The 72,089-nt window shown below is 35.7% G+C and overlaps 4 protein-coding genes and 1 pseudogene across 4 annotated transcripts; 1 reads left to right on the top strand and 4 right to left on the bottom strand.

The window, feature by feature from the left end:
• Nucleotides 1-5,180: 5,180 nt before the first annotated feature.
• Nucleotides 5,181-6,067, bottom strand: LOC148583851 (uncharacterized; annotated as a pseudogene).
• Nucleotides 6,068-6,070: 3 nt separating this feature from the next.
• LOC132190954 (uncharacterized) lies at nt 6,071-6,664 on the bottom strand. Its single transcript, XM_059605978.2, has one exon. The coding sequence runs from the start codon at nt 6,662-6,664 to the stop codon at nt 6,071-6,073; it is 594 nt and encodes a 197-aa protein (XP_059461961.2).
• A 6,753-nt stretch (nt 6,665-13,417) lies between these two features.
• LOC132189530 (putative WRKY transcription factor 11) lies at nt 13,418-14,753 on the bottom strand. The gene is made up of 3 exons (XM_059604272.2): nt 14,124-14,753; nt 13,904-14,029; nt 13,418-13,786 (listed from the first exon to the last, which is right to left on the bottom strand). Exons 1-3 carry the CDS (start codon nt 14,675-14,677, stop codon nt 13,651-13,653), a joined length of 816 nt encoding a protein of 271 aa, XP_059460255.1. The 5' UTR covers nt 14,678-14,753; the 3' UTR covers nt 13,418-13,650.
• A 22,572-nt stretch (nt 14,754-37,325) lies between these two features.
• EIR1 (Auxin efflux carrier family protein) lies at nt 37,326-41,094 on the top strand. Its single transcript, XM_088510596.1, has 7 exons — nt 37,326-38,244; nt 38,349-38,850; nt 39,086-39,356; nt 39,446-39,531; nt 39,626-39,783; nt 40,233-40,309; nt 40,676-41,094. Exons 1-7 carry the CDS (start codon nt 37,513-37,515, stop codon nt 40,740-40,742), a joined length of 1,893 nt encoding a protein of 630 aa, XP_088366722.1. The 5' UTR covers nt 37,326-37,512; the 3' UTR covers nt 40,743-41,094.
• A 6,281-nt stretch (nt 41,095-47,375) lies between these two features.
• Nucleotides 47,376-63,184, bottom strand: LOC132190280 (Nucleotide/sugar transporter family protein). Its single transcript, XM_059605220.2, has 7 exons — nt 62,858-63,184; nt 61,455-61,606; nt 61,135-61,343; nt 60,966-61,059; nt 59,656-59,822; nt 59,376-59,546; nt 47,376-47,830 (listed from the first exon to the last, which is right to left on the bottom strand). The coding sequence occupies exons 1-7, from the start codon at nt 62,946-62,948 to the stop codon at nt 47,551-47,553; spliced, it is 1,164 nt and encodes a 387-aa protein (XP_059461203.1). The 5' UTR covers nt 62,949-63,184; the 3' UTR covers nt 47,376-47,550.
• Between the last annotated feature and the right edge of the window lie 8,905 nt (nt 63,185-72,089).

The following is a 72,089-nucleotide window of genomic DNA, read 5'->3' as shown; positions in this document are numbered from 1 at the left end:
GGAAGCTGCTTCCCTTCCTTACACATAAGGAAAATCTTAAAAAAATCACCAAAACTCACCTACAGCAGCTTCCCTATATCTTCCCTATACATTAGGATTGTTACAATTGAACTTAATGTATTGGGTTCAGCAATCCAGATGGTTTATTATAATAATAAAATAGCATTCTTTCTCTTCTCACACTTTTTTATGCAAAATAAATGAATATAAAAACAAAGCAAAAGTAAAACAAATAATATTTTAATATTATAAGAAAGTTATTGTGGAGTGTATTTGAATAGGAAGGCAAAAAATAATTTGGTTCCTTAAATTTATATATTAGATCTTGGTTCTTTGTCAACCTACTTTTTATTTGTTAGTGAAATTTGTGCACAGTTATTGAATTTATATCATTATATGCGCTCAAAGTATTAGTCTGCTAGAAAGTTTTGGACTATTTAACAAGTTTAGCCACCCTAAAGCCATCTTAAATATTAAATTTTGGTTAGGGGGGTTGGTTAATATTATTATTTCTAGTGCGATATTTTAACAATTTTTCCTTTAATGTGCACTGTAAATAAAAGTAGTAATGCCACTGGCCTTTAATCAGTTGGAGCGTTACAACTAAATTTTACTGGTTAAAGATTCTTATTTATAGATGGTTTATAGGAATAAATTGATATTTTCTTCTTCTACAGAGAAAGGCTTATTACAAGTCACAACATACGAGCCATTTAAAATATATATATTTTTTGTTTTAATTCCCGAACACAAGACATGATCAATTTAGATATAAATATTTTTAATTTATATCTAAATAAGATTTATATAACTTATATATATTATATAATTTAACAAATCATCGATTCATGTACCAAATACTCAACCATTCAATGTGCCGGCCAATGCAAGTGTGTGCTATTGCACAATGTGAAAATACCATCAGAAGGCAGTATGCGTAGATAAAGCTACAGCAGAAAAAAGCATGAGAAAATCAGCAATTAAATCACAAATGATAACAGCCATATTTTGTAATTAATAGATCCACAATATGTGGGATTCTCGTGTAACAGTCCTTTGTATTTCTTGTATATATATTGTTGTACATTGATGGAAAATATATGAAAAATGAGAGTTTTCAAACATAAGAATTATTGTGGTGTTTTATGGTATCAGAGCATATCTAAGACTCACGTCAAAAAAACTTCACACTATAAAAATATCTCCCTCCCATCTCTGCTAGGGTTTCATCTCTAGGCTTTTGGATCGGCTGTTCTTTGTCTGATCATTGCCCTTGCCGAACCCACATCGTCGCTCGCCCTTCCGCCTGTCCTCTTCGGCTTCGTCTAGGTTCATTGCATTCTTGCCATTTTCCCCCCGGCAACCTTCCTCCCCGACGTGGTTTCTTTTTTGGGTTTCTTGTTTCTTTGTTTTATTTTCTTGTATTCTCTCGTTTTCTTGTTTTTTGCTCGACTTTGTGTTTGTTTGTTTCTTTTTTTGCTTTTGTCGTTTCTGCTTGTTTAGGTACTCTTTGTGGATGATGCTCATGGGGTTTCACTCAAACTTACACCTTCGTTTGAGTGCACCGCCAATCTCCTCATCACCTGCTCCGCTACCCACCATCCTCTGCTAGGCCTTTTTCTCACTCCCCCCACCGCGATGAGCTTCCAACGCCCCCTTCCATTTTCGGTTTCCGGCGAGCGTGTGATCGGCTCTTCTTTCCAGCTACTGTCATCCTCTTAGTGTGCCTTCTTCTGTTGGTTATTTCCTTATAATTTTGTCTCGCTTTCCGTTTTTTTGTTCTTTCTGTCTTGTTTTGTTTCCCTATATCGGTTTTGTTTTTTGCTTGTAATAATGCTCGGTCCTCTCTCTCGATCTACCCGCCTGATGCCTTTCGGGATAGTTGATTTGGTCCAGACTTTTGGGTTGTGGATGTGAATGTTATCCTAGCTTTCGGGTCAAGGAGGATGAGTTTTGGCTGGGTTTCTCTGCCCTCAATGCCGAGGAATAAGAGCTATCTATGTATTGGTTTAAGTCTGTTTGGCGCAAATCTGCTGTTTAATTTGAAAATTAGCCATAGGTTAGCAGATTTTGTATGACTCTGGAATATAATACATTATCTTTGACGCTTTTAACCTCGTAGCTTCTGCTATGGTTGCTTCAGAGCTTCATTCTATGTTGTTTGAGCTTTATACTCGTTTATCAATGAATGAAATTGAACTGTTTCAAAAAAAAAAAGACTCATGACAAATTTTTTTTTCCTGATCCTCAAATATGGCCACTTCATCCACCACCTCTAGCATTACCTCTTCTATTGCTCCTCAATCATCCACACCAACTTTTTCTCCTGCTTCCCTCTTCAACAATCTAAATCACCGTGTCACTGCCCAATTGACTCGTGACAACTACATCACTTTGCAATGGCAAATGATCATCTATCTCAAAGCCCATAATGTATATTGCTTTATTGAAGGCACTGTCCTTTCCCCACCACAAACAATTGCCAATCCTAACCCATCAGAGGGTTCAACAGCTATGGTTGCAAATCTAGCCATTCTCACATAGTGTCAACAGGACCAAATGGTCCTTAGCACCATCGTGTCCACCATTTCAGAGAATTTAATTTCTCAAGTCATCGGTTACTCCACCTATTACGAAGTATGGAATGCTTTGGAGGCTCATGGGCTCGGATCACGCACGTCCACTACCAACAAGCAACACTCAAAAAGGGAGGCCCCAACATTTCTGAATATTTTTTCATAAATTCAAGACACTAGCTGATACACTAGCGGCAACAGGACAACCACTCAATGATTTTAAGCTAATATCATTTTTGCTTGCTGACCTGGGATCTGAATATGATCCCTTTATGACATCTGTCACCACTCGTGTGGACCGAATGTCCATTGAAGGATAATATTTTCATTTCCTTAGGCATGAAATGCGTTTGAAACACAACTCCACTGCTACTGACTCTGTGTTTCCATCTGCAAATCTGGCAGCTGGTCGTCCTATTTCTCAAAGAAATAAAGGACCTTTCCGTGGGCAGTCCTCCTTCAAGGGTTCTTACCAAGGGGCATCTCATCAAATTGCCTATAGCTTTTACAATCGGTCTCATGCCACTTGTGAATGTTTTGGCCATGGCAGAGGACCACCAACGTCCTCAACCAACTCCACCCCACGCTAGGTCTACCAAGTGTGCAACAAACCAGGTCACACTACCCTCACTCGCTATCACAGGTTTGATTACTCTTTTCAACAGGAAAACTCATCTAATATGCAAGCCTTTGCTGCTTCATCATCTCCATCCAGCAGTGATCTCAATTGGTACACAGACACTAGGGCTACCAATGATATAACTGTGGATCTTGCAAACCTCAACATGCAAGCTGATGGCTACAATGGCACAGACAAACTACATGTAGGCAATGGGCAAGGTCTGACTATACGCCATACTGGTTCCTCTAAATTAATTTTTCCTTATGCTACCTTTATGTTGAAACATCATCTTCATGTCCTTTACATTAAAAGGAATCTTATGTCTGTTTCACAATTCACTCGTGATAACAATGTTTACTTTGAATTTCACCCTTCATTTTTTTTTTTTTGTGTAAAGGATCCTCTCACAGGCGATACTCTTCTCTGCGGACAGAGTAAAGATGGACTCTACATGTTCCCCACATGCCTCCTCCTCCTCGCTTAGCCTTATTGGGTGAACGTGCTTCCATAGATAGGTGGCATTGCAGACTCGGCCATCTGTCTCTTTGTATCATCAACCAAGTTGTCGTACTCACCACCTTGCCACTCTAAAAAATAAAGTCTTTGGTATTTGTCTTGCATGTTGTATGGGCAAAATTCACGAGCTTCCTTTTCATCTTTCTCCTCTTGTCTCACATTTTCCATTGGAATTAATTTTTACCAATGCATAGGGACGTTCCCCTTTTAATTCAAATAATGGAAATCGGTACTACGTATGCTTTATTGATGTTTTCAGTAGATTTGTGTGGTTTTCCTATAGCTACCAAATCTGTTGTTACCTCTATTTTTTAAAAATTTCAAGCACATGTGGAAAAAAAATTTGATCACAAAATCAAGGCCATTCAATCAGATTTGGGGGAAGGGGGGGGGGGGGGGGGACGAACACTAAGCACTATTTTATCTCAACAAGGGATCTCTCATAGGATCTCTTGCCCTCACACTCACCAAAAGCAAGGATACGTCGAAAGAAAACATCGGCATCTTGTCGAAACAGGTCTCTCATTACTTGCATCCACTTCTATGCCTCCAAAATTTTGGGATGAAACATTCCTAACCGACTCATTTTTAATCAACCGTCTCCTTTCCCCAGTCACTCAAAACAAATCTGCATTTGAAATTTTATTTCACACCACTCCTTATTACAATTTCTTGAAAGTGTTTAGTTGTACATGTTAGCTTAATTTACGACTTTACAACAAACACAAACTTGTTTTTCGCTCTCAACTCAGTCTTTTTAGGCTATAGTTTCCAACACAAAGGCTACTGATGTCTTCACATTCCTTTGGGTCGCATCTGTATATCCCGTAATGTAGTCTTTGATGAAAACATATTTCCTTTCCACACTAACTCCATGTATGCAGCAGCCCAATCCACCCAGCCCATCTACTTACCTTCCACATTACAACTCTTTCCTTCTCCACATATCACAGCTCCTTCACCCACACGAGACCCATCCCTTGTCCCTCAAGAACCATTTGGTTCATTATTTCCTCATAGCTCACAAACTCGTGTGGCCCAGCCTTCAGTGCACTACAACGTTTCCATGTGCCTCCTACATCACCGCCTCATGTGCCCACTACTGCCACATGCTCCCATGAGCCTCAAATTCCAACGGTTCTCACTGATGCTCCTCCTACCACCAGTGGCAGACGCAGTAAATTCATTCATTGGGGGTATATGTTTTTTTAATGAATACAAAAAATAAAGTTGAAAAAAACTATAACAAACCGAAGAAGTGAATAATTCAACAAAATTTTTAATTATGTTCTAAAACATATACATAGAACTTACAATTTGTTTTGTCACGACTATCGCTAATTCAATTGTCCTCGATGAGTCTTCATACCTTGGATTCGTTGTATGATTTCTTCATTACTGATGGTCATGAATATGTCTTTTTCAATGTACGTAATCAAACAATCATTCATTCATTGATCTCCCATTCAGTTACGTAAATGGTTTTTAACAATATTCATTACTGAAAATGCTCTCTCAACAGTTGTTGTCGCAACTGGCAGAATCAATGACAATGTTACCAATGAATAAACCAAGGGATATACGACATCCTTTTTCGTCTCTACCAATTTCTCAGCAAGTTGTCCAATCTCTTTGAGTGTTGCAAATTCATCACTAGAACGCATATCAAAGATATATGTTTCAAGTTGGTTGTCTAAAGTGATAAGTTGAACTGCTGAAAAATCATTCGGATATAATTTAGCAAGACGAAGCAATTTTTCCTTCTTAAAAGACGCAAACAAGTCATCTGGACTCAAACACGAAACACAAAGTAATAATTCAAAACTTGCCTCATTAAAGCGATTGTTAAGTTCTTGGAGTTACATATCTATAACAGTATAATAAAGCTCCATACGGTAATGATGTAAATTTTTCATGCCTTAAGCCTTTCGTTGTGATCGAGGTTGGTAAAGCCCATCCATATTGGGGACAACAATATTGTTTTTATCACAAAACTTAGTAACTTCTTCAAATAAGGAATTCTACCCATCTTCTCTCATAGCCTATAAGCGCAGTTTTAAAATTTTAACTAACTTCATTGCATTCAGAATATCTTGATATTTTTGCTATAATGCTTGAGATAACTCATTTATAATCCCCAAAACATTTTTTTCATCAAATGTAAATTGAAAGCAAAATCAAACGTCTAGAGTGATTGATTTAGTATATTTGCTTCTGCTCTCTGTTCAGAATTTAAACCATCTTCAACAATGTCTTCAACCGTATCGTTGACAAAAGAAAACATGGTAATAAGACTAACAATTGCACCATAATGAGAACTCCAACGCGTATCACCATGTGTTTTTAGGTTCATTTCTTAATTCAAGCCACGACCATTTGACATTTCATTATTTTGTAGTGCTTCTATTACTTCAGCAGTTCGTTTTTCACGAAGTATGTCACGACGTTTGCATGATGCTCCAACAACATTAAAAATACTATTGGCCAAACTAAAAAAAGTTGTAATTTGAATGTGATTTTTTGCAACAGCAACTAAAGTAAGTTGAAGTTGATGTGCAAAACAATAAACATAATAGGCAGACGAATTGTCATTCAAAATAAGAGTTTTAAGTCCATTCAACCCACCTCGCACATTGCTAACTCCATCGTATCCTTGTCCTTCAAATCTGCTAATACTTAAATTATGCCTGCTAAGCACTGAATCAATTGTCTTCTTCAATTCTACAGTTGTGATATTGCGAACATGTGTAATGCCTAAAAAACGTTCAATTGCATGGCCCAGCTTATCTACATAACGCAACACAATTGGCAATTGTTCTTTAACAGATATATCACGAGATTTATCAACTAGGATAGCAAATGACGAGTCTCCAATATCTTTAAGAATAGCATCTAGAATTTCATTTGCTGCAGCATTTGCTATATCTCTTTGAATATGTCGTGCAATCATTTGATGATTTTCAGGAGCATTATATAAGACTACCTTGTCAATTTCTTCATTATGCTTAGCAAAAAACCGTAACAATTGAAGAAAATTTTCTTGATTACTTGAACCTTTAGATTCATCGTGGCCACGAAATGCTAATCATTATTGTTGTAAAAAGCGAACACAATCAACTGATGCATTCAAAAGAGTCCTATATAGCATTTTCTGCTGATCTGATTGCTTGTCAAAAACTGTTATGATGCTTTGTTTATGGTTTAACAAAGCTTCACATCTTTGTTGAGCTTGATTATGTGCACTATTATGAGCTCCCACATGACATTCAAGACTCTCTTTCTTTTTCCAATTACTAAACCCTTCAATAACAAACGATTCTCCCCCTCCTTGATTTCCAAAGTCTGGCTTGAATAGATAACAATATAAGCAATATGCACCATCTTTTTCTATATTGTACTCCAACCATTTATATTCTTTGAACCATGCTAGATTAAAATGACACATTGTATTTCCAATTTTTTTTTTCTTGGAAAATCATAGTCAAAGGGTTAATAAGCTCCTATTTGTAAATATGCTCTTCAAATTTAGTCTCTATCACTAGGATGGTACTCGCACATTTTTTCCTAAAGTAAGGATCTCCGGGCAGATTTGTTAAATCTACTTCAATACGAGGTCATTTATAATTTGATTGGAGGTCAATAGTGTCGTTGTTTTTCTCCATAATCTCAGACAACTACAACTATATATTTATAAAATTAAAATATGTAACAAAAACTATATAAATTCATAAATAATTAAATATAAAAACAATTAGCAAGAATAGGTTGAATAGCAATATAAATATTCAGATAATTCATTTAAAAGAACAATTCAAATATAAATCTAAAAATTTAATTACATATTTACATACCTCAAATTTTCGTTGAAGTTATTATCAAGAATAGGTTGGAATGTTGAATCCTGAATAACAATATAAATATTAAAACAATTAATTTAAAAGAACAATTTAAATATAAATCTAAAAAATTAATTACATATTTACATAATTACATACCTAAAGAAAATTGAGGCCGTTAGAATCTTAGGAACAACTCAAACCAACACAAGCTTCACCCAGTGCCCAGTCGCCCTTCCAAACTTGCCTCTTTGGAAAAAAAATTTTGAACCTTTTGGAAATTGGTGGGTGCGTTTGTTAAACGGTTTCAAGGGGTTTGTGGTTTTGCACTGTGACTTGATAGACAGCTCGTCAGCCTACTCCCTGCAGAATCGTATGCTGAACTCCTCAGCCTTTGAAAACCGAAGCCACTCTTCGTTAACAATGCCTAATTACGTTACGAAATTGCCCTTCGTTTTCTTATGCAAAGGGAAGGACAAGTCAGCCTCGTCAACAAGTAAGGCTAGGTTAACGAGGCTGGGCGCATTTTTTCAAGGGGATAGCTGGGGCGAACGTTTTTTCTTCTGCACCTTTCATTTTACATTAAACTAACTTGAGGGCCTTAACCGTCATTTTACACTAAACTTTGAAAGAGGCCTTTTTTTTTTCTTTGCGTGTCAAGTATTGTCCCGCATAACTCACCTTGAAGGTCCCGCGCTACTTGAGGTCATCAGTGCAGAGTGCATTGGTGTGTTAGGGTTGGCGCTGACTTTAGGCCCTTGTATATTTTCAAAGCTTTTTTATTTTTATTTTTATTTTTTTATCTATTTTGTCTGCTGCTGTGAGCTGTCCAGCCTACCCTGTACTCCTGTCCGCCTATCCCCAATCCCCATTAATACTAATATTCTCACAAAAGAAAAACGCACCGTTTAATTACTTTAGTACTATTCATCGTCTTCTTCCTTTCATTCGTCTGAAAGACTGTTTATAATTTTTTTTCAAATTTCAATTTACTAAGGGGCATAATATATGGTTGAAGCATGAGGGAGTGGGCATAATCATAATATAAGAAAAAAAATTTCATAGTAAGGAGGATTTTTAAAGGGTCGACTGGGGGCATATGCCCCCAGTCGACCCCCCTGGATCTGCCCCTGCCTGCCACAACTGGATGTCTTGCACGTCCAACTCATACCATGCAGACACGATCCAAGAGCCATGTTCACAAGCCTCGTGCATTTACAGATGGGACTATTCCCTATCCTCCACTGAAGGCCTTTCTTGCCATGACTGATGCACAATCTAAGGAGACCACATCCTTCATAATTTCCAACAAATCAACACCATAGAGCACAGTCATGAATTATGAATTTAATGCTCTATTGCAGAATGGAACCTAGACACTTGTCCCACGCAAGCCACACATGAATCTTGTTGGGTGCAAATGGATATACAATATCAAGCATAAATCTGATGGCACTCTTGATCGATACAAGGCACGATTGTTCGCCAAAGGATTTCACCAACAAACTGGGATTGATTATGGAGACACTTTTAGTCTGGTGGTTAAACCAACCACCATTTGTATGGTTCTATCTATTGCAATATCCTCCATTTGGTGTATAAAACAATTGGATGTAACAAATACCTTTTTACATGGATTTTTCCAGGAAGATGTATACATGACTCAACCACCAGGATTTACTCATCCATCCTTTCCAAATCACGTGTGCCATCTCAAAAAGTCACTCTATGGCTTGAAACAAGCCCCTCGAGCGTGGTTCTCTCGCCTTAACACACGTCTTCTTGAACTTGGTTTTCAGAGCTCACAGGCTGACACTTCTCTCTTCATCTTTTGTCATGGAACTACCACAATTTTCATCCTCATTTATGTGGATGATATTCTTGTTGCAAGCCCAAATTTTGCACTCATTGACCGCCTCATCTCTAAGCTCCAAGGAGACTTCCCCATCAAGGACCTTGGCTGTATCAACTATTTCTTAGGAGTGGAAGTCATCCATGCCTCACATGGCCTATTTTTGTCTCAAAGAAAATATATATTGGACCTCCTTCAAAAGACCAACATGCTCACTACCAAAATTGTGACATCTCCCATGTCCTCCTTCACCACTTTGTCACGATTTGATGGAGAAGCTTTTGATGATCTATCTCTCTACCGCATCATTGTTGGTTCATTGCAATACCTCTTTCTCACAAGACCAGACATCTCGTTTGCGGTCATTAAAGTCTGCCAATTTTTGCAACGTCCAACCATTCCTCATTGGACTGCTGTTAAGCGAATTTTACGGTACTTGTAACACACTCTCTTCCATGGCTTGTATATTCGACGAAATTCTGCCCATCAATTACATGCTTTCTCTGATGCTGACTGGGCGGGCTGCCCGGATGACCGCCGCTCCACTAGCGGCTACTGCATTTTTCTTGGGCATAACCTTATCTCTTGGAGCTTTAGAAAACAAGCAATTGGGTCCCGCTCTAGCATCAAAGCCGAGTACCGGTCTCTTGCCAACACCCCTGCTAAACTACAACGGATACATTCTCTTCTTAAGAAACTTGGAGTATTCTTGGCAACCCCACCCACGTTATGGTGTGACAACCTTGGCGCTACCTACCTCACCGCCAATCAAATGTTCCATGCCCGCACCAAGCATATCAAATTTGACTTCCATTTTGTCTATGATAAAGCAGCATCTTAATATCTAGTGGTCCGCTTTATTTCTACTAAAGATCAGAAAGCTGATATTTTTACAAAACCTTTGGTTTCTACACGCTACTCGATCTTAGGTGACAATCTCAGCTTCATGGAAATTCCCCTTCGATTGAGAGGGCATATTAAGACAAGTGAGGATATTCAGCCGATTTCAAATACTGAGAATATCACGGATTCAACTCTCCCAAAATATCAATCCTACAATTACCACTCAACCATTCGATGTGCCAGCCCATGCGAGAAACTCCACAAGGCAAGTGTGTGCTAGAGATGATTTGCACAATGTGAAAATACCCTCAGAAGGCAATACGTGTAGATCAAGCTACATCTGGAAAAGGCATGAGAAAATCAACAATTAAATCACAAAGGATAACAGCCATATTTTGTAATTAATAGACCCACAATCTGTGGGATTCTCGTGTAACAATCCTTTGTATTTCTTGTTATATATATATATATATACATTGATGGAAATGGAAAATATATGAAAAATGAGAGTTTTAAACATAAGAATTATTATGTTGTTTTATTCACATGTAGCAAAAGAGACCCAACATTAAGAGTTTCTTGAGCTGCTACAGTGTAACTCACCAATCCATACCTAATAAGGGCATGTTTGGGAGTGCGATTTCAATAAGTGCGATTTTTAAAATTGCGTTTTTAAAAATTGTGTTTTTAAAATCGTTACTTTTTAAAATCGCACAGACGTTTGGTAAAACATACTAAAAAATACTTTTTTTATCAATTGAGTGTTTGGATAACATTAGCATATAATTGCGGTTTCATGACCAAATTACCAATAAGGATGAACAAGACAGAGAGGATGAAGAAAAAAATAAAAAGAGAAAATAAGGGTTTTAATATATTTTAGGTGGGTATTCTTGGTATTTTTTTCATTCCCGTTCTAAAAAAGGTAATTATTGCGCCAAATATCTTTTTAATAGAAATCGTGATTTTGTTTTAAATTCGCACTTTTTTCAAATAAGCACCATCTAATCAGCTTATGGAAATCGCAGATTTTTTTGCGATTTTAAAATTTGCGTTTTTAAAATCGCAATCCCAAACACCCTAAAATTGCGATTTGGTTTAAAATCGCAGATTATTTTTTTAAAAACGCACTCCCAAACGCACCCTAACAATAATAAGAAGAGAAATGTTACGGTTTCTCTTGATCCTATGTGGATATGATAAGTTTTTTTTTTTTTTTTTTTTTTAGAAAATAATATCTACATAAGCTCAGGAGAATACCAAGACGAATCGTAGCATTCTTTAAAAAAAAAAAAAAAAAAAAAAAAAAAAAAAAAAAATCAATTTTGTTCGCTCCCTTCTTTGAGAATAGAAAAAGTAGATAAATAAAAAATATTTAAAACATAAAAGTGAAAGTTAATAGCTAAAATACTGAGTCAAATGTAAATACTTTAAAAAAAAAGATTACATAATTACTAGAATAGAGAAATATGGTCGTTTAATTTTAATTATTTAAATATTTATCAAACGGGGTGTAAATACTTAAAGCAATGTTCAATTTTCTGTCTCGCAAGCACCATTACTCGAACCCTTGCCCTGGTCAAGGCGACAAATGCCACCGACCAACGCGGTACAAGGGAAGTTGGCTAGCAATGTTCAATTTTGTTGACTGGCTGGTGGGCTACTCCATTTGAAACTTTTGACCTATTTTCAACCTCACCATTGAAAATGAAAAGCATGCAGCGAAGAAAGCAATATATGAACAAAATATATATATATATATATATATATATATATATATATCATAATTCAAATATTTAATTATTGTTCTCAACTAAATGACGCAAAGTAAAAGCAAAGATGGATTTTAGTGGAGAATACATCACACCCCAGAAACAGCAAGGCAGACCAAACGTCAACGAACAACCCCCTAAATTTGAAATTAGCTGGCTCTGGGTCCCACCCGCAATGACTCCATTGACCTTCTGCACGCCAAACGACATCAACATTAAAGATATTCGGATTCCCCCTTCTCGCGGCTGGGCCCCACCTCGAGCCATTGACACTCCTCCACCTTTTGACTTTTAGTGGATTCGACAACCATTTCAACCACCAAACAAATAGAATCCAATCTCCCATCGGCCTGCTTTTTTATCTTTTATGGTGTAAGGTAATTTTGACTTTTGTTTTTACTACAACTTTTAATTTTCTAAATTCACTTGGGTTCGGTAAAAAAATTAAAGTTTTTATCTATTTTTTAAAATAATTAAAAAATAATAATATACAAATACAGTCGAGTTATTTTTATTAAAAAAAAAAAAACAAAGGCAATGCAACCTCTATTGGGGTGACTCATGACTATGTCGATGGGAGGGTGGCTTGAAGCCATCATTAAGAGAGTGGCGGCTCGCACTCGCAACCATCCACCACCAGCAAGGGTGGCTCTTGGGCATAATGGTTTTTTTTGTTTGTACTTTTGCTTTTTATTTTTATACTTTTTATAATTTTTTTAATAGGAATGACATATTTGTATTTTTATGTTATAGCGGTGGTGGGAAGGAGTGAAGCCACCTTAAGCACTCTTTGTGGGGGTCGTGCCATCCTCCACCGTTTCTCGAAAGTGGAGGGTAAATCTGTTAAAGTATATTATGGAGTTCACGAATAATAGGCGGTTCAAAAATAATAGCCGGTTACCTTCAATTATAAGTCAGTAATAGTTTTATACAGTTACTATTATTTTTTAACTCCATGATATACTGCTTTATTAGGATCTCCGCCCTTTTTTTTTTTTTTTTTTTTTTAAACCAATATGGATGTGGATGCCTGTTAACTTATTTGTCACAAAGGAAAAAAATTCAAGTCTTTATTATAAAAATTAGAAACTCAACCTTTATTTATCACGGGTAAAACTCATACACTTGTTAGACAAATTTCCAAGTTAAAAAATATTTTATGCCTTAAAAAATATATAAACTATTATATGAAAAATAAAGAAATGTTTTATTGATGATCAAAATTTTCAAGTGAAACCAAATATCGAAACATATTGAAAATAATTTACGAAACAAATAAAACCTAAATTCTTACAAGTAAATATGATAATAAAAAGTTGATGTATATAATATGAAATAATAAGTAAATTTAAAAAACCTATTCAATAAATCAGAATAATCCACCGTGATGGTGTTTCCAAGAAATCAGAATTGCTGAATAGTTGTATTTCATTTAATTTGTAGTCCCTTCTCTCTACTAATTTACATAAAACCCCCACTTCAGGCCCACGCCTAATAGTTGACTTTAGTTCTATCTTTCTTTCTTTGACCATTTCATCTGGCAAAACTACCGTCACAGACACCGGCGACAGTCGAGCGTGAAAGCCCAGTTGCTGCCGTTCGATTACGGAGGATTCAGGTCGGAATAGCTGCTTCACGCGGGGATCGGAGGATGCGAGTGGCGGTGCTCCCCTTCGTAGGTTACAATCAGCATCCTCGGATCGTCTTGCGCTCGCTCCACGTGCTTCCTCGCTGGGCACCCTCGCACGCTACTGCACTTATAGTATCCTCTGCACACACACACAAAAAAATAAAGACAAAATTATTAAATATTTCCTCGAGATTCGTCTTTGACTTTTACTAGTTCAACATGATGGACGGCGGAGGAATGAGGCTTAGAATAGTACCGTGGGTAAGGTGAGCCCTTGATCGGCTTTTGACCGTACTTCCTCCAGGAGTACTCGTCGGGAGGGATATCGGCGGTATTCGAGCTTATCGCCGGCACTCTGATGGTCCTCTTAACTCGGGATTTCCTGAAAACACAAGGAAGAAAATTTAAACAACTGATTTTCCTATTTCCAGAAGATTAATTACAAAATTTTATCGAAAATATAAATTGATGCATACCTTCTTTTGGAGCAATGGCAACGGTCGGACGAGGGGAGTTTTCCGGCGGAAACAGAATGATCCACGGGACACTTTCTCTTGTGAGAAGACGAAAGAGGTGGCTTACCGGCTGAGATGGTAGGGGTTGGCGCTACAAGGAGCGAGGAGCCTTGTTTACCATTCGAAACGCTGCCGTCTCCGGTTATCGACGACAAAAACGACGAAGTCGTGGAGGACATGGGTGGACTCGCCGACAACTCGGGAGTGGTTTTAGGCTTGGCAAAATCAAGCGTGAAGGCCAAGGCCGTTTGAGGTTGTGGCTGGATCTCCTGGCGGACAGGGTTCGACGGTCCGCGGCGGAACCGGGCGTGGCCGGTCCGGTTCAGGATGGAGATTACCCGTTTGAATTTGGAGACGGTGAAGTCGGTGATTTCTCTGCAGTCAAGGGATTGGGGGCCGGCTTGATGGGAGAGTACGCAGATCAGATGCTCCATGCTCTTCAACCCAGCTGATGCTGCTTCCTGTATGGCCGACTGATCGTCCATCTTGGACACACCGATGAGATCAATTGCCATCGGAGAAGAAGAGAGTCGTACAGACAGAACCAGAGCTATATGGATGTAGAGTAGAGAGATTATTGTGTGAAGTCTGGGGAGGGGAGGGGGTTATAAAAGAGACGGGGGGATGAAAAGTCAAAGAGGTGTTGTCAATCCAAGGGTGGAGATTAGTTGGACTTTTATCATGAAAGCGAAGAAGAAGACAAATCAGGAGAGGAGGGGGGGGTACTGTGAAGGTCTAAAAGAGATGGTGGTGGGCCCCACGTTTGGAAAAACAAAAAGGAAAGAGAGAGGAAAGAGAGAGTTGTAGGTCGGAAGGCGCTGGGTTTGGTTTTGATGAGAGGAAAAGGAAAAGGAAAAGGAAAAGGAAAAGGAAATGGTCAAAGCAAAGGGTAGATGAAGTAATGATGGTAAATGGTTGACAGTGCGATTGGGTGGAATTTTCATAATTAATAAATTGACCATTTATTTTTCTTACGTTTTAAAAATAAACATCAACTTGTAATCTACGCCACCATGAGTTTAAGGTCAACAAGTTTACGTTCCAATGCATTTCTAATTTATTGCGAGCTTAACTAAGCAAACAACATTTTTTTTTCCCTTTTTCTTTTTTAGTTTGTTTTAACTTAAAATGTTTTACGGTGGGAAAATAGTTTTGAGGAAAAAATGATTTCGACTAAAAATAAATTTGCAGCATATAGTTTGTATGAAAAATAAGATACAGACAAAATTGTCAGTTTTTTTATAAATTTAAGCAGATAAGAAGTAATAAATTTAATTAACACTTTAACATTTTATCTCACGTGTAGGCTCAAATTCCCTTTTAATAGGTGATGTCTAACACGTGAAATATTTAATTGAAATTATGATGAATTTAACGGAGCTAAGGTTCGATCACAAGACCTTTGACTATAATATCATGTTCAATTATCAATTGTCTCAAAATTTAACTCTTTATATCAGTTTCAACTTATGAGAAAACTGGTGTGACTGGTGACTTCAAGTGACGTACAAGGACAACGGCAAGCAATTTTAATAGTAGTAGAGAGAAAGTGTGTTGTTATGATGAAGTCGGATACTGTAAATTGAGAAAAATAAACTCAAACTTGAAAAATAGTTTAGGCCAATTAAAAATATAAGTTTTACCAAAAAAATTTTTGATACCACTGAAAATAGGGAACATGATCCTCTCTAGTCCATTATGAACTGAACAATATTCAATTCATGGTTATGATTTCTTTTCAAAAATCCTATGGCCATAAATATGACACATATCGCACTAATAAAAATAATAATAAAATATTATTTTAAATTAAAAAAAATTAATAATAAAATTAAGAAAAAAAAAAAAGAAAGAAAGGGGTGACTGGGTAGGGAGACACCCCCAATGGCCGGCGAACCACCCCCATGGTATGGGGGTGGTTCGGCCACTCCCATCTTGCAAAAAGGGGGTGGCTCAAGATCCTTGGGGGTGGCTTTTGGGCCAAGGAGCCACCCCTAATGACCAAGTTAAAAAAAAAAAGGGGTGGCCGAACCATCCCCAAGGGCCATGAGGTGGCTTAGGCCACCTCTTTGGCTCAAAGGGGGTGGCCGAATCACCCCAAAGGTCATCTCCTTTTTGCAAGATGGGGTGGTTGAACCACCCGGCCATCCCCTGGCCGGCCATTGGGGGTGGCTCAACCCAAAATGGGGTGGGCTATGGTGGCCAGTCACCTTTTTTTTTTTTTTTTTTTCTTAATTTTATTATTAATTTAAAATAATATTTTATTATTATTTTTATTAGTGTGATATGTGTTTTATTTATGGCCATAGAATTTTTTCCTAAAAATTTTAACTATGAACTAAATATTCTCCCGCTCAGACCGGAGAAAATTCTATTCCCGAAAATAGTTGCAGTTATTTCTTGTGATATGGTTTTGTTTTGGTCAAAGACTGGTTGGCCTAACTTGCAACATGGGATTCCTAAATCTGCTTGCTTAATAGAAAAATGGAGTACTAGTTGACACGCCTCTTCGCTTTGAATGCACGTCGGAAATCCCGCGAAGAAGATGGATCAGAGAAATTCGTCACACGTGTACTGGTGGGGCCCCAATTAATATAAGTGGAACTGTTGACCGACGTGCTTAGTCAACTTGATCTAACCTCGACGCCTTTCTCAGCGAATCCGACGGCTACGTGGGAGTTGGCGAAAGAATCTGTCTCTGAAATGTTATTTTAGTCCGACACACGTGGTTTAGAAGTTTTAAATATGTGGGGATTAAGTCAAAGGCTGATAGGTGGTTCCAAAGCTAGAGCGGCCTTTTTGACTTTGACTAATGAGGCCATGAGTGTTTTTCAAGCTACCTTGTTTGGATCAAGCACTCATAAGTATCTAATTCTATGCTCACAAAAAATTAAAAAATCTCATTGAAAACTAAATCAGGCTTAAATACCTCAATCCCAAACAAGTGTATATCACACCATAGGGCATAGGCCTAAAATCATGGCTTAAACTTTTGAGTATCGAGACAAGTTATAGTAAAATATTAGTTGAAGACTCATTTTAAGTGTTTATATAAGTGTATGAAAAAACTATTAAGAGCATCTCTCTCTCAAAAGCCGAGCGGCGGAGAGGAAGGTCGAAGATTAGGAGAGGTGGTGTTGATTCCGAGAAGGTTATAGAGGAAGGAGACAGTGACGTCGATTTTGGCCCTTTTGGATATTGATTTATATTTTCTAATTTTTATCTTTGGATCTTGAGAGAATTCACTACTAGATGCACATATATGAATGAATGGGGTCTTTGTTCTATGCTTGGTTTCCTTTTCTGTCATGGCCGCTGATAATACAAGGTTAGAGAGAGAGAGAACAAAAATGGACGGTTAAAAAACAATTAAAAAATTGAAAAATAATATATATATATATATTTTTTAAAATAAGTAGAGATTGCAATAGAAAATCTATTGGAGTTTACAATGAAAAATTAGTAACTAAAAAAAAGAAAAGGAAAAAAGAAAGTGTATTTTATGTTAAGCTAAAATAGCCACTAGTACTAGATGTGCTCTAACCTCAAAATGTTCTCCAAAATGTTTTTAAAATACTCCTATAATTCTTTTAAAATTATTTTTTATTTTTTATAATTTCATTCCCCCGCATCTAAAATCCTAGTTCCACATATAAAGAGGTAATAGTGATAAGGGGCAAGATGGGTGATGTAGTCCATGCAAATGCATAAATAACAAGTCCATTTAACTTATAAAAAAAAAGGTCCATTTACAATTAGGTATTTCCTATAGTTGGAGTAAGTATAGTGTGCATCACATGCACAACCCCATAAAAGTCCCATGAATTTTCATAGAAAAAGACATATATGTCAAGACAATTCAATAGGAGTGATGCTTTAATGAATTTCCATCACGTGTTGCCCATCTTCCTCATCCTAGAATAGTTGGCACCAGCTTGGGTCTCAATGACTCTAATAGTAGAATGATGGTGGCCCTTATAGGCCCGTTCACATGCACAACCTTATAAAACTCCCATGAATTTTCATAGAAAGAGACATATATGTCAAGACAATTCAATAGGAGCGATGCTTTAGTGAACTTCCATCACTTGTTGCCCATCTTCCTCATTCTAGAATAGTTGGCAGCTTGGGTCTCAATGACTCTAATAGTAGAATGATGGTGGCCCTTATAGGCCCGTTTGGTAAAGAATTTATTCATGTTTTTTTTTTTTTTTCCTTTTTTTTTTAAATAGTAACAAAAAATAATTTTTATAATACAAAAGTTAAAGAAGATTTGAACTATTTTTATTATTAAGATAAAAATGAAAAAAAAAAATTGTTTGATAAAAAAAATAATGGAAAAACGTTTTTGTTGTGTGAGGCCATTGGACAAGATTGGACTTTTGATGGTGACATGTATGTTGGACAGAGCATGAAAGACTTTGAGCCCATTTAAAACGAACTTCATATGCTTAGGAATAGAAGTGCAGCTAATTATAAAATAAATATTTATTAATTTCCAATGAAATAGAAAAAATTATTTGGAGGTACCCATAACTTTTTATTGGAGATTTAACATTCAGCAATTGGTCAAATCACAAGTTTTGAGGGCGGCTCAATTTCCTTTATATGGATTCCCTAATTTTCCACATGAGCATTCTGTCCACTAATTAGTGACATCGACCCTATTTTCATATGGTCTAATTAGACTGGAGGAGTTTTACAAGTCGTTTATTTGTTTTTTTTTTTAGTTTGTAAGAAGTATATATATATATATATATATATATATATATATTAATTCATGTTATTAAAAAATATATGAAAAGCACTTATTATTATTATTTTTAAAAAAAAATATATGCTTCTCACATATTAAGGGATAAATGATACTGTTAGATACTGGATTGGAAAAATTTTTCTGCAACCCACTTTATAAGATATTTCTATCATTTTTTTACATGAACAATATATGAAAAGAAAAGAAATTTTCAAACTGAATCATAGAAAAAATTCTCCAACCCAGTTTTTAAAAGTTTCATGTGTCATTGATCGTTAAAAAAACACAGGCTTTTTAAATAACATAAGCTTCTTACATGCCTTTTTAATAAAATTGCTTCCAAATTGTCATTGTAATTAAGAAAAAATATATTTTTCACATGTAAAAGGATTCATGTCATTTTTATAGATGAGTTAAACAAACTTCTTTCAACCCAATTTGAATGAATTCTCTGTTCAAGGGAAATTGGTCAAAATACTTTAAAGGGATTAAAATACCAAGAAGCTTCAAATTTCTCCAAAGAAACTGCAATCCTAGAACCATATGAAATGAAAACATAATTAAGAAAATGTAAGAAAAAGAAAAAAGAAAAAAAGAAATAACATAAATGAAGTATATATACCTCTCCTTTAGTTGAAAAGCCAATTTTGGGAGGGAAAAATAAAATCAAAGATCTCACTAATTATCAACCAATTTCTTAGCTTTTAAGGTCGAAAGTGCACTCATCCTTTATCTTCATCTATTTTTCAATTCAAAATGTGTGGTTATGGAGTATAGGATTCTTAACATGTAGAAAGGTAAGCAAGCTGTTTCTAGGTACTCTATGAGCAAATTCATGAACATGATGTTTCCATTGGTGAAGACACAAGAGTCGTGGCAACATGAATCTCAGATTTTGTGGTCTGCTCGATCCGGTCCTCCTTGTAGGCAACTTGTTATAATATAATGATAAGACAATTATATATGAGTAGCTAGGATACCCCTTTCCCACTTTGAATATATATATACACAATTGTGAGTATAAATGATTAATTCTTGCATTGACTAAACCTAGCTAGAGACTTGTGACTTTTGGATATTGATTCCAATGTATATTATATGAAAGCAGCCATACATACTTGCAGACTTTTCAACATATTTTTTCTCCTAAGCAAGTGGTGTTAGGGTCAACTAAGGGTAATAGCTGAGAACCAAGCAATATAAATATAGATAAATACCTAAAAATAGTAGGAGAAGATGCATTGGCAAACCTTGGGTATATAAGATAATGGGTTAATCTTAGGGCTTATTTGGGTGTGCATTTAAGGGATTTAAAAGTGCGTTTAACACTCAGAAAGTCCGTTTGAAGAAAAAAATACTCGTTTGATAAAAAAAAAATTTAAACAACTTTTAAGGATCCAAAGAGCTTAAAAATTACTAAAACGAACTTTTGGCAAAACATTACAAATGATGCTTTTGCAAAAAAATAATTTTTGACTTAAAAGTTCTATTTGTCAAACATAATTCCATACATGCTCTTAGTCTACTGAAGATTTTCTAATGCATGTGCTCTTCTATTATCTGCTTCTCATGTAGAAAACCATCCTGCTTGCTATGTACATAGTCACATTCTTGCCGCACCTGCAAGAAGCAATATAGTAATAGCTTTAAGCATAAGAACTATCAAATGTGAAAGCATGACTTATGCATGCTGGAAAGCTCCTTAAAGTTTGACAATCACAAGCTAAAATATTCAACAAATCCAGAGGGATAATAATAAATGAACAGAGAAGCTGGATATAAAAATATTCAATAATAGAATTGATTTTTTATTATTATTATTATTTTTTTTATTCATGTGGTCTTGAGATATAGGTTGGACTGCTAAACAAGGAATCCAAAACTTCTCCACCCAAAAAAGATGTTGCAATCCTTGTTGGAATGTCTTTACATGAGTATGAATCCTAAAGACGATTGGGTAAAGTGATGGAAATCAGTCTACCACCAGACTATGACAATCAAATTGTATATTACTTCCAATATTTGCACTAACTAAATTTCTTGGAACTGTTTCAATCTTATAGTACTTCCGATTGGGTAGGTTTCTGCAACCCTGAAGTAATCTTTCCAGAGTTAGAGTCCAATAAGGAATTATAATTCCATAAAGAATAGTACTCCAAGTGTGAGGCTCCAAAAACTTATAACACAAAAAGAAAGGTATTTATCCTCATTAGTTACTTGTATAAAACACCCTTTAAAATAGTTTAAATCATTTTTTGTAAAAATCAAAAATATCATTTTATATTCTGACCGAACGTTCAAACCTAGACCACCGAACGTTTGATAAAACCCTAGCCTCGAATGTTTTCCTTAGGACCACCGAACATTGGATGTAAACCCTAGAACCGTTAGTACAACAGTACACCGAACATTCGGGTATAATACACTGAGTGATCGATCATCTATGAAAAGCAAATTTAACCTATTAACCACCTTTTTCAGCCTTATCCACCCATCCACTCATATATAAAGCAAACGCCACGACCCTTCAGACACCACCCCTTCCCCATGTTGCACCACCATCAAATTCTTGAGAGAGAAAGAGATCCTAAAGAGAGAAATGATTGATTTTGGTTCTAAAACCATCATCTCTAAGGTAAGTCTTGAACCTGAACTCATTTTCATGTTATTTATATTCCACCCACATGAATTGACATGCTTTGTACAAATTTTAAACATACCTTAATAGTTTAATAAAATTTCCTTTCTTAAAAGTAAATAGTTTTCAAATGAATCATATGTCAAACGTAACTTTCTTTCATATCAATTTCATAAAACTGAGTACAAGATATAGAGATACAAGGAATTATTTTAGGAAGCTATTCTATGTCTGTACAATATTCACGCCTACAATCATGTTTATCCCTTGAATGAAGGGATTCCTAAATCTAAGATTTCCACAACTGGCTGATTGCAAGATTCACGCTGACAGCTAATTGTGGGACTCACGCCAACACTCCCCCTCAAGTTGGTGTGTAGATATCTCTAACACCTAACTTGTTAAGTGAGTCATTGAAGTTTCTGCTAGAGACTGCCTTGGTAAGAATGTCAGCTAACTGATCTTCAGATTTAACGAAAGGGAACTGAATGATCTTCTCTTCCAGGTTCTGTTTGATGAAATGTCGGTCTATCTCCACGTGCTTGGTGCGGTCGTGTTGAATTGGATTGTGAGATATGTCGATGGCAGCTTTGTTATCACAGAATAAATTCATTGCAGAACCAGGAGGAAAACCGACCTCTGTTAGCAAACCTCTAAGCCAAAGAAGCTCACATAATCCTTTCGCCATGCCTCGGAACTCAGCTTCAGCGCTGGATAATGCTACCACCTTCTGCTTTTTACTCCTCCATGTAACTAAGTTTCCTCCCACAAATGTAAAGTAGCCTGAAGTCGACTTTCTATCCAAGATATTCCCAGCCCAGTCCGCATCCGTGTACCCTTCAATATTCAGATGAGCATTCTTGGAGAACATTAGTCCTTTTCCTGGTGATGACTTTAGATAGCGGAGAATTCGAATTACGGCACCCATATGGTCTTCACTCGGATTATGCATAAATTGGCTTACCACACTTACGGCGTAAGCAATGTCTGGACGAGTGTGAGATAAGTAAATGAGCTTCCCCACTAGTCTTTGATACCTCACCTTATCGGCTGGCACCTGGTCCGAATATTCTCCAAGCCTATGGTTCTGCACAATCGGTGTATCCACAGGTTTACACTCTAGCAATCCCACTTCCGTCAATAAGTCTAGTACATATTTTCGTTGAGAGAGGAATATGCCTTTTCTTGACCTTGCCACCTCTATTCCCAGAAAATACTTAAGCCCTCCCAAGTTCTTCATTTCAAATTCAGTAGACAATTGTTCTTGCAGCCTTGAGATCTCATCAGCGTCATCCCCCGTAATTATCATATCGTCCACATAGACTATTAATGCTGTCACCTTGCTTTGTCGGTGTTTCAGGAAGAGAGTATGGTCAGAGTTACTTTGGTGATAGCCATACTTCCTCATAGCTGAACTGAGTCGGCCAAACCATGCTCGCGGTGACTGTTTTAGTCCATACAATGCCCTCTCCAATTTACAAACAATTTTGTTCCCAGCTGATCCTGTATATCCTGGTGGAATATCCATGTATATCTCCTCGTCAAGGTTGCCGTGAAGGAAAGCATTCTTCACATCGAGTTGATGTAGTGGCCAGTCCAAATTTGCTGCAAGAGAGAGTAAGACTCTAACGGTATTCAGTTTAGCTACTGGTGAGAAGGTTTCTGAGTAGTCTATGCCATACGTTTGGGTAAAACCCTTCGCCACGAGTCTTGCCTTGTATCGGTCAATTGATCCATCAGCCTTGTATTTTATAGAGAACACCCATTTGCATCCCACTATTTTTTTTCCTTCCGGTAATGGGACCAACTTCCAAGTATTATTTTTTTTTTAAGGCTTCTAGTTCTTCTTGCATTGCTTGCGCCCACTCTGGATCAGATAACGCCTCTTCAACACTACTGGGAATATGGCAGGAGGATAGTATTTGAGTGAAAGTCTTGAGTGGCTTGGACAGACCTTGAGTAGATACATAATTTGCAATTGGGTACTTGGACTTCCTTCCTTCTTCATCTGGGCTGTATCTGTTCGGTGGTTTCCCACGATTGTGTCTACAAGGCAACACATAACCAGTAGGGGAATCCAAAATATTAGCATGTAAAGGTGTAGCAGGAGTACTTACCTCAGAGACATTCTCAGGAGGAGGAGGGTCTTCGGGTACTGAGGAGTGAGGGGACTGAGGGTACTCTGTATTTTCTGCTTCTTCATTTTCAGCTTCTTCGGCTTCTTCATTCCTCAATTCGACATCTTCAATCTCTGGTGGTACCTCATGCGATTCATCCTCTCTATTTCCCGTTCCATGCTTACCTACGGGGGCCATCAACCAATTCGTCTCTTCTACTTGAGTCTCCCCCTGAAGGGAAGAATTGGGTACCAGTGAAGGATAGAAATTCTCGAACTCAAAGAATGTAACGTCCATGGTGATATAGGTTCGATTGGTAGTGGGGTCATAGCACCGGAAGCCTTTTTTATGTAAACCATAGCCCAAAAATAAGCACCGAACAGCACATGGGTCCAATTTGGTACGTTGATTCTTGTGGAGGTGGACAAAAGCAACACACCCGAAAATTCTAGGAGGAAGCATCAATATTGAAGGAAGGGATATATGAGTAGAGAGGATTTGTAAGGGGGTTTTAAAGTGTAAAAGTTTAGATGGCATACGGTTGATTAAGTACACGGCAGTAGCTACAGCATCCCCCCAATGGCAGCTCGGCACCATTGCTCCAAGGAGTAGGGCACGGGATGTTTCCAAAATATGCCGATTTTTCCTCTCGGCGACACCATTTTGTTGTGGTGTGTGAGAGCATGAGGTCTCATGGAGGAGGCCATGTTGTTGGAAATAGGCCTGAAATCTGTGGTTGATGAATTCGCCACCATTGTCGGAGCGAAGAATTTTTATCTTGGAAGAGAATTGAGTCTGAACCATGGCATGAAATGCTTGAAATATGGTGAAAACTTCGTCTTTGGTTTTGAGCTGATAGAGCCATGTCATTCGAGTACAATCGTCGACAAAAATTACAAACCAACGGTGACCAGAGGTAGTGGGTATCGGGGATGGTCCCCACACATCGGAGTGTATCAATGCAAATGGAGTAGTAGTTTTATTCAAGCTAACTGGATAAGAAACTCGTTGGCTTTTAGCCTTGATACATGTATCACATTTAAAGTCCACAGTCTGCAAATGGGAAAATAAAGATGGGAGTAGATGCCGGAGATAGCCAAATGATGGGTGCCCCAAGCGCCTATGCCATAGCCAAATCTGCCGTTCATGACTACTTGTGTGATGGTGCATGTGATTTGCTTTGCCTGGGCTGAAGTCATCAAGGTAGTACAGTCCCTCCCTCTTAGTACCACGCCCAATAATCTCCTTGCTGAGAACATCCTGAAGAAGACAAAAAGTAGAGTATATCAGCACAACACAATTAAGTTCTTCAGTAACTTGACTCACAGACAACAACTTGTTGGAGAGGGAGGGAACAAGAAGTGTGTGAGCTAGAGAAAGAGAAGGAGACAGGGGCACGGTTCCAGCCCCTGTGACTGGGTAAGTGGCCCCATTGGCATTGGCAATGCAAGTCCTTCGTGGCTGAGTTGTGTTGGAGAAGTCATTTGGATCAAATGTCATGTGATCCGTCGCTCCGGAGTCGATAATCCAGGCATCATCATTCCGACTAGTAGGGCTGCAAAAAACTTGACCACAATTACCTTGATCTGAGGTTGAGGTAGAATGTTCAACCAAGGGAATAAGAGAGAATTGGGATCCAGCCGTGGCTACCGCTGCTCGACCTGGGATGTCTTCAGTTCCAGGAGCATCTCGTTTCTTTCGGGCTTGTAATTCGTGCCACCAGTCTGGGTAACCATGTAATTTGAAACAGGTTTCCCGAGTGTGTTTTGTACTCCCACAGTGAGTGCACTTATTCCCATCAAAATGACCTTTGGAGCGTGAGGAGGACCCGAACTTGTGTGACTGGCCAGATTTCACGCCTTTGATGGCCATAACAGCACCACTAGCCACTGCTTCTGCTCCCGATATCATCACAGATTGTCGGAGATCTTCCCTTCGAATGTGAGCATATGCCTGCTCAATTGAAGGGAAAGGTTTCAGGCGAAGAACATCGCTCCGAACATGATCCAATCGATCATCTAGTCCGTCAAGAAAAGTGTATACTCGCTCCTCCTGTAAAATGGAGTTGTAGCTTTGTATGTCAATTTCACATTTCATTGGATTCGGTCGACGAAAATCGATCTCTCGCCACAAACCCTGTAGATCGTTATAGTATTTTTCTATAGATCCGCCTGCTTGTTTCATTCGAGATACACGACGTCTGAGTTCATATACCTGCGAGGTGTCAATTCCATCGAAGTATGTTGTGGCAGCAGAATCCCATACCTGCTTAGCCGTTGGGTAGCGAATAAAGTTCACGACCAAGGAATGGTCCATGGAGTTGATCAACCAGCCTTTCACCATGGCATTCTCAGTGCGCCACTTACGAAAGGAAGGGTCAGTTTCTGGTGGTTGGGGGTAGTCTCCATTGATGTATCCCAGTTTGTCTTTTCCTGAGATGTACATCTCAACAACCTGGGACCATAATCCATAGTTGGAACCATCCAACTTGATGCTGATTGGTACCATCGGGGAATCAGTGATGGGAGAGGAGGAGGTCTGGACCTTTGACAAAACCTCCGTCATTTTTGATGTTAGACTATCAAGGATTTTTTCAGTGGAGTCAGCCATGAAGGCCGAGCAAAATCTTGACCCCTGCCTGATCAAAAAACAGGGAACCCAAGATCATGCTCTGATACCATGTCAAACGTAACTTTCTTTCATATCAATTTCATAAAACTGAGTACAAGATATAGAGATACAAGGAATTATTTTAGGAAGCTATTCTATGTCTGTACAATATTCACGCCTACAATCATGTTTATCCCTTGAATGAAGGGATTCCTAAATCTAAGATTTCCACAACTGGCTGATTGCAAGATTCACGCTGACAGCTAATTGTGGGACTCACGCCAACATCATAAACACACCATTATTTTCTAAAGTTCAACACGTTGATATGATTTAACATATTTCTATTGATCTATTAGGAGCTTTAGTTTAAGTATGATATGTGTTAGGTAGGAGCTTTAGAATCTTACATGCATTCTGGTACTCACTGAATATTCGACCCTTGATGACCAAATGTTCAACTATCGTGGACCGAACGATCGATGTCAAGCCTGAAATGTTCGGTGATGCCCATAAATGGATAATTAAGGTGTTAACAATGGTTTAGCGTTGCATGCATAAAGTAGGTTCTTGAGGTACTATATGTAATGTTAAAGTATGTTTCATAGTAGCAAGGAAAAGTTGTAGACTTGCGCAATTATTTGAGGCTTAACAAGTTAGCCGCATTTAAAGCAAGAAAGTTTGCTAAAATGAAGATGCTAAGCGAATATTTCACAGTACTAGATTTGGCTAGTAATTACAATACTGTTGGAACCTCTAGGTCTATAATTGACTATGCTACTAGAATATTTTATGATTGTAGAAATATCAGATCATGTATTTCACTTTTTGCTTGTATTTACCCTGAAATGTTAATGGGTAATTCCTCTAGCCAGTTACCAGTAAACTGAACTTGAGGAATTGCCAGTAACCCTACCAAGATGGATCAAATTAATCAGTTCAAATTTTGAGGGCGTTACAGAGTCCTAGGTTAGTTAGATTTGTTACTTAGTAGAGTTAGATTCCTAGTCTAGAGTTAATAAAGTGAGTCCTAGTCCTAGTAGGCCATTTAGATAATTTAGATTAGTAATTCTCTTTATAACCAGTAACCATTGCTCCTCTATTGAAAGGGGTAATTATTAATGAAGAAGAATGCTTGAGAAATTAATCTCCAAACCTTGTGTTTATAAAAGTTTAAGTTTCTTCATAATCGAAAAGATATAGGTATTGTAAAATTAAATGGGTGGTGCAAAAATTCTTATTGATGCTAAATAATATTAATCCAAACAATTAACAATAAGATAAATAGAATACAATAAATAAAAAAATAGAGCATGGAAAAATCTCACAAAGCTATAGAATCACGCAAGAGCGTTGTCCTTAAAGGTTGATTTCGTTCCTCCCGGAGTGTATAACTCGGTGCGATCGGATCTCTTGACACGCAACCTCCCAGGATTAGATTATAGCGTCTACCTTCGTTAAGAACACACTTTCAAGTAACGAAGATCAAATGAACAACCCTTTCTCAAATTGAAGAGGATGAAAAATTAAGTAGCAAATAACTCTATTTTTTCTCTTTGGTAACAAAGAAAAATTCTGGAGCATGAAAATGAAATCTCACAAAAAAGTAATATTTTTTTATAATTATTTTATCAAAGTTGAAGACTTGCTTATATAGACATGGGGAAACTTTTTCTTTTAAAACACATTATTATGCAATCTATGTATTAAAGAACAAACGGTCATGAGATCAATGTATAAAACCAACGGTCAACATATTTAAGATAAACGGTCAACAAATCATCAAACGGTCAACAAAGCTTGAAGACAAATGGGTTTTTAATTTAAGAAAACCAACGGTAAAGAATTAAAGCCAGCAGCTAAAAGAACTTGTAAATATTGAAGACAAATGCTTTTTAATTTAAGAAAACCAACGGTAAAGGAATTAAAACCAGCAGTTAAAAAACTTGTAAAAGGTTTTATTATCTAACGGTCAAAACTCATGAATAGATTTTATGTTGAATGGTCAAAAATTAATAGATAAATAAAACCAATATTTGTAACATTACAACAATCCCCTACATGTTACAAATATTAGAATAGAAGGAGATTGAAAGCATGCATCGATGTGGTACCTGAAAGTTTTAACCACAACTAGGATAAATAAGTAAGAACTTAATGAATTGTGGTAGAGTTAGACTATTTTAACCAAATTCATAAAGTAAGCAAACTTATCACCCACATAACTTTCTCCAAAAGAAATTTAATAAATAAATAAGAATTAACAAAAAATAAAAAATTGGGTTGTTCTGCGGGTTGGCGCCTTATACAGGCCATGCGCCCCTGGGTTTCATGAGTGCTCTAGAGACCTACCCAAGTCTCATAGGAAGCGGCACCACCTCCACACTCACATAGGTGGTATCCATCAAGAGTATGTGCAGGTAACATCCTATCCCAACAGGTAGGGACTATGGAACCATTAAGAGTTTTAAACTCATCCTTAATCACCCTGCATCTTTGTACTGTCTTACACCATAGGGATGGACTCATCAACAATCTTATCAACAAGATAGTGAAATAACATAGAATGACAGTACCACACCATGATCACTTGTGACTTCGTTTCCCATTAAACCTCATTTATGGGATCTCCAATCACAGAGGTTGGGTATCCATCACAGTGTCATCATTTGGATATTAGTCCTATCCCCCTCGATGTTTCACTCACCAGCCTTCTTGCTAGTGGCTTGGTCAAAGGATCTGCTAAATTCCTTTTTGACCTCACAAAATCCATGGATATTACACCGGTCTCAATAAGTTGCCTCACAATATTGTGCCTTAATCGGATATGTCGACTTTTCCCATTATAGATCTTGCTCTTGGCTCGAGCTATGGCAGCCTGGCAATCACAATGAATACAAACAAGTGAAACTGGGTTAGCATATAAAGGCAAATCAATCAAAAGGCTCCTTAGCCATTCAGCTTCAGTTCCAACCTTCTCCAAGGCAACTAATTCTGCCTCCATTGTGGATCTTGCTATGCAAGTTTGTTTGGAGGACTTCCAAGATATAGCTCCTCCTGCTAATGTGAATACATAGCCACTGGTAGGCTTTAGTTCATCTGAATCAGAAATCCAGTTAGCATCACAATACCCTTCTAATATAGTATGAAAACCATAATATGACAAACTATAATTAATAGTGCCCTTTAAATATCTCAACAATCTAGAGATTGCATCCCAATGCTCAACACTAGGATTATGAGTATATCTACTCAATCTACCGATAGCTTATGCAATATCAAGGCATATACAGTTTGTCAAGAACATTAAACTACCAATGATTTGTGCATATTTCTCTTGTGAAACACTATCACCATGATTCTTAACCAAATGTATTTGAGAATCATATGGTGTAGACATAGGTGAATAATCAAAGTGCTCAAATCTTTTTAGCATCTTTTCAACATAATATGACTGAGATAAAGTAATACAATTATTATCTCTAAGAACTTTAATGCCCACTATAATATTAGCTTCACCCATGTCTTTCATATCAAAATTAGATGAAAGAAATCTTTTAGCTTCATGCACAACATTCATGTTGGTTCCAAAAATAAGCAAATCATCAACATATAAACAAATAATGACACCTTCATTATTACTAAACTTGCTATAAATGCATTTATCTCCACCAATAATAGAATAAGCATTAGACAACATCACTTTGTCAAATTTTTCATGTCATTGTTTAGGAGCTTGTTTTAATCCGTACAAAGATTTCACCAATTTACAAACTTTGTGTTCTTGACCGGAGATTACAAGTCCCTCTGGTTGCTTCATATAAATTTCTTCTTCTAAATCACCATTTAAAAAGGAAGTCTTAACATCCATTTGATGTACCACAAGTTTATAAATAGAAGTAATAGCAAACAATATTCTAATAGATGCAATTCTAGTAACCGGAGAATAAATGTCAAAATAATCAACATTTTGCTTTTGCTTTTGCTTGTAGCCTTTAGCCACCAAGTGTACCTTGTATTTATCTATTGTACCATCCGGTTTGAGTTTCTTCTTGAACATCCACTTACAACCAATTGGTTTGGTCTTAGGAAGTAACTCAACAAGTTCCCATGTATGGTTAGATATAATTGAATCTAATTCATTATTAATAGCTTCTAACCAAAAAGGTGCATCAATAGATTTGATTGCTTCATTATAACATATCGGATCATCATCAACAATATAAGTAATAAAATCATTACCAAAATTCATTTCCGTTCTAGCTCGCTTGCTTCTCCTCAATTCTTGCACATCATCAACAATTTCATTAGAAGTAAAAGAAGGTTCATGCAATAATTTTTCCTTATTTTTCAAAGGAAACACATTTTCAAAAAAAATAGCATTTTCATATTCAATAAGAGTATTGTAATCTAAAACATCACTTTTAATAACAAGAAATCTATAACATGAACTATTGCAAGCATAACTAATAAAAACACAATCACAAGTTCTAGAGCCAAGTTTCCTCTTTTTAGGCTCGGGTAGCATAACCTTTGCCAAACATCCCCACACTTTGAGGTATTTAAAACTAGGCTTACGACCTTCCCAAAGTTCGTAAGGAGTTTTACCGGTTTTCTTATGAGGTACTTTATTTTGAATGTGACAAGCCGAAAGAATGGCTTCTCCCCACATGTTAGTGGGTAGCCCGGAACTAACAAGCATAGCATTCATCATTTCTTTCAAAGTTCTATTCTTTCTTTTGGCTACTCCATTAGATTCCGGTGAATAAGGAGGTGTAACTTCATGTATTATGCCATTTTGTTCACAAAATTCCTTAAAAGGATTAGACTCATATTCACCACCTCTATCGGTCCTTAGTCTTTTAATCATTTTATTCTTTTGATTTTCAATTTCAATTTTGTATTTTATGAACATTTCTAAAGCTTCATCTTTGAATCTTAATAAATAAAGTTTAGTAAATCTAGAGTAATCATCAACAAATATCACATAATATTTCTTACTACCTCTAGTCATTGTGTGCTTTAAATCACCCAAATCACTATGTATTAACCCAAGAAGTTCAGTTTCTCTTGTAATAGATTTACAAGGTTTTTTAGTGATTTTAGTCTCAGCACATACTTCACATTTATCCATATTTGTTTCACTTAGTGAATTAATAATTCTGGTTTCTTTCATTTTCTTGATGTACCCAAGATTTACATATCCAAGTCTACCATGCCAAATATTTATAGAATCAACCAAGTAAGCACAAGAAGATGAATTTTCATTAATAGTATTAGCAACATTTAATACAAACAGACCTTGATCTTCATAGCCTTTACCAACAAACATATCATGCTTAGTTAAGGTAACGATGCCACCATCAAATAAAACTTTAAGTTCTGCCTTACCAAGCAAGTGTACCGAAACAAGATTGTGTCGGAAATGAGGAACATGTTAACATCGGAGAGTGAAAGGGTTTTACCCGAAGTTAGCTTTAAGAGAGATTTCCCTTTGCCTACCACAAGCACAGATCTATTGTCTCCAACAATTACCCGCTCAGTATTTTCCTTTATTGGTGTGTAGGAGGATAAGTCTTCTTTATTTCCACAAATGTGCCTAGTAGATGCAGAATCAATCACTCATCCTTTTACTTCCGTGGTCATGTTAGCTTCGGTTACGACAGCTACAATGATCTCTTCCACTTCCGTCACATTTGCCTTGTTTTTTGATATTGATCCTTTGTAGTTATTGGTGGTCCTCTGCTTACATACCGCTGCATAATGACCTGTTTTGCCACAAACAAAACAATTGACCTTTTTCTTTTGTATTAGAGAATGAGATGTGTTGAATCTTTTCTTATTATTCCAAGGTTTTCTTTTGGACTTATGGTCAAATTTTTTGTAGTGTTGTGGAGGCCTACTAGATCTTTCTTCTACTAAATTAGCTTTGGAAATAATTTCCTTAGCTTTGTTAACCTTTTCCAAAGACCTATTCCTCTCTTCTATTTTAATATGCACCATGGTTTGTTGAAGACTCATGAAAGTCTTATTTTGTTTAAAATGGAGTTTATACTCCTTCCAAAAGTCAGGTAATTTTTCAACCAGACACTGTGTCATAAAACTTTCGGGTAGACCATCACCCTCTTTGGCTAATTCAGCAACTATGTTATGAAACTCATGAATTTGAGAAGTAATACTCTTTTCATCAGTCATTTGAAAATGTAAGAAATTGCTTGCAGCAAATTTCTTAGTATCCTCATCCTCAATCACATATCTACCAACTAATTCATCCCATAAATATCTAGCAATAGTAAAATGGCAATAAACATCAAACAATTCATTAGATAAAGAATTCAATATAGTATTCACACATAATGTATTAGCCATTTCCCAATCTCTTAATTCTTTGGATTGTTCTTCAGATTCCTCATCCGGTCTAGGCTCAGTTAAAGCACTAGAGATTTTTGTAAAGTCTAAAACTGCAAGAACCTTTTGTTGCCAACGTTTAAAATTATTTCCATCAAAAGATTCAATTTTTGTAGCATCTGGAAGAACTTTAGCAGCAGCAAGAATTCAAACAATTAACAATAAGATAAATAGAATACAATAAATAAAAAAAATAGAGCAAGAAAAAATCTCACAAAGCTATAGAATCACGCAAGAGCGTTGTCCTTAAAGGTTGATTTCGTGCCTCTCAGAGTGTATAACTCGGTGCGATCGGATCTCTTGATACGCAACCTCCCAGGATTAAATTATAGCGTCTACCTTCGTTAAGAACGCACTTTCAAGTAACGAAGATCAAATGAACCACCCTTTCTCAAATTGAAGAGGATAAAAAATTGAGTAGCAAATAACTCTATTTTTTTCTCTTTGGTAACAAAGAAAAATTCTGGAGCATGAAAATGAAATCTCACAAAAAAGTAGTATTTTTTGATAATTATTTTATCAAAGTTGAAGACTTGCTTATATAGAAATGGGAAACTTTTTCTTTTAAAACACATTATTATGCAATCTATGTATTAAAGAACAAACGGTCATGAGATCAATGTATAAAACCAACGGTCAACATATTTAAGATAAACGGTCACCAAATCATCAAACGGTCAACAAAGCTTGAAGACAAATGGATTTTTAATTTAAGAAAACCAACGGTAAAGAATTAAAGCCAGCAGCTAAAAGAACTTGTAAATATTGAAGACAAATACTTTTTAATTTAAGAAAACTAACAGTAAAGGAATTAAAACCAGCAGTTAAAAAACTTGTAAAAGGTTTTATTACCCAACGGTCAAAACTCATGAATAGATTTTATGTTGAATGGTCAAAAATTAATAGGTAAATAAAACCAATATTTGTAACATTACAACAATAGGTTCTCTTATGAATCTAATATGTTACTAGTGGGTGCACATTAAGTGGTATCAGAGCTAGGGTAGAGGTCTGATTTTTCTCGAATGAAACACTTCACATCTTTGTTAATTTCGTCTCATGGTGTGTAACATTGGAAACAAATATTTGCTTTGACTTGTGATCTCTCCATAGCAGCATCAACATAGGGCGATCCAAGAGTAAGAGCACAACCTATGAGGATTTCTTCCTAGAATCTTGGCTAGTGACATGTTCGATTACTCAAGGAAACCTGAAGAATTAACACAAAGGATGAACAATCTGGAGTAGTAGGTGAAATCCCTAACTGAGGGACAGCAAGAGATCAGGGAGGAGATAAAGGCACGCATGATTGGAATTATTGATCTCTTATCTACCCAAGGGAAGACACAGCAAGAAGGGTAAAGGAGAAGACTACGACCACCAGCTTCTTTTCACCTAGAAGGAGAAGCTCAATAATGGTACCAAATTTAAATGCGAGAAAGGCAGGAGATAACTTGGGCAGAATATACAGGATTATTAGAAGGAACAAGAAGGAACTATCAAGGATTACTAAGCCAAATTTGAATCTTTATTGTCCCAAATAGGGACATTATCCCCAACTCAATAGATTAGTTGTTCTATTAGTGGCTTGGAGGAATCGATATAGGCGGAGGTACTACGAGGAAGGCCAAATAATATCTCCCTATAAGCCATTGGTTTAGCAAGAGTCTATGAAGCTAGAAACAAAGCCTTAAGGAGGACGACTCCCCCTCTGATTTGTGGCAACCCTAGAATAACCATCTCCAACTACGACAAGCTTTGCTAATCAAGAAATTAACATCCGAGGAACTATGAGAGGCAGAAAATGGGATTTTGTTACAAGTCCAACGACAAATACAGCCCAAGCCATTGCTGCAATCGTCTCTTTATGATAGAAGCGTGTTTGGGAGAAGATGATGATGATGTAATTTTCCTGGAGTTAGAATCCAAATTTTAAAATCAAATAAACCATTTAATTCAAAATAATGATTCAGATTTAAGAAATCTACTCAATAAAATACCTTAAAATTTTAGGGATCTTGATTGTTCCCAATAGAAGTGCAAGAGGAGAAAAGTAAAGGATTTGCACGTGGACCACGTGCAAATAAAAATAAAATATCTGCCTGTAGCAGTAGCAGGGACCAGTCCTGCAAGCTTTATTATATAAGACAAGTAAGCAGGAACCCTGGATCACTCAAAATTGCCCAACTCACGTGCATAAACGAGTGGAGTGGCGAGGAGTAAGGTTCATCTGCAGTAAAAATACAAAATAATGTACAATATAATTTATTGCATATCAATCAATCTGTACGTGTATGTATATATATTTTTACCCTTTTTTTTTTTAATCTTTTTTCTATTTTCTTTTTTAATTAAGGATGGTAACTTTTGATTTTTTTTTTTTTTAACGATCATTTTAGAAAAATATTTATATATTTTTCTAACGCAATAAACTCTCAGTACAATTGACTGCATATGTATGTAATGTAACCTAGACAAATGATAAAAACGGATAATAACAAATACGTATGAAGCCATAGTGAATAAGGCTAATATATTCATGTCACTACAAAAAATGAATTTTTTTTTGACTGGGTGTTTTTATGTGTTTGGTGGCCTGACTTGTTACTAAACTTTAATGACGTGTCATTATTGATGTGTGTTAGGCGTTGAAATTTAGGGTATCAAAAAACGAAGATTTTTTGACATGTCACTATTTGACACGTCAATAATTATTGACGTGTCAAAAAGTGCACGTTAAAAACAATTATTGACGTGTCAATTTCTGATCACCTCCTTCAACTTCAACTTCGAAAAAAAAAAAAGGAAAAAAATGGCCACCACAGCAGCTCAAACCCACGACCACAAGGTTGTGCTCTAGTGCCCTACCAACTGAACTAGATTGACTTTGTTAATAGCCTTCCCCCATACCAGTTCTTATCGGTTAAAATGGTTAACCGATAACAAATGGCTAACTAGACCAAACCGATAAGAATTTCGGTACAAAATTTTTAACCGATAAGTTAAACGGTTACGGTTAATATCAGTTCGGTCGAAACCGGTAGATGACCGGTAATTGGTAACCGGTTAATCTGCCCACCCCTAATTTCTTTCTCTCTCTCTCTCTCCCTTCATTTCTCCAACACTGGACAACACCCAACACCAGCACGCCATTCTCTCATTTTCTCACTCTCTCTCTCTCTTCTTTTCTCCACTTTTCAGTACATTTGGTAGAATAGGAATCGCCCAGAAAAATTGCCCAACAAAATCCGGATGAACCTGAAGCGAAACAAAATAAGACCCATTTCCAAAATCTTTCACTAATGGCCTGGATTTCTAAGAATCCCCTGAAAGATCAGTCTCAAAATCAACCTGAAAAATCAAACCAAACCAACTAGAAAAAGCAAACCCATCAGCAAATAAAACATCAAAATCTCAAACCCAGCATGAAAAAAAAAAAAAAAATCCATATATTCTCTTCTCTTTTTCTTCTTATCTTCTCTTCTTTTTTCTTCTTCCCATCAGAGAGAAAAGGGAGCTGGGGGTACTGGGCATGCAGAGAGAAGAGGGAGATTGAGAGAGGAGAGAGAGTGTTCGGGCCGGACGAAATAAAAGAAGAGGGAAATACTAAATAATAAGAAGATGGAAAGAAGAGGGAAAAAGTTGAATTAAGAGAGATCTCCCACTTCAAATAATTTTATCCCGCTCATTTTTTAGTGACGTATCAACATTTGACGCGTCAAGAAATTCTTGACCTGTCAACATGTAACACGTCAAGAAATTTTTTTTCTTGACGTGCCAAAATGTGACACGTCAAGAAATTCTTGACGTGTTACATGTGACATGTCAAGAAAATATATTGAAAATAATAAGAGAAAATTATATGATCACTTATTTTTTTTAAAATACTATATACTTAAGACCAAGATAATACATATATGTATTAATATTCTAGATTGTTAAACTAAAAAACACTTTAATTTTTTAGTTTATAATACTCCTACAATATTGAAGACGTGATATATATATTCCAATTAAATTTTGAATCAGGTATAATTATACATGTATATATACAATTATACATATATATTATACATATACTAATTAAATTTTGTTATCTAATATTTTTTTAAAACAAATAATTAATATTATTAATTAATTAATTTTTGACATGTGAAATAATGGCACGTCAATAATTATTGACGTGTTATTTTCACACGTCAATAATTAATGATGTGACAAAAAGTGTGTTACTGTAGACACGTCAAAAAATCATCTTCTTTTTATAGTGTGTGGATGTGTATATTTACATGAATATGTTAAAAATCGATGACAAAAATTGTTGCTTGAAAGAAGAAGAGACAGAGGAAAAATATATATATTAAAAAAAAAAGAGAGGGAGAGAGAAATAATAAATAAATTATATGGTTTAAAACGCTTACAAATATATAGTTTATGACCCCCACATGACATATTTATTTACGTGGATTCGGACCTTTCACACAAAAAATCATAATCCTGTCTCGACAATATTATAAATAGAAGTTATATGTAATGTAAAGATTATGTAGCAATAATAGCAGACTATAAACCTTATATACAAAGTACATGTTCTGACAGAGAGGTTTCTCATTTTGAAAATAATTTCTTTCTGCGTTGCTGTCGAGGCTCTGTTCCTTCGGGCATCAACCCATTTGATCTTTCAAAAACCCCACCAATCTAAACAAATAAACAGAGAATTCTACACTCTATAACAGAGTTTCTTCTTCTTCCTTCCTTTTTCACTTTGAACAAGAAAACCCCATCTCTCTCTGTTTCTTTGTTGCAGATAATTAATTAACCATGATTAAGGGAAAGGATATTTACGAAGTTTTTGCAGCCATTGTGCCTTTATACGTTGCTATGCTATTAGCTTATGGCTCCGTCCGGTGGTGGAAAATCTTCACGCCGGACCAGTGCTCCGGCATCAACCGTTTCGTCGCAGTCTTTGCCGTTCCCTTACTTTCCTTCCATTTCATCTCTTCCAACGACCCTTACGCCATGAACTACCGCTTCATCGCTGCCGACTCCCTCCAAAAAATCGTCGTTCTTTCCGCTCTCTTTCTCTGGCAAGCCTTCAGCAAAAACGGCAATCTTGAGTGGCTCATCACTCTCTTCTCACTCTCCACCCTCCCCAACACTCTCGTCATGGGCATCCCCCTCTTGAAGGCCATGTACGGGGATTTCTCCGGCGATCTAATGGTGCAAATTGTGGTCTTGCAGAGCATTATTTGGTATACTCTTATGCTCTTCCTGTTTGAGTTCAGAGGTGCAAAGCTCCTCATTTCCGAGCAGTTCCCGGAGACCGCGGGCTCGATCACCTCCTTCAAGGTCGAGTCGGATGTCGTGTCGCTGAACGGCCGAGAGCCGTTGCAGGCGGATGCCGAGATTGGTGAGGATGGAAAGCTTCATGTGGTGGTGAGAAGATCAGCTACATCATCTGTGGTTTCTTCTTTCAACAAGTCCCATGGACTCAATTCTTTAACCTCCATGACCCCGCGAGCGTCGAATCTCACCGGCGTAGAGATCTATTCGGTACTGTTTCATTAGATTTACTTATTTAATTAATATTTTAATTCATGACCTGATCGCTGCTTATTTCATTAACTTAATCATTTGATTGATATTCTAACGTACAGGTACAATCTTCGCGAGAGCCGACACCGAGGGCTTCGAGCTTTAACCAGACGGATTTCTATGCCATGTTTGCCAGCAAGGCACCCAGTCCAAAACATGGATGCACAAACAGCTTCCAAGGGGGTTTAGGGGATGTTTACTCATTACAGTCTTCAAAAGGGGCAACACCAAGGGCTTCAAATTTTGATGAGGAGATGTTTAAGAATGGGAAGAAAAGGGGAGGGAGGAGTATGAGCGGTGAGCTCTTTAACGGCGGTTTAGTTCCGTCTTACCCGCCTCCAAACCCGTTGTTTTCCGGGTCTACTAGCAGCGGCGGTCCAAAGAAGAAGGATAGTGGTGGTGGTGGTGGTGCAATGCCTAACAAGGAGCTTCACATGTTTGTTTGGAGCTCAAGTGCATCTCCAGTATCTGAAGTGAATCTGAGACATGCAGTTAATAGAGCTGCCTCCACTGACTTTGATCCTTCCAAGGCTGCTCTTCAATATGAAACTAATGCATCAAGAGGTGAGCTAAAATAAATAACCCTACTATACCCCCAACCATATTTGTCTCTTTGTGATTTGCATGGAAGTTGACAGAAGGACTTCTTCCAACATTATTAATGAAATATGCTTGTTCTTGTGAACCCATTAATCCTAGATTAATGTCTCTCTCTTTTTTCTTTTTCTTTTATTTATTTATTTATTTTTTGTCTCTCTGGTTTGAAAATTGAAATGTCTGAGGTAACTTTGATATACAGGTATGAATGATTTAGGTGAAAATATGAGTCCAGCAAGGAAAATGAGTGGTGAAGAAATAGAGGAAGGATTGAAGTTCCCCACAAGTGGGTCTCCTTACACATGCCAGAAAAAGGTGGAGGTGGAAGAAGTGGATGGAGCAAAGAAACACCAAATGCCTCCAGCAAGTGTCATGACTAGGCTTGTGCTCATCATGGTTTGGAGGAAGCTTATAAGAAACCCTAACACCTACTCAAGCCTTTTAGGCCTTACGTGGTCCCTCATTTCATTCAGGTAATTAAGCACCTTAATTTATTTTGATATCATGTTAAATCAGCTTATAAAAAAGGATAAATTTAATCATTTAATTTATATTTTACCAGATATCACATCCAAATGCCGTCCATCATAAAAGGATCCATTTCGATACTATCCGATGCGGGATTAGGAATGGCTATGTTCAGTCTAGGTAAGTCACTTGGGAATATTAATTAATCAATTAATAATCTATTTTCATAGTAATAATAATGTGCTTAGTTAATGTTTGGTTAATAACATATCAGGTTTGTTCATGGCTTTACAACCGAAGCTCATTGCCTGTGGAAAATCCGTGGCAACGTTTTCAATGGCTGTGAGGTTCTTGACTGGCCCAGCAGTAATTGCTGCAACCTCCATTGCTGTCGGTCTTCGTGGTATTCTTTTGCATGTTGCAATTGTTCAGGTGCACCATCTTATAAATATTCCAAGTTTTATCTTTTGTATAAATCGTTAGAGATAATATGTAGGTTGTCCCACATTGCCCAAGTGAGGAGAGGCTTTGGCCATTGGCTTGTATAAAAGCCTAATCATCTTGTTCAACGTTGCTAAAATAGAAGGTCCATTCATAATCTCTTATATATAAATAAGAGAGCATTCTTTGTATCTAATGTGGGACAAGAGGAGGAAGCTTTTATACAAACTAATGACCGAAGCCTCCCCTTACTTGGGCAATGTGGGACAACCCATAAATGACATATTATCTCTAGCATAAATAAGGTCATTCAAAGATATGCAACGTTAATTAAGTTGATATATCCAAATTGTTAAATAGAAATAAAAATTATATATAATTATGTTTCACAATTATCTATGCATGAAAGACAAAAATTGACCTTGACTTCTTGTACTCAGGCTGCTCTTCCCCAAGGGATCGTCCCCTTCGTATTCGCCAAGGAGTACAATGTTCACGCGAACGTACTTAGCACTGCGTAAGTTTTTATTTTTTTTTATTATTATTCCAAATGCAAAACAAGAAATAATAACAAAAAATAAATATTATTTAATAGACTACGAGACTACGGTGTAATATTGCTACCTACCCATTTTTTTATTATTTTAAAATTAATGTGCCTTTTAAGATTACAAATAAATAAAAAGATAGTATGCAACATTACTCTACGATTATCATGCATACAACTGAAATAACGTATTAGTGAAAATGATAAGCTTTTGAATAATAAAGGCTTGTAAACAAAATATTTTTACTGCCACGTTATTCCTATTATATGATAGTCGTGTAAGAGTATAATAAAAAATGAAGTTGGCATAACTTATGGTGTTGTAATTTTTTGCAGAGTCATTTTCGGGATGCTTGTTGCGTTGCCCATAACAATCCTCTACTATATACTTCTGGGCCTGTAATAACAGATGTACGTGCACAACAGATGGAGGCAAGGGAAAGCATCTGCATGCATGTAAAAATCCAAATCAGGCTGAGGTGGATGGGAAAATTAGAAGAATGCCATTGGATTCAGTGCGTATAACAAATAGATCTCCATTGTATTTTAATCTTTTAGGTCTTCTTTTGTCGTTATTAATGTTGTTGTTTTTTTTTTATTTACTTGGGTATTTTTCGGGTTAAGTATACAGTTAATTAGTTAGCATAGAGTAATTAATATAGAACAGACCATGTGCAATGTACAATGGTTGAATTTTTTTTATTTGTATTTGGGTTTTTGCTAGCTACACCAATATCAAAGAAACTCTTTGCTTTCATTTGACTCTAAAGCCAATTAGTTTAATTTGCTTAATGTGTAAATTAATCAAACTGAAGAATCTTCATGTGTTTAGTTAAAAGAAATCAAGAAAATGATTAAACAATCGACGTGGGCTTCAATTTGTCGGTTGCACGTGAACACTAGTATAGAGTTCAATGAATTGTTCCAAACTCGACCTTTTAAAAACATTGCTTTACGGCCGGGATCTTAATCTGTGCATGATATATATATAAAATTTAAAACGTTGAAGCATGTGAGGCACGTAGTGATCGAAAGGGACCTTGCTCTTCAAGTCAAATTGAATTTGGCTTCTCATGCATTGAACTATATAGTACTGTTATATATTGCAGATAATTAATGATGTTTGACTACAAAATTGGCTTTTGTCTGTTGCAGTACAATGGTTAGTACCCAAAATTCTTTTGTATAATAAGAAAAAACATAAAGGCATTGCATTTGAAAAGAGACATGAAATGACAAGGGGCACGTCACAATGTTCCAAAACAATATACTGATCATGTTGATCCAATACACCCCCTCAAACTCGACATAGGTGAGTGCATGTTGAGTTTGAGTTTGAGTTTGAGTAGAGAGAACCAATATATTGTTGGGTGAGAATATATTCTGCGAGTTGAATCTGCCTTTGAGCCCTTGAATCCAAGGGTGGTTTAAATGGCGATATTTTTGAATGCAAAATAAAATTTGACGTTTGAAGAGGTGGCTAAAGCTCTCTTATCGCAAGAAACGTAGGGAAAGTCCGTCAATTATCAAGCTAATGGGCTTATATATGGAGAGGTTTGAGCAAAAGTGTGGAAATGACTTAACTAAGGGAAAGAATGGCAGAGGTAAGCAGTCTCAATCTAACTCACTCTTGGCAAAAGATGAAGAATCTCGGTCAGATGCAAAAGATGTAGAGTATTATTATTGTTACAAGAAAAAGGGCAAGAAGATTTTGAAGGGTGTTGAAACAAGCCTTGGAAAATAAAAAGAATCAAAAAAGTTTTGCAGATTCAATCAATGTTGCCAATGACAGTGAGGTTAGCAAAAATCCTCTTTCAATTTCCTCAGGTATAAAATCTCTCATAGATTCTTAGGTTTTGGATTCTGCTTACTCATATCATATGTGTTAGAATAGGTAGTGGTTTGACATGTTTAAATCATATCATATGCGTCAGGAATAACCCTACTCTTGAGCAAAAGGCAAAGAGAAATATTGCCGAAAAACCCCAAAGATGTATGGATCTGAAGATATTATTTCTTTTGTTTCTTTAGCTAGTAGCAGAGATTGATTCATTGTCTGTACAAAATGGGATGTTGGAAGCGGTGAAATCACTACAAAACAGTAAAGTTTGGGAGTTAAAATTTTTCAAGGAAAAGAAGACAACAAGGTGCAAATGAGTTTACAAGAAAACAAAGTTAGCTGAAAAAGTTTTATAAATGACCAAACTCACAATAATCGCTGACGGTAATTTCCTTTTTCACCTCTAGTCTTTGTGAATTGTAATTGTCCTTAAAAAGCATCAACGAAGACAGTAGACACACAATACTTGTGGGCCCACGACCTTTTAATATTGTCTTTTTGCTATTGTGTGTAATGATAGGGGTCAATAAGTTTCGCATATTTGGCCTATATTCCATTACAATCAACCATTAGATTTGTAAACTTATGTAGATCCAATATAAGTCAATGGTAAATCCCACAAATCCAATGGTTAATTGTACGGCCGTACGGGAATATAGGCCAAATATGAGGAACTTATTAACATTTAGCATTTCTCCTGAAACTCTTTCTTCAAGTCCTCCTAGGTGTAAGGGCATGTTTGTGATTGCGTTTGAGGGGCTTAAAAGTGTTTTTAACACTCAAAAAGTCTGTTTAAAGAAAAGTACTCGTTTGATAAAAAAAATTAAAAACGCTTTTAAGAGTTTAAAAAGCTTCAAAATGGTCAAAAAAACACTTTTGGCAAAAACTTAAAAATGAAAGTTTTGTCCAAAAGTTCTTTTTGATTTAAAAACTCTATTTCTAAAACACAATCCTAAACAAACTCTAAGTGAGTATTGCTAACTTGTCGTGCTTATAAAAGGCTTCTGGTTTGACATACACCATTGTGAAAGAGTCACATAATAATAATAAAATGATAACAAAAATGTTAATTATTCATCTTAAGTTTTTTTTTTTTTTTTGGCACAAGTTTAATTTTGTCAAAAGTGTGTTTTGGCCATTTTTGAGCTATAGGGATTCTTAAAAGCGCTTTCAAATTTTTTTTACCAAATTAATACTTTTTTTTTTCAAACAGATTTTTTTAGTGTTAAACGTACTTTTATTTTAATTAATTTTGCATTGATAGAATGAATTTTCAGAGAAACTAGAAGCTTTTGGAGGCACATGAGAAACAAATTAAAAATACATCAAATTCCAAAGCAGATAATTCATAATTACAATATTAAAATTAATTCTATCCAACAATTGAAACATGACATAAACCCATTGGGATTGAATCAAAACAAGCATGTACGTGTTAAGGTTCCTCAAAATCACATCAATACCATCCCTACATACCATCCTATCATTGAACATTTTCATAAATATGAAAAAAAATAAAATAATTAATTGAACAAAATTAGACCATTTATTTGTTGGTACAGCCAAAGGAGGGTCCTTTTGTGTTTGTGAGTTTAAGATTTGGATGCCATCTCTCAGACATTTCTTTAATAAAGAACAAAGGCTGAAGAATTCCCGTATACCATGTGCCCGACACCATGCATCCTCTGACACCAAGAACTCCATATCACATGTGAATCATGTGATTGCTTATGTGAATCAATCCAATGATAATTTATAACATTTCTTCACCTGTTCCAATTTCCAAGGTCAAGCAGTTCAAATTATATATATATATATATATATATATATATATATATATACTAATTAAAAATACTTATTTGCATTCTAGCGTCCATCTCGCATCTATTTTCACTGAGTTAACATATTTTATCCACCGTTGATTTTTTGGTTTTTTTTTCTTCTTGTTTTTAATTAAAGATGAATGAAACTTGCCGACTTATCAGAAATGTATACGACATCAACATCATAATACAAAGAACAATAGTATTTTATTTAGCTACGAATATGTCAACCAGTTCCATGAACAATTCCCATTAAAAAATCTCACCCTGATGCAGAATGAAGAAATAATATTAGTTTAGACTTTAAAGTTAGTATTATATTGTAAGAGTTTTTAATATTTAATTTATATTTTAAGAGTCTGTATTTAATAATGAGCTTGGCCCAAAAGTCAGTCACATTAAAGTTAGGATTTAGTCTATTTAAGCATAAGTCTTAATTGTATTTGACAGACTATGATTGATAAATAAATAGTTATTTTGTTTTCTAAAAATTGTGATTAGTCTTTTATGTGATGAGACTCTACGTCTTAGGTGAGACGGCAAATTTATTCAATTGGTGAGACGCCAATCTTTTATTTTTATTTTATTCTTCATCCGTGCTACATCACACCCTTATTGAATTGAAATATATATAAATCAGAGTAATGTTGGTCGTACTAAAAAATTTCCAAGCTTACATTTTAACAAGTCATGAAGTTGTCAAACAAAGTTTATTATAAACTAAGTTCTCCATGATAGATTTGGCTCATCCAAGACAAGTCATGTGCTCTACTATAATTTAGAGTTTCTTAATAAACTACAGAGATTAAAGAAATAGATAAAGACACAAACATTAGTAGTTTGGTGCATGATCTATATTTACATATAAAAGTCTTAAAGACTATATATTTTTTTATTAGTTTGATTGTGTACAAAGCTCTAATTTATAGAGCTTTACACGTAATTTATTAATCTTCTTTGTAAAGATAAAATGTCTTCTCCAGTACTGAACCAATAGATCATGACTTCAAATGTAAAGCTTCCCAACAGGTGATTTTAGTTTTTCTTATAAAGCAATTTGAGTATAAGAACCCATTTGGGATTACGTTGAAAAACAAAGATTTTGGAAAAAACTAGAAATAGCTTTTCAGAAAAAGTCTCAAGTATGCACCTTCAAGTAATTATAATTAATTTTTTAATTGATGATATACTAATTTAATGCAAAGAGTGTATTAGAGAAAGAATATTATTCTTAAGGGCCCGAGGCTTGCAAGATGCCTCTCCTTTTGAAGGGCTGACTTGCTATAAGTCAGTTAGAGTACTTTTGTATGCCATTGTGGGAAAAGCATATTAGGTATTACGTTAAGGAGCTTAAAAAGTAATTTGGCTCTCTCAGATGGCATATATTGATCGTGTTCTTGAAAAACTCTTATGAAAGATTGTGTTAGAATATTTTAATAATAGATCTGTTCTTTCTCCATAGCGTGTAAAAAATTTAAAAAAATAAATAAAAAAAAATAACAATGATATACTTTCAATATTCTCTGGACATACTTTCAATATTTGCTTCGCAAATCTCCTGTAGATGCTCAAACATATGAAAGAAAACTGTGTTTTGTGTATGTAGAGAAACTATTACTCTCAACTCTAATTTTCACATAATAATCACTTAGTAAAGCGTAATGGGCAAACTTCACTTATATATAGGGTGTGAGTAAATGGCTTCCTCACGTACCTACAAAATTGGCCCATCTCATTATGGGTCTAAAACAAAACAAATGATTATACTAGTCCACCCAAAAAGAATAAATACGACAGATTGTAGACTAGGAGATGTGTCTATTATAAAAAGGCACAAGTTCAACAAAAATCAATGTCCGAAAATGACATTGAAAAGGAATCCATGAAAAATATCATGTATGTGTGAGCCATTAGGAGCTTCATGTGTGCACAAATTTGCACAAGACCAAACAGAACCTATGTTGTCAGCATTTTTAGCAGGTTTCAGTCTAATTTGGATTTTGAACATTGGAAGGCAGCCAAGAAAGTGATATGGAGCTTACAATTCAAGCAAAAAGCCTACATGAAGATAAACTACAAATTCCTAAAAAAGCGTTCATGACAACTCGAGTTCGTATGATCACAAGAGCTATTTATTTCTTCATTTGGCAGGTGGCATGTTCATCTGCTTATGTGTCCACCACGCTTCTCGATGTGTTTTATTATTATTGTTAGCTATCAAAACTCTTGTTTACTTTTGTCCGATAGAGTGTGAGCTGACAGATTCTTTAAGACTGTCGATAGACTTACTTTTTGCAAATAATCTACCAAGCTTCTTGTCTATTCTTCAATCTTCCATAGCGTTGATTAGATTTTCATATTCTTCTTCACTTAGAGGACTTTGACTATCATATAACAAATGTAGGTGTTATATGTCATCAACTAAGAAGTCCAATATGGTGCTACTTATAGTGGCGGTTTAATACAAATAATACCCTCTCATTCTTTCTCTTGTCTAGAGAGAGAAGCTTTGGGAAACCCTTAGGGTTTTTTCCCCAGCCGCCTCCTAGTGAGGTCCTCCCCTCCGCCTCGTGCAGCCCTCCCAGGGTGGAGGAAAAGGCTTTCGCCTTTTGCCTTTTCCTCCCAATGTTTTGTTTGTCATAGGGAGGCATAGACTTTTAGCTTCAAATGGGTGAAATTTTTACCATTATTACTTGAAAATACTATGAACATAAATATATATGGTGTTATTTATCAATGCAATGACATGCCTTTGTTTTGTTTGTCATAGGAAGGCATAAACTTTTAACTTCCAATGGGTGATATTTTTTCCATCATTACTTAAATATATTGTGAACATAAATATATTATGGTTGTCACACACACGCATTAAAGTTCAACTTCAAATGAGTGATGGAGTGACACATATTGGATTTGCATATTGAAGAAACATTATGGCTTATGCCTTTTGAGCATATTGGATATATGTTTTAATTGACATCAATAAATATCTCAAGATATAAAGGGAAAAAGACATAAGATAATAGTCTCATTTGAGACATTGGGGCTTCAATTTGAGGCATTGTTTTCGTTCGAAAACATAAAGAAAACTGATATAAATTAGCACAATTTTTTTTTTTTTTTTTTTGAGTACATAACCAAAAAAAAAAAAAAAAAAAAAAAAAAAAGGCAAAAAACTAAACAGGCCTAGAGTGATGAAACGAATGAGGGTCCTTCCCACTAGTGATAGGAATCGAAGGTTGAGGTGGAGGATAAGTAGGAATACGGCTAGAAAAATTTCTAGCTATGGCCCAATTTTGGCATTAAACAATTTCCAATACAAGGAAGAAGAATTAACATATACACAACCAAACTGTATAAACAAGGAAAAGCCTAAACAAAATGGTATTCAGATAAAGAATTGTCCGGATCATTCATATATACAATGTTCAATTTGCAGTCAAGAGCCCTATTCTTTGGATTCAGAAAAAAGTTAAAAGGTGAATAAATTAATAAAACAACTAAAGTTAATGAAGAGCTCCATCTTGTCATTAATCTTCTTACCAAAGTTAGGCGTCTTGTTTGACTGATTCCCCACCACCATTTCCATCATGTGTGTTGCCATTTTCTTTGCTCAGTCTGGATACCGGCAAAGAGGCTTGTCGGGTTGTTTTGCTTGATTTCTGCTTCAGATTAAGGTAAGTGTAAAAAGACATACCAGCAATTGCTGTGGAAGCTCCCATAATACTAGTTTTTCCTTGATTGGAACCAAAGAGATAGTAGTTTCCAAGAAGAAGAACACATGTTTTAAACTGCCCAAGAACAACATGGGTGACGGCAGACGTGGCCCTGTAAATTGAGAGAGAGAGATGGGAAATGAAAACCAAACAACATAATATTCTCAAATTTCAGCACTAGCAGAATCAAAATGTCATTAACTGATACATAGCATAATAAATTATTTCAGTAATCATCTAATATAGGACAGCAAGTCGAATCATCGGCAATCAACATGGCATTGCCAGTTATCTGGAATGTATGACAGGAGAGATCTTAATTTATATTTTATTTTATTTTTTTCCATTTAAATGAGCAAAACGAACAGATATACTTTTTCCACATCAGCAGTAATGGCAGAAAGAACCACTAAACTTGTAAAGCCACTACTAGTTTCTTACCATCCAACAAAGAAATCTATATATATATATATAGAGAGAGAGAGAGAGAGAGAGAGAGAGAGAGAATGTGTTGCAGAATTTGACATGACAAAAGAGAAGCTCATGGAAAAGCAAAGATTAGAGATGAATATTTCAAACTCATATTCTAAATTTGAAAAGGTAGTAACAATCAGGCGGTGAGTTTATTTGTTAGGGGTCATTTGGAAATTTTTACTAATTTTAGAAGTCGATCCAATAAGAGGGACTCAGATAAAAGAGGCAAATTGTAGTCCAACTCAAAGAATAGAGTTAAGTGTTACTATTGTAAAAAGTTTGGACATTACAAATCTGAGTGTCCGAAGTTGAGAAACAAAGTAGAAGGTAATAAGCCAAGTTTCTCTCCTGTGGCTAGTGTTGTCAAAGAAAATTATACAGATTCAAAATTTATCCTTGCAATTACTATTTCTAATGTTAGTTTTTACGACAAATAAGTCTTTGATACATGTACCTTTCATGTCTCCTAAAAGGGATTAGTTTACTACCTATGAGTTGGTCAATGATGGTTTAGTCTTAATGGGAAAGATTAATGCCTGCAAGATTGTTGGTATCGATAGAATCAACATGACAAGATTGTTAGGACTTTGATGAATGTTCGACATATGCCAAATTTGAAGAAAAATCTTATTTCTTTGGGCACTTTAGACTCCCTTGAATATATAAGTATTTCGGTGAAAGTGGAGTCATCAGTGTATCAACACGTTCCAAGAGATATGATATTATCCGCTTTGAGTCGCAGCCCACACGGTTTTATTATTGGATTTACCCCAAAATGCCTCATCTCCTCGCTGGCAACCCTCATAGGTTTGTGCACGTTGGTCCCCATCTCAGGCTAAGCTTCGGCTCCGATACCATATGTAAGAGCCCGCTCCAAGTGGTATGATATTGTCCACTTTGGGCCTCAGCCCACATAGTTTTGTTATTAGGTTTACCCCAAAAGACCTCATACCATTTAGATAGCATATTTCATATAAACACATCCTAAATACTCAGGCACATGGGACGTCACAATCACCCCCACTTGGAACTCAACGTCCTCGCTGGCGACCCTCATGGGCTTGTGCACACTCCCCTCATCTCAAATGGTGTAATATTGTTCGCTTTGGGCCTCAGCGCACACGATTTTACTATTGAGTTTACCCTAAAAGACCTCATATCATTTAGAGAAAGCATATTCTATATAAACACATCCTCTCTTCCAAACCCAAGCAATGTGAAATGTTACAATCAAGGTTAGTAAAGGCTTATTAGCTATGATGAAAGGTAACAAGGTTAATGGTCTTTACTTTCTTCAAGGCAATATGGTGACAGAATTAGCTGATGTGTCTTCAGATAATTTCAGACTATCAATAGTATTAGCACAATAGAGTGAGAAGGAGCGTTTCATGTCGCATGTGCCTTACTCTAGTGCGTTTGAGAGCATCATGCATGTTATGGCGTGCATTCGTCCAGATATTTCACATGAAGTCAGTGTTGTTAGTCCTAGTAAGGTTCATTGGCAAGCAGTGAAATGGATACTCCATTATCTACAGAGCGCTATAGGCTTTTGTTTAGTCTTTGACAGAGATAATGGTATCAATTCCAATGTCAGTAGTTATATCAATTCAAATTATGTTGGTGTCCTAACTGTGACACAAGTATATATCACATTGCAGAAAATTGCATTCGAGGAAAATCTAACGGACATGTTGACTAAGCCAATTTTGGTTCTCAAGTTCAAGAGTTACTTGGACTTGATTGTTGTTTATAGCTTGTGATTACCCTTATGGGTGTTGAGGGGAGACGTCATGAGGAGATTTGCATTTGAGACTTAATAAAACTCAAGTCAAGGTGGAGATTGTTGTGTAATGACTTGAATAGTCTCAAGTCAATAAGCACGTGGGGTCCAGCATTACTTTTCCATCTTTGGTTGGCTTTGGTTTACTACAATTTGAAGTTCACGTGAATTATACTCCAAGTGGCATGAGGAGTATTAATAGATTTTTCATCATTATATAAGGAGCAGCCTACTGCATAGCCAAGCAATGGAAAGGTGAGCACGCACAACACAGTGCTTTGGAGAGATTAGCCCACTACCAGTCTCTTTGTTAGGTGTTCGCAGACTGTTTATCCCACACAGGCACTTAGAGAAAAAGAGATTTTCTTCTATTACTTTTTTTTTTTCCTCTTATTTTTCTTGTGTGAGAGAGATTTGGGTGTATTGAGACTTTGGGCTTTGAGTGGTTTTATCCCTACTCTTTTGTACTCCATTGTCTTTATAATGAATTTCCTCTAGGTCATTTCAGTCAATGGATGTAGGATTGTTAAACCAAATTACTTAAATTTTTTTTTTTTGATAAGTAAGCCGAACTACTTAAATCTTGGTGTCTTATGTGATTGATTTATTTTCTGCTCTTTTCTGCTTCTTTGGGATCCTAAATTTAGTTCCGTGTACAACATGTAGATATGTATTAAATCTCACATTGATAACTAGATTGTGAAGATGCTAAAAGAAAAACTCTCTTTAAGTGCATTATGGCACAACAAAGTGAGAAACAACCAGAGAGATTGTACAGCCACGCTTGTTCACGTTGTGCTTCAAAGCGGGCTGTTTTGCCCCCATTGTCCAAAGGCTGACTTGATGTTCCTTTTATAAGGTGAAAAGTTGGCCATCACAGGATATCTCCAAGTCGCATAGGGAAAGGACTTCCAATCCATGTGAGAGTGGACCAAGTCAGCCACCAAATAGACATTGATTGAACCAAGGAGTCCAAAACAAAACCAAATTGGAGAACCAATGGATGGGCCCCATGAGACAAGACTTGTCAATTCAATTCATTACACAACAATCTCCACCTTGACTTGAATTTCATCAAAGCTCAAATGCAAATCTCCTCATAACGTCTCCTCCAACACCCATAAGGGCAATCACAAGCTACAAACAACAATCAAGTTCAAGCAGCTCTTAAACTTGAGAACCAAAACTGGCTTAGTCAACATATCCACTTAATTTTCCTCTAAAGCAATTTTCTTCAATGTGATATCTACTTGTGTCACAACCAAATTACTAGCATAATCTGAATCAACATAGTCAATGACATTGGAACCGATACCAGTGACTATCAAAAACTAAAAGCGCCTCGAAAATAATGGAGTATCCATTTCACTGCTTGCCAGTGAACCGTACCAATAGGGTTGTAAACAAGCCAAGCCTGAGCGAACTTTCCTTGTTTGGGCTCAGCTCGTTTAAATTTTACTCGAGCTTGAGCCGAGCACAAGGACAAGCCAAAAAAATCGACCTAAGCTCGAGCTCATAATAAGTCGAGCCGACTCTTATATTTAATTTAATTTTTTTAATTATAAATTTAAACTTCAAGTACTCTTAAACGACTCAAGAAACCAGCTTGCATATGAGCATTTGCTTAAATTTGCTAGCTGAGTATGGAGCCTGAGTCAATACAATAAGGCACTTGGTTTCGAAGAGAGAGGATATGCATCATTTTATAATAAAAGGATGCTATTAGGAAAAAAAGAAAAAAAAATCATCAATTTTTAATATTATATATATGAGCAACTATGTGAATAACTACCAATTCGAACCTTATACGAGCTGCTCACAAGCCTAACCGAGTCGAGCCAAGCTTACTTCATTTAATATTCAAGCCAGTATTTGTGTTCACGAAACGCCTTATTTAATAATCGACTCAAGCACGAGTCGAGATTATACGAGCCGAGCCCGAACTCACTCGCGAGGGCTTTGCTCACTTAACACCCCTACTTACCAAGACTAACAACACTAACTGTATGTGAAATATCTAGACGAATGCACATCATAACATACATGATGTTCCTAAACGCACTAGAGTAAGGCACATGCGACATGAAACGCTCTTCCTCCTTACTCTGTTGTGCTAACACTGCCGATGGTCTGAAATTATCTAAAGAAGACACATCAACTGAATCTGTCACCATATTGCCTTAAAGAAAGTAAAGACCATAAACCTTGTTACCTTCCATCACAACCAATGAACCTTTACTAACGTTCACCAAAATGCTTATATCGAAGGGAGTCCAAAGTGCCCAAAGAAATAAGGTTTTTCTTCAAATCTGGTATATGTCGAACATTCATCAAAGTCCTAACAAATCCCATCATGCATCATTCTTCTGACTGTACTGATACCAAAAATCTTGCAGGCAACATTGTTTCCCATCAAGATTGAACTACCATTGATTGACTCTTAAGTAGTAAATCAATCCCTTTTATGAGACATATGAAAGGTACATGTAGTATCAAAGACCCATTTGTCGTAAAACTACCACCAGAAACGGTAACTGCAAGGGCAAATTCTGGATCCTCATAATTTTCTTTGACAACACCAACCACAAGAGAGAAACTTAGCTTATGACCTTCCACTAATCCATTTTATTTATCAACTTCAGACACTCGAATTTGTAATGCCTATACCTTTTGCAATAGTAACACTTATGGGTGAGATTTCTCGTGATTTGGGTGTATTGAGGCTTTGGGCTTTGAGTGATTTTTTATCTACCACTTCTGTACTCCATCTTTTGATAACAGATTTTGTTTTGGGTCATCTCCACCAATGAATGTAGGCGTGGGGATCCTAAATTTAGTTGTCAAAATAAACTGATATTAGAGCCAATGGTTAGCTTCTGCTACTGCTAATACGAGTGTCTTGATTTGATGCGTTTGGTTTGACTCCTGTAAATAGAGTGTCATTTCTCTTGGAGTCTGCGTGACACTCTTGTGCGTTGAGAAGTTTGGTCAATGTGGAAGAAACTCGTAAGTGTGAGATTTGTTGTGAGGCTTGTGTTCTACATTGAGAAAATATTAAAAAAAAAAAAAAGTAATTAATATACATAAGTGGACCTAAGTCCATTAACTTAGGCTTTTGAGCTAGAAGTGTTAAAAATATTTAGGGGGCCACAGACCCTTGCCCCTATGGTTCCATCACTGGATCAAATGTTGTTCTCTTTCTCTTGTTGCGGTGCCTTACAGAGATTCCATTTAGTATTATGTGATTTATGTGACAAGCACATTTGATTTGTTGAATGTGGTAATATGAGCATGATGCGAATCACAATGGATAAGCCAACAAGCTTTTAACAAGTGACCAAGTTAATTTGAAAAACAAGGAAACAACCTAGTACAAGAAAAGCGTATGATGGATACAAAAAGATAGACCATATTACTATAGGTTCAACAGTGACAAATTATTCTTTGATTCCATAAAAAATGAAGAAATATCCCTAACCCAGAGATTATTGCCGAAAACAAGGAAGAATTTCTTGACATCCACTGGAAAAGAAAAGTAAATATGAAAGAAAGGATGTAGAAGTGGAATCTTCTTTCTTTGTTAAAGAAGTTGACAAATCAATTAAGCCCACATCTGTATAGAATACACCTCAGATAGCTCTACATATTATTCAAAAAATAGGAAAATAATTTGATGACGGAAGAGGTTTATGACATGGAAGACTCCAATAGTTCGCATCTTAAGAATCACTGACAACGATTAAAAGCATGCCAAAGAGAAGCACAGGAAATCAAAATTGATGGGCGCACCACACATCACAATCTGCCAAAGATGCTCCAGATAAATAGGATATTCCTATCTTTGATTTTTCATTATCCCTATACAAATTGAATGACAGTGGAAAAGGACCTTCCAATATCATCTTTGTTATATCTTATTGAAAAGGTGTAGTGGCATCAATCACGAGTTTCTTATTGCAAGCAATACATCAACACTTCAAAACTATGCTCTAAGTTTTATGCAACAATAAGATCATAGACAAGCAAGCTTACTCAAAACCTTGAACTCTAACATTGTTGCTATTGACCGTCATCTGTTGATTTATTCTCACTAATGTATTGCTCGTTTTTTCACTTTTTGATTAATTGTAAGAGTCAAGGATACTTTATAGTTTCCAGATTTGTTGGATATGGCCTTTAGTAATGGCCTATAAGACATGTTTTGCATCAAGTTGTATATCACGTCCTATTTGTAGTTAAAAATAATAATAAGAAGAAAAAAAAAAAAAAAAACCACACTACCTATATTTTTAAATTAGATTCTAGCATCATTAGGATGAGAGAAACTCATGGTCATGGTTTACATATATGGATGTACTTTTTAAAATTTAAGAAACAATGATATTTTTTGGAGAAAATTCAGCGATTATAATCATCATTAGGGTTGTGTGGTGCAAATAAACAAGGTCCTGGAAGAGCAAACTTAGCCAAAATTACTTGAAATTATGGTTTTATTTGATGTGGGGCCTAGGTGGGATCCTAGGAAGTATTAGTCTTAGTTTTACATTTATTTGTGTTAGAAAAATGTTAGTTCAGGTTTAATTAAGCTTTCTTAAGTTTTCTTAATCCTTGACAAATTTCAAGATTTGATGGAATGAGTTATGCCAACGTCCACAAATCCTATTTTATGTTCTGGAGTTCTTTCCCATTTTGTTTTAGTAGTATTCTGTTGGGATTGGATTAGTAGTTCTTTTTCCTTTAATGCAGGAATCCTAAGTTTTGTAGGAAAAATATTAGAATAGCTTATGTTGGGTGATCTTGGGCCTATCTCAACCCTAAAAGCTAGCTCAAGAGGTGAGGCTTTTCCTCACACTTATAAACTAACAAATAGCTCCTTCCACAACTAATGTGAGATAACCTCAATAATTTCTCCCTCACACATCGGGCCCTGGGTCAGAGCTGAGACAACCCCAACAGCTTACATAGATGCCTTCCTATATTTTGTCAAATTCATAGAATCAGTTCAATATAATTCCAGCAACGTTTGAAATTTATCAGGGAGACCTTACCTAGTGTTGAATTTCCTAAAGATCATGCATCAAGTTGGTAAACAGAGCTCGTTACCCTTTCTATTCTGCATCAAATTGGTATTAGAGCGAGCTTTCAATCATGTATGGGCATTCAAAAAGATTGTTTAGGAGTTGACTCATACACAACATCATATTTATTTTCAAATCTGAAGCAACTTGACGGCATTAATAGTCAATAGCACTATCAACACCAACAAGCTCAACTTCTTGATTGTGCAACATGCGGTGTCAAGATCGAGATTCCAGATCTTAAGGGAAGGGCTGATCCTGTGGTGTTTGCTAGGCTTGGTTCGGTTGAAATATTTTATTATTATTGTTATAGTTTGTATGAACGGTTTAGACACAAAAGGCGGAGGCTATTATATTATTCAACTTATGTTAACCTAATACAGGTATCCTATTATATAGGATTAGGAAAATACCATAAAGACTAAAATACCCCCAAAACTCTAATGACTCAAACCCTAACTCTTCTAACACTCCCCCTCAAGTTGGAGCATATACATCATATAAATCCAGCTTGGAAGATACAAGCAAACGAAAAACAACTAGAAAACATATTCTAACACTCCCCCTCAAGCTAGAACTGCTTGGACCACACAAGTTAATTAAATAAAACTTCAACGCCGGTCGAAAACTCGTTGGTAACTTGAACAACCATTTGATCGGTTCTCGCCGAAAAACACCAAGGCCGGTCAGATGCAACGATCACTTGATTGGTTCTCGCCGGAGAATCCAAGGCTGGTCGGATACATCGATCTTGGGATTGGTTCTCGCCGTAAAACACCAAGGCCAGTCGAATGCAACGATCACTTGATCGGTTCTCGCCGGAGAATCCAAGGCCAGTCGGATACATCAATCACAAACAACAAACAAACAAACAACAAATTTTCACATGATTAACCAACAAGATTCACCGGAAAACAGATACTGGAAAAACAAAAAAAAAAAAAAAATCACTAAAGCTTCGCTGGAAATACGCCGGAACTTTGTCGGGGCTTCAAAACTGGCCGGAAACACACAGAACTGGCCGTCAGTACCTAAAAATACAAGAAAAACACTGAAAAACAGAACAGAAACAGTCACTGAAGGCTCGCCGGACCTTTGCCGAAGACTCGCCGGAGCTTGCCGAAGAAGACAGAACACTCCGGCCACTTCAACAACAGCAACTACAGAATCAATAGAGGGCCACACAGTAACGTTTCAACACCAAAAACATCAAATCGTCGGAATTTTTTTTTTTTTTTCTTTTTGATGGCCGCTGCAACTTTTCCAGCCACCACAGAATACTCCGGCCTCTTCAGACAAGACAGAAAACCACCACAGAACCATCCGGCTAGCATCACAGAACATCAAAAACAAACAAATATATATATATATATATATATATATATATATATATATATTTTCACCGGAAGGAGTTTCGGTCACCCTAAAACAAGAACAAAACAGCTCTACGGAGCTCTTTGAAGGTACTGCCCGTGTGGGTTAGCCCACACGGGCAGTGCGGCCACCAAGTTGAAAACTAAACTACCCAAGAATCGAAACAAGCTCTGATACCATGTTATAGTTTGTATGAACGGTTTAGACACAAAAGGCGGAGGCTATTATATTATTCAACTTATGTTAACCTAATACAGACATCCTATTATTATATAGGATTAGGAAAATACCATAAAGACTAAAATACCCCCAAAACCCTTATGACTCAAACCCTAACTCTTCTAACAGTTATTATTATTATTATTATTATCTGAATTATATTCAGAGGGTGAGCTTTGCAAAGATGAAATATATAAGCCAGGCCCAAGATTGGTGATAGTGCGCAGAAGGAGATATAAGAAAGTGAGAACTACCACCAATAAGCACAGGAAAGGCAAGAAGGCAAAGCTTTTAGAGAAATATATGCATCCGAATTGTCAAGACTGAGCAACTTGTCAATCCAAACAAGACAGCATGTCAATTGTAGTGACTAGGCAGAAATTTGATGAATTTATAACTCAATGTGAAGCTGAAGCAAATGACTGCCAGGCATTTGCTCCATCCAAAGCTGGTTTAAGGGTTGATATGGGGCAAGAGTTGCTTAGGGATCCACTCTTAAACATGGAGCACACATTCCAAGCTGCGCTTAACATAGAGAAGTACTTGTGATATCCGATTACTAGTAAATCTGATTCTCAAACCATAGAGAGCATATTTATGGCCCTGAAAAATGAGACCAGCCAGCAGAAAGCCTAAACAATTGACCAAACTGCCACAACAGGAAACTGGAAAGCAAGAACAAGCATGTTAATGAGTCAGAGCAGCATACAGGAAACCCCAATGAGTGAAAGAAACCAGCAGCAAGGCTTTAAACAGCAAGCTGAATTGCCTAAAGCACACAACTGACTCAATACTGCTAAGTTAAAATCGGAGACTTTAATAAAAAAGAAAGATTCTAAACTACTTGACAAAAGGGACATAAAACATTTGAAAAAAGACACAGATCAAATGCATTATTGAAGCAAAAGAAATCAAAAGCTCAGCTGTTGACTGCCAGCTTTTGTGTCTAATAAACCTCCATTTTTTTTTTACAAGTAAAGATGCATTATCAAAGCGCAGAAGGGCGCAACCCTAGTACACAGGGAGTATACAAGAGAGCGACTAAGAAGGAGAAAAAGAAGAAGAAAACATAAAAAGGAAATCAACGAAACTAATCACTAAGGGCGTTAGCCAACCAGCAGTCCAAGTGAATAGGGTGTACAAAAAAAAGTGTGTGAGATCCTCAATATTCCTAGATGAGTCCTCGAAACATCTAGCATTTCTCTCAATCCAGATGCACCACATAAGACAAAGAGGAACCAAACTAATAAACCTCCATAACATTTAAGAATTGTTCAAGAAGAGGTTAAAGGGAGACACTTTGCTGTGTGAAGAGTGATACAAAATCCTTTACTGTTGTTGAGAAATGAGTTCTCATTTCTCAAGAATTTTTTTTTTTTTTTTTTTTTATAACTAATAATCCAATCTTATTAAAAGCGTAAGGCGCTTCTAAGCACACTGGAAGTAGATAAAAGGAAACAACTAACTATAAAGGGAAAAACAAACAAGGAAATTATCATAGTTAATCGACAGAGGGGACACATAAGCCATTATCCAAAGATAGTTCTCAAGAAGAATTGAAAGATTGAAACATGGAAACAGCCGAAATGAAAGAGATCGCACAGCCTATTCCAATACTTCAACCTGTGTATCACTTGCGATTGATAATTCTCACTTAGTTACTTTGGATTCCTGAAAATTTGAATGCTCCCTTTGGAAAGAAGAACGTTGCAGTATCATCATTATCTCCACCAACAAAGAAAAGAAGAAAACTCATGCTCAAGTTTTTTATCAAATGTCGAGGACACTGTTCTCAAAGCCAGAAATTCTACAACCTCAAAACTCAAGGTTGAGTTTTGAAGCCAACAAACTGAAAAGGCAAACTTATGAACCAAAATTATTTGAAATTTTCCCTTGTTTGATGTGGGTCCTAGTTGGAATCCTACCAAGTCAGTCTAGTTAATTTTAGTCTTATTTTTATGATTACTTGTGTTAGGATGCAGTTGGTTCAGGTTTAATTAAATTTTCTTGAATTTTATTATGTCATCGGTAATCTATTAAGTGGATAATATCAAAGGCCCATTCTTATTTTATGTTTTGAAGTCCTTTTCTATTTTGTTTTAGCAGTTTCCTACTTGGTTTAGTTGTTCTATTTCTTTTTGTTAGGAATCCTAGTCTTTTTCCGAGAAGGATCAGGAATAGGCTATATACATAGACTTTTATGTAATCTGTCAGAACATATAGAACAAATTCAATAAATTTAGAGGCTTTCTTAAGCTTTGAGGGCGTTTGCATTCTCCTTCCAAGGTGTGATTACCAGAGGTTTATCTTTTATTTTCTTATTCAATTCACTGTTTAAATACCAAACAACCATCAAATTCCTTCAAGATTCAATCATTTTTTTCCTTTTTTAACCTAACCATCCCTAAGTCATTAACATCAAATCCATCCGGAAGCCTTCAAGTACTTATCAATAGAATTACCTAAACATTCTGCATTAAATTTCCTAAAGATTCTTGACACCAGCCCGCAAACTTTTCTGTCCTACATCACTAGGTGTGATACCTTTGGATTCTAGAATTGACTAAGGAAAATAATTTACCAATCATAACACCTCATGTTCTGCAAAGGTTGCTCTCTAGAGTATTAATTAACTGAAAGCAACAAAGAGATGGGAGCTCCAATATTTCAAGTCATGAGACCTGATAGGCTATAGCATGGAATAGTCAAAAGAATGAATGGAGATTGCTTACCCAAGTGCTAAGGCACCTGACCATTGAAGCAAGAAGCCAAGAACTGCTGATGCGAGAATCGCTAATGTGTTATTGAAGTTCCAATCAAAGGAAAGGGCACCAGGAGGATCCAACAATGGTATCAAAGCAACCAGAAATAATAAAGTGATCGGCGTCGTCTTCCACATCAAGCTGTTCAGTGATTTCAAATCATTGGTAAGATGCAATTATGTAACGTTCGTAGAAGGAAGTGAACATATAGGAGAGCTATAGAAAACAGGAGAAAGAGCTTGAAACTTACGCCAAGGCTGTCCAATTCTCCTGCTGCTGCAAACTTGACCAGAGGATCTTGTTGACTGCACTAGGTATTATCCATGCAAATGCTACACAAGCACCAAAGAGGTCGAATTGGAGATCAGTCACCGAAGCCACAGCAACACCAATAGATACAACTGTAAGTGCAAGCACCTGGAAGATTTCACTGGCAAGAGTTCAAACACAAAGCAGGATGCTATAACATTTATCATTAATAGAGGCAGATCAAGTAAAAAAGTTTTAACAGTCTCTGATCGTTCAACAAGAATATTACATCTTTAACACAAGATAAATGTCACATTCAATATGCTCAGACCTTTGTAAGCACCTTCCTGGTATCATTACAGAAAGCTTATGAATGGCACAAGGGCATCCACCCCGCCACCCCCCCCCCCCCCCCCCCCCAAACTCTATTTAGGAGCCATAATAAAGCTTCAAAGCGGAGAGTCAAAGTAGTGGCAAGGATCTATTAATAACAAGCACAAGATTGAAAACCCAATTATGTGGTGCAGGACCCCATACATCAAATTGATTGAAGGCTCTAATTGAATACCCTCCAATGGAAACAGATTTCACATAAAGCCACTTATTCTATACACAAAGATTCCTCAATGATGTTTTCAAAGTCCAAGTCTCCAATTCACTACTCAGTTTCACTACATGCAATCATAGTATATACATCTCATATGTACATCTGTATGTGTAGAAAGATAGGGATGCAGGGAACATGCTCCTTGTATCTGATAACTGAGAGCCATGAATCATAACAACAATTCTTTCAGGCGACATTTTACTTCATTGGACAAACATAGAAACAGATAATAAACCAGCTCTACAAGTACCACTTTGAAAATCTGTAAGTATGTTAAAACAACATATTACAATCAGAATGAGTCCACCACAAGTTGAATCAGGATCACATCATCTAAGCCACAATTTATATTGTCATAAATTTCACTTGAAGTCTCTGGAATCATTTGGGCCGTCTTATATACTTTATCATGTCCAAAATGGACACTTCTTTCAATTGAAAATGCTACTTTGCGTGCTGGGAGTCATAAGATTTTAAGTCCAGTACTCCACATTTCAGACAAACATTAAGAAGTGATTCTTACCAAAAATGATACGTTTCTATTTAACAAACAGTTGAGTTAGACATGATTATATTATTGTAAAAACTAAATATGTTTACACATCATACTACTCAATTCTCACATCTCAGCCTACTAAAACCTGAGTTATAAGGATGCAGTATTTCCATGTGCACATCAACATTGCGAAAAAGAAGGAACTTACCTTGGGGAAAGAAACTTTCTTTCTATACAATAAGAATTCTGCCAGGACAATGGACGGTGTTACAGCAATCTTAGACATCTGATAAAACCCCACACTGAAAACATACGTAGTAAACTCAGAGTGCCAGAAACAGAAAACTTGCACAGAAATAGGAAATAACATATCTTACCTATTGTATTTTAAGCTGACATTGGCGAGGCCAGTAGATAGGGACATAACAGTGCCAAGAGTAATTAAAGTAGATGACCGTGTCAATTTTGAGGGAGGAGATGCAGGGAGTATAGAAAAGGCATTTAGAATGGCCATTAATAACCAGCTTACAACATAGTGAATAAAAGTGAGAAATATAGGGAACTTGAATTTAACTTTATTAAGCACCTGAAAAAACAAATGAGGCCAAATAAGATACAAGCTGGGAAGCAGTAACTACATAATTCAATATGGCATTCTATAGCTAGATTAGATATATAGAAAGGCGACTATACGAACCAATTTATTCGTGAAAATAATACCAACAGCAACCAAAAAATTGAAGGTAAGAGCAGCAATGGGACCACATCTACATTGCTGTTGACGCTTTACGCCTTCAGACGAGCGAAATTCATTAAAAAGAGAAGCTCTCAACTCTTCCAAAGTTCTTCCTGAATTGATGAACAAAAAAATAGGAGATAAATAAACCATATCAAGAAGACAAGATTTACAATTGGAATAATCATTTTATACTTGACATATTTTATGTCAGAAACACCAGTATTTCAATATAATACAAATGATAACCGCAACGTCATCATTAACACCAATATTTCAAAAGATGTTGTGAGGGTGTTGTGCATGTGTGAGGAGGAGGAGGAGGAGGAGGGGTGGTGGTGGAGAGAGAGTAAACAATAGAAAGAGATAATAAACTGTCCAACTTGCAGTATATTTGATCTTAAAAAATTAGTTGTAACATGTTTGTTTAAACTGCACCCACAAAAATTTTTCTTTAAAAAAAAAAAAAAAAAAAAAAGATATAATTGATGGCACAAAAATCCGTATATAATTTTCATATTTGGTTGATAGTGAGATATTATTTATTTAAGGGTTATTGTAATCACCATACTTGTATTCACTCACCTACTACCTACTACTCTATAAATAAATAAGAACCTTTGTATTTGGTGTAGCCGTGTAGGTTAACCACCCGCAATTCCTTTTCTTTCTTTTCTCTCTCTTCTCTCTCTTGCTTCCGCTATAATTCTCATATTTTATATTTCCCCACAAATTTCTACAGAAAAGATAATAGATTTTACGGTACCCAACTCGTCATAGATCAACAATGGGCCTGTAGTCTTAACAGATTAAATTAGGGATTCTTCTTCTACTCTTAACAACAACCAAAAAAAAAAAAAATCGTCTTACAAAATTTGGTGCATAGAGTGCCAACAAAAAACAATAGCAATAATAATCATAATAGTAACAATAATAATAATGCCCACAAATGACAACAACAACACCCAATAGTTTTAAAAAAAAAAAAAAAAAAAAATAGTAAAAAGATATGGTAACAATAGTAATAATGGTAAAGCACCAAAGTTCAAAAAAAAAAAAAAAAAAAAATACTAGAACTCAGTTCATTAAATTCGTCAACATAAATCAGTGAATCACTCCAAGAATTGCAATATGCAACAAATAGATAATAACAGAAAAGAAATCAATTAATACTCCACAAAAATGACATTATCATGGTGGATGGGATCAACAAATTAAACAAAGAACATCTTAAGAACCGAGGCAAAGGGATATCAGAAATTACATTGAATCATATAAAACCACCAAAAAAAAAAAAAAAAAAAAACAGTAAACTAGTCCAACTAAAACAGAGGGGAACTAAACAGAAATCAGGAAGTGGGTACCTTTTTGGCCAGCATCACTGTCTTTGCGCTTAAGAATCTTCCTAATATCTTTCCTTACAAAGAAATTGAACATTTTGCGGCTACACAGCATTCCCCAACTTCCCCTGTTGATTTATTGCTCTCCCATCAGAGAAATCAAAATGGGTCTGCTTCTCTGAAAGACTACTAAAACCCCATAGAGAGAGAGAGAGAGAAATTGGCATGCAATAAAAAGGGCAGGTAAACAGGCATGGAGTGATGAGAGTGAACAACTAGACAAGTTTCAGTTTCAGTTTAAAATTCAAATAGTCAAGGCAAAAGACAAAAATAGGAGCAATATTACGCGAACACCGAAGCGTTGCCTGTGAAAGTGAGGAAAGAGAGAGAGAGAGAAGGAAAAGGCTGACACGTGGATCGAGAGAGCGATGATGGCGGAAAATGACAGCTGTCGGAAAGAGATTTTGAGGTAATCACGGATGCAAGTGACCGACAGAAGGTACCAATGTCGAAGGATTTTGAGTTTTTTTCCTCAAAGAAATAATGCACTTTCACCCTCAATTTTCACATCTATTTTATATCCATCAAAAGTGTTTGGGAATAAATTCACGGTATAAGCCCACCAAATTTTAAGCCCATCAAATTTTAAGTCCAATGGCCAAGTATAGGCCCACGAAGATATTAATTAATAAACAAGGGTTATTAATTAAATAGACAGATATATTCCAATTAGAATAAAGACGCCATACTTATTTCTACAAAATGACTACTCAAGATTATCTTTACATGATATCTGTTGAAGATTTATTTCTACACGATAGCGGTTGAGTTCTATCTCAACTCTGGACTATCAAACTAATTCAAATAAGAAGATCCAGTCCAAGTCTACTTCAGCTCCCCAAGCTTATAAATAGGCTCCTACACAAGGTACTAAATCATCCTGAAATATCCTCACACATATTATTGAGTGTATTGAATTATTGTGCGCCGAAGCACAATATTTCTCTTAGAAACTTTCTGACTTTGGCATCGGAGTGTCCCGGGAACCCCTTGACTCGACATTATTGAAAATCCGTGCATCCACCGTGTTGAAAACTGTTCTAACAAAAAGCATTCTTAATGAACTTATCAAAATAGCTATTGGTAAAAGATTGCTTTTGAAAAATATAATTTTTAAGTTAAAAAGTGTTTTTGTTAAAAGTTTTATTTCTATAGTTTTTGCCAAAAAAGAGTTTGGACCATTTTTGCACTCTTTGGACCCTAAAAAACGTTTTTAATTTTTTTTTATCAAAAATTTACTTTTTTCTTCAAACTGATTTTTTTTTTAATGACTTTATTAGTGTTAAACACATTTTTAAGCCACTTAAATGCACACCCAAACAAGCCCTAAGTCAATTTGCTGAAATGCTCCAAAATTGGTTCCCAATAGCCTTATCAATTTGGTGAAAAAAAAATTGGTGGGTAGACAATACTCAACAACAATAGTGAGTACAATTCACTCATAAAAAAAAATAAAATAGTTCATTAAAATTTTAATTTTCTCTCTCCTCCATTTTCTATTTCTTCGATTTGAAAAAAAAAAATTAAATAGAATAATAAAACTTGATAGCTAAAATAGTGATGTTCTTAACGTAAAATCTTAGAAGACTCTTGGGAATGCTATGATATAATGTAAATTAAATGGCTAGTACTTTTGTTTTTTTTTTTTTAAATAATTGATATTACAAGCCACTTAAAACATTTCATACACCAAAAAAAGAAAAAACTTCATATAATATAAATATGATAAATGAATGTAAATAGTAATATTTTTAGACAATTTTATAGCTACACATATAAGAGAGAATGCAATAGAAGCAAGATTCATAGACTTATAATTATCAGTTAGCTATATTTATAAACTTATTAATTAACTTAAAATGAGTAACATTTTGGTTTAAAACTAATACATATAAAATTACCTAAAAATTTGTTTCAAAAAAATATTAAACTGGTTACTCATTTGGTCTAAATATGGGTGGGGGTCTGTTTTTATTTAGTACTAATATAATGTGCTTGGGACATAATTGACGGTGGAACGCCGTGTTTTTTGTTATTATTTGTTTGATTGAAAAGACAAATTATAATAAAACCAACCCATTTTCAAAATCAGGGATTAAATCCGTGACTGTGAGTGTTTGTCAGCTTTATTGCTTTTGAGCAAACACTCATGGGAGTTATCGTCAGTACTTTCCCACCGTTTTTGTCTTCCAATCCACAAAGTGGAAGGTCTACTTGTTTTGCTGACCAAAGAGGACGTAAGTTGGACCTGGGCCAAAGTAGATTGAAGGTGGGTTGTAAATGGAAGTGAGGACTCGGTTTCACTTCTCTCTCTCTCTCTCTCTCTCTCTCTCACTCACTCACATATATATATATATATATATAAGATTGAAGGTGGGTTGTAAATGGAAGTGAGGACTCGGTTTCACTTCTCTCTCTCTCTCTCTCTCTCACTCACTCACATATATATATATATATATATATATATATATATATATGTGTGAGTGAGTGAGAGAGAGAGAGATTCCCTTTTATCAAGAAATGGTCTAAAAATTTATTTTACAGCATTTAATAAAAATTTGATATATCAAGTCAAAACATCAAATATAATAGAGATAAAAATACTGTTTTTTTAATTGAAATATCTCTTTGACTTTTCGATTCATTATAATTCAACGCTAACCATTCACTACCCATTTTCGAGCTCTCAACACTTGAGTCTTTAAAACCAATCAAAACTGTGGCTCTGGTGATTTTGTTAATGGTCTTGTTAATGGATATTTTGTCAAGAGAAGAAAAATTATTTAGTGTGAATAGTTATATTATTTTTTTATATTTTAAGCTTAAGGCCTGTGAAATAATCATTCTTTTGTTCGGTAAGGGTATATTCTCAAGAATAATCATTCCCATGAGAATCACTAATTCCTTACACACAAGAATAGTTATTCATCAAAAAAAATGAGAGGAATAGCTATTCATTTCTAGTGGGAATAAATTAATCGTTTAAGTTGCCACAAAAGCCTTCACCCTCTTGATATTCCTGCGAAAGAAAATTGTCTTCTTCCTCAAACTACGAACCATCCATCTTCCTCAAACTGCAACACATCCATCTTTCAACCAGGTATCTCTCTCTCCATCTCTTCTACCTCTCATCTCTTAGCCCCTCTCTATTTCTATCTCTCATCCCTTTCTTTTTGTTTCTCTATCTTTGATCCCTCTCTCTCTCTGTTTACATTTTTTATTTTGTGTTGTCGTTTGTGTTTGTTTTTTTGATAAGGGTTTCTCTGTGATTTACCATGTGAATCCTTGTTGGTCTATGAAAAAGAAAATTGATTGTGGATTTAGGAATGGCTAAAAAAAAAAGTTTAACATTTTCCATAACAATTTTGATTTCACTTTCGTCTGGACTTTTGTTTGTGTGTCAAAATTTTGTGGACTTGCACATGATGTTGTTTGTAATATAGACGTGTGTTGTTTGTTTACAGTTATGGCACGATTAAGTTTGACTACAAGGAACATGACAAAGAAGAGGATGTTAACTTCGGTGTTGATTTTTTAGGTAGATATGTTGTCAATTGTTGTTACTTTCTTTGAATTGTTGTGTTTTGGTAGAGTACGATATTCGAAAGAAATCCTTGAGAGATACATACTTTATTAATTTTTATTCAAGGCACTAAGATCTTTACCGTTTAATATATGAGGATGATGAAACTTGCCATAACCATTTAAGAATGGATAGAAATGCATCCAACAATTTATGTAATATGCATGAAGCAAGAGGTGAATTAAAAGCCACAAAACACATGCTAGTAGATGAGCAAGTTGCAATGTTTTTATACATCTTAGCTCATCACGTAAATAACAAAATCATAAAACGTCAATTTAGGCGTTTAGAAGAGACAATTAGTGTAACGCTCCAGAAATTAATTAACTGATAATTAACTTCATGGTTCGTCTCCTAACCTTATTCCGTGAGAAACAAGACTCAGGATTCTCTACTCCTCAAAAAGGTGATACAAAGCAGAAAAGCATTAAGAATCTATCAACATTAATCATTACAACTAGAGCATCTACCAAGAATCATCAAAGTAGCTGAAATCATACTATACATATCATTGTTACAATGGATCCATGTTATACCTTAATATAGAAGCATGTATCAAAAATTCTTAAGTCTACAGCATTGTCCAAAAGCACTAGTTACCTTAAGCACCCATCTAATCTTGCAATAAGTTCTCAAGCATCACCTCGATCAAGTCATCCACAATAACCAGATGCTTCGCGGTATCCATATTTTGTTAAACTATCTATAACAGCACAAATATACGTATAAGGGAAAAGATGAAAAGAATATAAGGATAAGTTCAACGACTTAGTGAGTATAAATGCACATGACGTACATGTCATTAATTGGTAAACTCAGTTATTTATAAAACACATGCATCATTATGAGGTGTTAGTTTATTATGGATGCAATATAGATATAAGGAGAAAATGCGCTTTACCCCCTAATGTTTCACCTTTGCAATTCGATCTTCAATGTTTAAAAATGGGCAATGTGCCCCAATAAAGTATAAAAAATTTGCAATGTGGCTCATCCGTCAATAATTTTCATTTTCTCTAACGGAAATTATTGAAAAGACCTAATTGCCCTTATATTTAAAATAATAATAATAATAAAATAAGAAAATAGCCACCCCAGTTTATTTATTTTTTTTTAAAAAAAAAAAATTGGTTTTTTTTTAATTAGGGGCATTTTTGGAATTCCATCAAAAAATATGGGGCAATTTGGAAATCAGAGATAAAAAAAATGCATGTGCACCGCATGTGCGAAATTTTCAGTTAAATTAGATAGAAATGATTAATTGCAAATTTTTTATACTTTGTTAGGGTACATTGCCAATTTTTAAACATTGAAGGCTAAATTACAAATGAGGTGAAACATTTGGGGGCTAAAATGTATTTTCCCTAGATATAATATATGTTGTAATATAAGAAGCATATCATAGTTCAAATTATATGGTCTACTCGAGATATTACCTCTTACTGGCAGGGTTGGCGCTTTCTCGAGGGACCTGTAATATAATACCGGTGCTCCAGATATTGTACGCTATCATCCATCACTAGTAGCCCAACCGAGTCTGACCTCGGGTGGCCCACATTACTAATGATGTACGTCATGTCGTGATCAACCAATCAAACATAGCTGCGTTGATCACAAATAATCATTGGATCCATAGCCCATATAAACACACACACATTTGACCATAGAGTTAACCTGTATAGTAAGCACATGATCATTATCATGCACGTACCGGTGTACCATATCATACAATGCAATTAATTTTACCCATCTTTAGCATGATGCTTTTTCAAGTTTCATCATTTGATTATCTTGTTAATCAACATGCGCTTTTGCAAAATAGAGTTCACAGTAGTCTAAAATGTATTTCATGAGAGTTGTAAATATGCATGTTTGATATATATATATATATATATCAAACATGCATATTTATGCATATTACATATAGTTATACGATTACACGCAAAATTTCTTAAGAAACCGGAGCCAATTCCCAAAAACTCTACAGATGAAAGATGGAAATAGTTTAAGGTATATTATAATGCATTTTTTGCTAAGTTTATGTCATTCAATTATGATATTACATACTTATATTTTTGTTTTTATATATAAAGAATTGTTTATGTGCATTAGGCGGAACACATATTAGGGTGAAGGTACCTTTAGACGATAAACCTAGATGCATCAAGAAAAATGGAGAGATCACTACAAATGTACCAGGCGTATGCTCACAAGACAAGCATTTTATTTACGTTTTAGATAGTTAGGAAGGTTTTACTATAAATGGTAGAGTGCTTTGAGATGCAATAAATAGGATAAACGGATTAAGAGTACCTCATGGTAAGGAAAACACATTTGCCAATTTAATTATTTCAATAATCCTTCTTTGTACTAAAGCCTTTTTTTTAAAAAAGAAAATATAGGTTACTATTATCTTGTTGATGATGGCTACACAAATTGCAAGCGTTTTCTTGCACGATATAGACAACAGCGATACCACCTAAATGACTGGAGAGTTGGACATCAACCAACAACCTTAGAAGAATTCTTTAACATGAAACATTTTTCGGCTAGGAATACCATTGAGATATATTTTATCCAATTAAGATACATAATCATATTATTATGGATGTTGTCTTTTGCATAACTACGTACGAATGGTGATGCTTGTGGATCCATTAGAGGAAGAATTGGACTAACAAGACCATACACATGCTGTAAATAATAATGATCCAATAACATAAATCAAGGCTTCAGATAAATGGAGTGCATGGAGAAAACTATGGCAAATGAAATGTTTAGTTCGTGGAAGGGAATTAGGCGAGGCAATTGATCATGTTATGATATATTACTATATGTAACGTTTATTTAAATCTTTTATGTGTGGATGGCAATTGACCATGTTACGATGTACATATTATGGGTCAGTCATTTCCTTAATATATTGAAACATTTCTTTGGCGTTTGGCAATTGGTCTCTATTGTTATTGTTAGATATATTGGTGTGTATATTTCCTTAATAATTATAATTTTATTACTTTATACATCATTGTTCTTCATTTTAAATTATTATTTTTTAGACATTAACATTGGATTCTCAAGATTCTGGTAGAAGGGAATGGACTTCTGAAGAAGATACCAAACTTGTATATCATTACAATGAAGGAAGTGATAGACAAGATACTAGACTTCAACCAAGTTATCTTAGAATTTTGGAGGTGAAGTTCTCAAAGACATTACCAAATATTGGAATCAAAGCAAAACCACATATAGAATCAAGACTGAAACTTTGAAAAATGATTTTCAAGTAATACATGCAATGTTGTGTGGTCCTTATGCATGTGGATTTGGGTGGGACCACATTAGAAAATGTGTAGTTTATGAAGATGCTGTGTAACAAGCACATGTGTAGGTAAAATTTTAATATGTTGCGAATTATATATTATAATCTTATTATGTGCATAATATATCAATTGGATATTATCATATTTGATGGTTTTGTAGATTCATAAAGGGCAGCTACTTTTAAAAATAAAACTTTTCCCTTATATGAGGATCTTTACATTGTCTATGTAAAAGACCATGCTATTGGCAAAGATGCTCAAGCACCTATAGACATGTGTGAAGAAATACTACATGAAAAAGTGATGAAAACAATATTGGCCATAATGAAAAAGATGGGTTGGAAGAGTTTATCGAAGACATGTCGTGCACGTAATTGCCCACCAATGGCAATGGAGGAGAAGGACTTTCAGGTCGGAAAAGAAAAAGGCCTAATAAGAGTACAAATGATAGCATTGCCCATACAATTAGAGAAGTTGGTAACCAACTTGTGACGAATTTAATTGCTGCATCAAAGAATCTTAGCAAGGCAATTACGGGAACGGTAAAACAAGAGAATAGATTAAAAGTTAAAGATGAGCTATCAAAATTAATTGGTCTTAGCAATAATGATTGTCTCAAAGCAACAAGATTGATTGATTGTCAGCCTGAGATAATAGATCTATTCTTCAACGTTCCAGATTATGAAAATGAAGAATTGGTGCTTGGAATACTAATGATGCATGAAGATAAAATATAAAAAATTAAAAATTCTCCACTGCAATCTGCAGCGTACTGCTACAATGGGGATACAAATTAATAAAATTTTAATTTGTAGTATTGAATAGGTTTTAATAAATTCTTATAATAAATTAAAATTTTGATTCTTTATGAGCTTTTGGTAGAAACCCACGTGATGCTCCTCTTGAACTATGGGCAGAACATATACAGGCATGCCATGCCTTGGTTTCCCCACAGCACGTGTGCTGCAGGGGAACCAAGGGGAAACAAGGGGAAAACCCCCTGTACGCGTGGTTTCCCCCTCAGCATGGGGGAAACTCGAGATCTAAATCCCCCATGCCTTTCTTCTCCATATTTTTCGTCCATATGTTTTTTTCGTCCATATATTTTCTTCGTCCATCTTTTTTGTCCAAATATGATCTTCGTCCATTTTTTTTTTCTTCTAAGTTTCTTTTCTGCAGGTCTCTCTCTGTGGACTGTGATCTTCATCTATATTTTTTTTTATTTTCATTATGATTTGTTTTTTCTCACCTGCAACGGCATCTACGTTTTCTGCCGAATCTTCCTCGCTCTGGAGCAACTCCAACTGTAGCAACGATAAGGAAGAATCAAAGAGGTTGGAAAGAGATGGGTATGGTTGACAATTGTTGAAATAGGCGTGGTCATTTTTGTCGGTTCATATATTTCATTAAATGAAAACTGCGGCGCACCTTTCTTCTAGAAGTCCATTTGGGCAGAAGCTTCATTTTCCAACTTCGCCCCAAATGTGGTTTTGAGCGTTTGAAACCTCAAAAGCGCTTTGAAATTTTTTTACCAAACGACCCTATTTTTTCTAAAACGAGCATCTGAGGCCTTAGAAGCGCGTTTTGGGTCTGTGGTTGCAAACGCAAGCAGGCTCTAAGATATTTGGTTAGCTATTAGTGATTTTGTGATTTTTTTTATTTTTAGGAGACAATTTGGTGATTTGCATTAGTAGCAACTTGATTTTAATTGAGATGTGCTTTTTGTTCATTATTATTATGAGACAATTTGGTAATTTGCATTAGCAGCAACTTGATTTTAATTGAGATGTGTTTTTTGTTCATTATTATGACATGTTCCTACAAAATGATATCAAGATAGCTGATGTGCTTTTTTTTTTCTTTTTTTTTTTTTTAAATAAATTGTGATATGATGATTATGTGTTTTTATTTATTTATTATAAATAATTTTGTAGCATAACTAAAAAAAAAAAATGCCATATACTTGACAGAATTTAAAAAAAAAATTAAAAAAAATTATAGTATAGTTGTTTATGTTTCAAAAATAAAGAAAAAAAGTCCGTAATAAAAATAAGGGAAATGCTAAGTGTTCTCCCAACTGTGATGTAACTTTCAAAATTACTGTTGAATCATTATTGACTTTTAATCTATTGGTGATTTTAAAAGCAACATTACAGTTGAGAGAACACTAGAAGAACACAAAGCATTTCCCTAAAAATAAATTATATTTGTATTATAAGGGTATTTTAGAAAATTTAATTACAACATGATTCCATTCACCAGCATATTGGACTGTAGCAAACAAAGGAAT

This window comes from Corylus avellana, chromosome 9, assembly GCF_965113065.1.
Source record: "Corylus avellana chromosome 9, dhCorAvel1.hap1.2, whole genome shotgun sequence".
Taxonomy (NCBI): domain Eukaryota; kingdom Viridiplantae; phylum Streptophyta; class Magnoliopsida; order Fagales; family Betulaceae; genus Corylus; species Corylus avellana.
The sequence above is the reverse complement of the archived record's forward strand: the minus strand, read 5'-3'. Positions and strand labels throughout refer to the sequence as shown.

Coding starts and splice junctions, on each gene's coding strand:
- LOC132190954 (XM_059605978.2), bottom strand. CDS start 6,664: ATGATTGCACGACATATTCAAAGAGATATAGCAAATGCTGCAGCAAAT.
- LOC132189530 (XM_059604272.2), bottom strand. CDS start 14,677: ATGGCAATTGATCTCATCGGTGTGTCCAAGATGGACGATCAGTCGGCC. Junction 14,030..14,123: donor TGCCATTGCTCCAAAAGAAG/GTATGCATCAAT, acceptor TTGTGTTTTCAG/GAAATCCCGAGTTAAGAGGA. Junction 13,787..13,903: donor AAGGGCTCACCTTACCCACG/GTACTATTCTAA, acceptor GTGTGTGTGCAG/AGGATACTATAAGTGCAGTA.
- EIR1 (XM_088510596.1), top strand. CDS start 37,513: ATGATTAAGGGAAAGGATATTTACGAAGTTTTTGCAGCCATTGTGCCT. Junction 39,532..39,625: donor AATGGCTATGTTCAGTCTAG/GTAAGTCACTTG, acceptor ATAACATATCAG/GTTTGTTCATGGCTTTACAA. Junction 39,784..40,232: donor TGCATGTTGCAATTGTTCAG/GTGCACCATCTT, acceptor TCTTGTACTCAG/GCTGCTCTTCCCCAAGGGAT.
- LOC132190280 (XM_059605220.2), bottom strand. CDS start 62,948: ATGCTGTGTAGCCGCAAAATGTTCAATTTCTTTGTAAGGAAAGATATT. Junction 61,344..61,454: donor TTATTTTCACGAATAAATTG/GTTCGTATAGTC, acceptor TTGTTTTTTCAG/GTGCTTAATAAAGTTAAATT. Junction 61,060..61,134: donor GTCAGCTTAAAATACAATAG/GTAAGATATGTT, acceptor GTATGTTTTCAG/TGTGGGGTTTTATCAGATGT.